Genomic DNA, 72,089 nt, shown 5'->3' with positions numbered 1-72,089 from the left:
ATGCTAAATCCTACTAATAACACTGTGACACAAAATGGAAGTCAACGTCTGGGGGCTTAAAATTCCCCTTGGGAATGAAGGCCCCTATTGAGCATATTAAGAACCCCAACGGATCACTTAGCTGAAGTTTCTGAGTTATGGCGTAATGATATTTTTATATCATTATTGGCGTTATTGTTGCAGTTTGAGATAATAAGTTTTCAGTTAAATAGAATGAAGGAATATATTTTCCTACTAGCTCAGTTACTTCCATGTCCCATTTTTCCTTGAATTGAAAATGTAACAAAGATCAGATTTACAACATGAAAAAATTCTTTAAAAATGTTCCTCCGAAAATTTTATGTAGGTTCCCCACATCCAATATATCGATATTGTCACGTTTTTATTGTCCTTTCAAAGTTTTACCCGCTCCATTCTCAAAAAAAAAAAAAAAAAAAAAAAAACGTTATGTTAATGTATTTCGGTACATTTCGTATTATAGTCCGGTCAAAATAGACATTGACATAGCAATAATTCCCACAAAGCTGAATTTTGGTGGAGAGCTAGGGTTTGCCATTAGAAGCAACGTCCTAAAAGTCCCCATCGATCCCATATGTGCAAAAAAAATTATTCGGGGTCAAAGGTCAAAATTTAAGGGTTTTTAGGTTTTCGGATTTATTTTTTGAAAACGGTTGATTTAATCAAAAAGTGACTAAAGTAAATTTTGTAGACAGAAAAATTATCTACAAGTTTGACCCTTATAATTTTTTTCTTAGAAGGAACCATTCTTGAGACATAGCTGTTCTAAAAAACACATGATTTTTATGCACTTACAAGGGAAATATGCACATATTCCTTATCCCTGTATAATATTTTGATGCAATTTAAATAAGATTAGATTCGATAAAAATCTAGTAAATATGTACATTAAAACCTAGTAATTCATCGAACGATTTAATTCTTCAAATTGTGTTTGCCCGTTTATGACCAAAAACTTCAGTTCTAAGCCAAAAATTTTAAATTTGAATTTTTCTATCCATTATTTCCGTAAAATCTAATAATTTTTTACACAATCGATCGATGAAGGACTAATCTTTGTTGTCCTTGATAAGCCCAAAAATATTTTTTATATTCCAACGAATGCTTTTCTAAAGAATATTTTAGGAAAAACCAACAGATTAGCCTATATGGGCCCAAATGTAGGAAAAAGTTAAAAATTTGTGCACGCTTTATTAATTTTTAGTGGTATTGGAATTTACTCTCGGAGTCGGCCCGGAGTCGGAGCCGGAGTCGTGAAAAAATATGGTCTGGAGTCGGAGTCGGAGTCGAGCTGAAAATGCCTCGACTCCGAAATCCTGACCAAAACGTGGACCGATATAGCTCATCATCGAACTTGACCTGCCTGCCAAGAAAAGACGCGGATGCTAGAGTGATTACCACAGACGGACGGACGAACATGAACAGATCGACTTAGAATTTTACGCTGATCAAGAATATATATACTTTATAGGGTCGCAGCTAATTTTTTTAATGCGTTACAAACGGAAAAACAAACTTAATATACCCTCCATACTATGGAGGAGGGTATAAAAGCAAGTAAAAAAGTATCAGTCGGCTTTGCCGACAGAGATATATGTACCCTCAGCCTGTGTGCATTGAAATACTTTTCTTCCCAAAAAAAAAATGTGTTTAGGGAGGGTTTCCAAAACTTTGAGCGTATGCACCGACAAAAGTATGGATAAATCTCAAAAATTTGCGGGGATATCGATAGATATCGCTTTTTTTTTAAACACTAGCCTACGAAAAAATAATATCGCTGTAAACAGGGCCACTAGAAAAACCCCGAACCACACAAAACTGTTGAACATTTGTGTAAGTGGTGCCATAAGGATTGGACAGATATGGAACAAATTTGAACATAAACTGAGTTTCGAGAATATTTAGAGATCCAAAATTTTGACCAAATCGGTTGCTACGTCTATGAGAAATCGCGCGTACCATTTTAGCGAATATTTTCGAACTTTTGTGAAAGAGGTTCCGGAAGGAGGAGACCTATAAGCACTACCTTGGAATTTATATAATATTCGAAGTAATATTACAATAGCCAAAGTGTGGACGAACGCAGTATTTGGCTCGAGCCCTCCAGCCACTACATATGGTGCCATAGGGATTTTTTACAACTTTCGGGCTGTTTTCTCAAGAAGTATGAACTTGCTTTTACCGCAGTAATTGAGGCAGCAAATGCAAGTGGCTTCAACAAAAATCAAAGTGATTTGAGAGCAGGTCTTAAAGTAAACTTATCCGAAATTTTGTGTGGGAGGTACCCGAAGGAGTAGACAAAAATAGTCCATATTCGAACCTGTTCTATATCTGGTAGATATTTTAGGATGTGAATGTATGGACCAAATCAGTCACTTCCATCAATAATTGTCGTGCGCACAATTTTTCCGAATATTTTGGAACTTTTGCGGAGGAGGTACCTGAAGGAGTGGATCGATATGGCTTACCTTCGAACTTAAACTAAGTTTGCACAAAATATTACGGAGACCAATATGTGGACCTAATCGGCAGATCCGTTCGAGAGTTATATTGCGCTCTAACCACTACACACGGTGTCATAGGGGTTTTTTTGCAACTTTCGGCTATTTTCTCAGGAAGAAGTCCATACTTCCTTCCTTCCTTATGTACCGTCATATGGGGGACAGCGAATACAAGTTGGTACAACAAAAATCAAAGCGATTCGAGAGCAGGTCCTAAACTGAACTTTTCGAAATTTTGTGTGGGAGGTACCCGAAGGAGTGGACCGATTGAGTCCATATTTAAACTTTATCTAAGTCTGGTAGAAATTTCACGATGTACAAAGTGTGGGCCAAATCGGTTACTCCCTTCAAGAGTTATCGTGGGCACAAATTTTCCGAACACTTTCGAACTTTTGTGGGGGAGGTACCGGAAGGAGTGGACCGATATAACCCATCTTCGAACTTAAACTAAGTTTGAACAAAATATTACGAAAGCCAAATTTTGAACCGAATCGGTTGCTCCGTTCGAGAGTTATCGTGCGCACCAGCCAGCCAGACAGACAGACGGACGGACACGGCTAAATCAACTCCAAATTGTCTGAAACACATTTCGTCCAAACATACTTAGGGTATTTCGATGAGGCACATTTTGCCCGTATGAAAGTGTATATACCCTCGTTAGTATAAATGCTGAGGGTATAAAAATTGGGAAAGTGGGATGTGCGTCAACCAATTTTGCATCATAATAAAGATGATATTTTAATTATCCATTGACGGGCTTTTCTTTTGGAATAGGACTACTAAAAACGTAGATATTCCCATAAAAGTAAAACTTTGAATTGTTCACCAAACTCAATATGCTTCTTCCTCTCTGAGACCCATATTTACCTCCTTCGGGACGATCCTATCAAAATTGCGACCTGTAGCGTGATTTCAAAAAAAAAAAATGGAAAAAACAAGTAAGAACGGCATTAAGTTCGGCAGGGCCGAACTTGTTATATCCTCCACTACTAGTTGTATTGAAGTAAAATGGATCAATTAGTTTCCTTTTGTTTATGAAGAAGACTAAATACCAAATTTCAGAAATTTCAGTAAAACCTTCAAAAAACAGAAATTCGGGAGGTACCGTTCTATGGGGGCTATATCAAAACGTCGATCTGTACCGATAAATTTCTGACGGAAAATGTGTAGACTCAAAGAAGACTAAATACCAAATTTCCGATATTTCCGTAAGATAACGTGGTTAAAACCTTCAAAATACAGAAAATCAGGAGTTACGCTTCTATAGCGGCTATAGGAAGACTGATAATTCACTTCTGGAATATTTTATATCCCCATGTAAGGCTTAATAACTAATTTCAGTCATTTCGGTGGGATATTGACGTCCCAACCTTCAGAAGTATGAAAATCGTGAGTAACCGTTCTATGGGGGTTACATGAAAGCATGGACATATACCGCCAAATTTCATATGGAAAATTGTATATCCCAAACGAAGACTAAATACCAAATTTTAGTCTTTTCAGTGGATTATTGTGGCCACAACTAACAAACTACCGAAAATCGGGAGGTACCATGCTATGTGGGTTATATTAAGGCGTCGACCTGTACCGAAAAATTTCTGGGGGAAAGTTTTATACCCACAAAGAAAACTAAATGCCGAATTTCAGCCCTTTCGGAGGAATATTGAGGTCACAGCCTCCAAAATACCGAAAATCCGGAGATAGTTTTCTAAGGGGGCTATACGAAGGCGTGGACCTACACCGGCAAATTACATATGAAAAGCTTTATATCACAAACGAAGACTAAATACCAAATTTAAGTCATTTCGGTGGATTATAATGGCCACAACCTTCAAAATACCGAAAATCGGGATGTACAGTTCTATGGGGGATATATCGACACCTCCAGATAATAGTATGCTAAGTCTAAAAAGTGGGTGACGTAGGGGATGGAAGATACCAAGGAACGGTCCTGACCGGTTTTAACATGGCAAAGCCCAGGATTTATCTTGGTCCCTCTTTTCATCCCAAGTGGACACTGACCTCCCCGTGGTGTCACCTGGGGAACTGCCTTTAACACCCGTTAAAGGTAGTGAGCTAACATGTGCCGCGCGTTCACCCATAAGAACGTTAAAAACTTGGGTTTGGGCGTCGGGTTAGTAACCCTCCCCTAGAAAAAACAGCCTACTATGAAAAAACGAAAGAAAAGAAAAACAAACCCCTCTAAAGTTGACGAACCCCGCAAACGTTTTAAGGACCATGATCTGCGAATCTGCACCTGGAATGTTCGCACTCTTTATAGAGAAGGTGCAGTCTTCGCATTGGCAGACGTACTTGAAAAGTACAAGACCGATATTACTGCCATACAGGAAATACGATGGATTGGGAAAGGCGTCACAACAACACCTAAAGGTGACGCACTGTATTATAGCTGCCATGACGTAAAGCATGAGTTTGGTTGTGGATTCGTAGTTAGTCGAAGACTAAAACATCTGGTATCCAGCTTCACCCCAGTGAATGAAAGACTAGCTGCAATTTGTATAAAAGCTAAATTCTTCAACATCAGCTTTATTTGCGCTCATGCTCCCACTGAAGAAAAGGACGAACAGACCAAAGATATATTTTACGAGCGCTTAGAAGAAACATATGACCGTTGCCCTGCCCATGACATTAAAATCATTCTAGGCGATTTTAATGCCAAAATTGGAAAGGAGAATATCTTTGGCCCAACAGTCGGGAAATTCAGTCTCCACAGTGAAACATCTGACAATGGTATGAGACTGATAGACTTTGCAGCTGCAAAAAACATGGTAGTTAGCAGTACCAGATTTAATCATCTCGATATTCATAAGGGCACCTGGCTGTCTCCAGATCAGAAAACAAGAAACCAAATTGATCATGTTGTGATAGATGGAAGACATTCATCGAGCGTGTTGGATGTACGATCGTTCCGAGGCGCAAACATTGATTCGGACCACTACCTTGTCGCAGCAAAGGTACGCACCCGCTTAAACGTAGCAAACAAAGTACGAACAGACACAACACGAAAGTTAGACATCGGTAAGCTGCAATCACAACAGATAGCCACAGCATATTCCACTCAACTAGCCCAATTGCTTAATCAAAGCCCTCCTCATCCCGATAACATATCAGCGCAATGGCAAAGCATTGCCCACTCCATGCAAACAGCCGCAAAATCCATACTTGGATACCAGAGACCTCCACCAAGGAATCCATGGTATGATGAGGAGTGTCGTGCTGCCACCGAAGAGAAAAATGCGGCATATAAGGCTACTTTACAATCCGTAGCAACGCGTAGCGCACGAGAGAGATACAGGGAGAAAAGGAGAGAGGAGAAACGTCTTTTCCGCAGGAAAAAGAGAGAGATGGAAAAGCGGGAGTGTGAAAAAATCGAGATGTACAGGAGCCAGAATGAAGTCCGAAAATTCTACCAAAGAGTCAAGCATCAAACTGATGGCTTTGGTACAGGCACATCCTCCTGTAGAGACCAGCAAGGTAATTTGGTAACTGATACAGATAGTGTACTCAGGATATGGAAAGAACATTTTTCAAATCTGTTGGTATCCAATAGCAGCGAAGACGACGAAGATACCACAGTCCCAATCCCAGAAGATGGTATTGAATGTATACCGCCCAGCCAAGATGAGGTAAAGACAGCAATAAATCGGCTGAAGAATAATAAGGCAGCAGGGGCCGATGGCTTACCAGCCGAGCTGTTCAAAACCGGAGGCGACACGCTGATAAGGTGTATTCATCAGCTAGTTAGCACCATCTGGCAGGAAGAACGAGTACCCGACGATTGGAACCTGAGTATCCTGTGCCCCGTCCACAAGAAGGGAGATAAGACTGTATGCTCTAACTATAGGGGCATAAGTCTACTCCCTATTGCCTACAAGATCGTGTCAGGGATATTGTGCGAACGACTAAAGCCAATGGTCAACGAGATTATTGGACCATACCAATGCGGCTTTAGACCTGGCAAGTCCACCATTGACCAGATATTTACCTTGCGGCAAATCCTGGAGAAGACCCAAGAGATGCAGATCGACACCTACCACCTTTTTGTCGATTATAAAGCAGCCTTCGACAGTCCGCTGCGCTCAAAGGTATTCCAAGCCATGTCTGAATTTGGTATTCCCGCAAAGCTCATCCGGCTTTGTAAAATGACTTTAACTGACACGAGGTCCTCAGTTAAAATAGGAAAGAACCTCTCCGAAGAGTTTGGTACCAAAAGAGGTTTCAGACAAGGAGACAGCCTTTCGTGTGACCTCTTCAACATCCTGCTAGAAAAGGTTATACGAGAGGCAAACGTCAAAAGAAGTGGCACAATCTACACCAACAGTCACATGTTACTTGCTTATGCTGATGATATAGACATCATGGGTCGATCAGTAAAAGAAGTAACTGATACCTTTATAAAGGTCGAAGGAGAATCTGCTAAAGTGGGTCTGGCGGTAAACGGTGAGAAGACCAAGTTGATGGTGTCGACGCGCAATGCGTCCATTGAGCTCGGACCGACTGTGGAAGTTGGTTCCTATAATATTGAGGTAGTAAAAGACTTCGTCTACCTCGGCACCTCCGTCAACACAACAAACGACATCAGTTGTGAAATAAAAAGAAGAATTGTATTGGCCAACAGATGCTACTTTGGGTTAAGTAAGCAGTTTAAAAACAAAGCCACATCTCGTCAAACAAAAATAACGCTCTACAAAACACTGATACTACCCGTGCTGATGTATGGCTCCGAAGCCTGGGTACTTGCGCAAGCAGACATGGCAGTGCTTGGTGTGTTTGAGAGAAAAATTCTTCGAAAGATCTACGGACCAATCTGCGTTGACGGTGAATATCGACGTCGCATGAACCACGAGCTGTATCTGCTATACAACGACATGAATATTGTTAAACGTATCGAGATGCAGCGATTGCGTTGGCTAGGCCATATCATAAGAATGAGCGATGATGAACCCGCTAAAAAGGCGTATGAATACATGCCACATGGCGGTGCACGCAGAATTGGCAGGCCAAGGAATAGATGGCGCAAACAAGTGGATGATGAGATGACAAGGCGCGGTATTCCAGTGTGCAAAGCAACAAATAGAGAGGAATGGAGATCTCTTCTTAGTTCGGCCTATAGAACAAATGTTCTGTAATGGGCCAGCTAAGTAAGTAAGTAAGTAAGTCTAAAAAGTGAGTTTTGCTGGAGAAGCTCTCAAAGTGTGGAAATTTTTTTGAACTTCAGTACTATGCTAAGTCAATATTTGTTTATAACTTCTGTTCGGATTGACCGATCATTACCAAAATTTTACAGAATTTAAGTTAAGGGACGTTCGACACCTCCAAATAATAGTTTGCTAATTCTGAACAGTGAGTTTTGCAGGACATGCTCTAAAAGTTTGGAAATTTCTTTGACCTTCAGTACTATGCTAAGTAAATATTTGTTTATAACTTCTGTTCGGATTGTCCGATTATTACCAAAATTTGACAGAATTTAAGTTAAAGGACGTTAAATTTAAAAATGTAAAGAACTTGAAAACATGCTAAGTCGACTTAGCATACTATTGTTTGGAGGCGTCGATATGAAGCATGCACATATACCGCCAAATTTCATATGGAAAACTGTATACCCCAACGAAGACTAAATACCAAATTTCAGTCATTTCGGTTTTGTGACCACAACCTTCAAAATACCGAAAATCGGGTGGTACCGTTATATGGGGGCTACATCAAAACGTAAACCGATATAGCCCATTTGCAATACCAAACATCCTAGGAGTAATAGAAACTTCTATACTAAATTACAAAGCTATATGATAAAAATTGCGAGCTCTATCTTGATTTCAACAGACGGGCATCGTTATGTCGACTTAGAATTTTATCCTGATCAAGAATATATATACTTTATAGGGACTCCTATGAATATTTCGATGTGTTACAAACAGAATGACAAATTTATTTATACCCTCCATATTATGGTGGAGGGTATAAAAAAAGGATGCATTAGCGACTATTGCACCTACGCCATTCTGCTTTGCATAATTGTAAAGATGGAATTTTCTACTTTCATAGTCAGGCTTTGCTTTCGGAAGGTCCGCAACCAAAGCTGTGATATTCGTCATTATAATTAAAATCGCAAAAACGAAAAGTTGGAATTCATTAGAGACTATTGCGATATATTCGTTGTTTGACCACCTACGACAACCTACTTTACATCGTTAGAAAGGCGATGATTGCTACTTTCATTGTCATTCTACTTGCCCTGTTTTGCTTTTGGTATACCCCTTATATTCGTTTTAAAAAATGTTGACTTTTTCTCCAAATATGTTGTTTGCCCATTCCAAATTTTATCCGTCCATCACCAAAATAAATAGGCTTCTTCCCCTCCGGGACACTGTTACAACAATAACTAGGACTGTTGACAGTGCCAACCCATGAATGATATGATATGCACTCAGACATATCCGTTGAATTCTAAGAGGCTGTATAAATATAAATGTATACATACGCAGCTACACAATTCATACATATGTATATCTTTTGCACTCTTCTCTTTTCGCAACCTGTTCACAGCCCCGTTATTTACATCTGAACAATTTAATATTTATGTACAATTGATATCAGGTACTAATATACAGTAAACACGCATCAACACTGACCGATATCCTTTTATGTCAACAATCGTCTATTATACGAACAATATTTGTATTATTATTTCCATTATTGCAATTATATATGTATGTATAATATTCAATAATTTCAGAGTATCGCTGATATACTGATTATTTATATACATACCTACATATTTGCAAACATTAAAATAATTGCAAATTACATGAAGATAATAGGTATGTACATATGTTTGTCAACCACATGCAGTTGGATTTCACACATTTAAATAATATATGTGTATAAATATAAATGTATGTACATTAGGGTTATGCATTTGTCCTTTTTTCTCAAAAAGGATTTCCTGTATCGGGATGAATGAATGAATGTCTATTAATTATTCAAATAACGTTTATTCTATTTATGTAGAAAAAAAGACCAAAAACAAACCAGTTTAAAAAAAAATGAAACAAAATATGCAATGAAAAACAAGTAAGAAAAGCCTATAGTCGGACGGAGCCGACCATGGGATACCCTATACCACTATCCCTGGACAATCGCTCCCCACGGAACTTCTTTTCAATGATTGTGAAAATTTAATTATCAAATATCAGAGATGTAATGTATAATACTTATGACCAAAACCAAAAAGTTATCTAGCATGACAAAGAAATTTTTAAAGCAGGAAAGAAAAATTTAGTTCACACAAACTAAAATGTTTAAAATTGTTTAACCGCTACGTTATTGAAATTTTTACCAATTTCACACAAAAGTTTCAGTCCATTTAACCCGCTAAGTATTATCTGATCTTCACGTTAGTTTGTACGCTTCTTCTTCATCATAAACTCAAACTTTGTTTAAAATTTTGCGGGTTATTATTTTGACCTACAGAGCCGTTACTAAATTGGTTAAAATTTTGTTTTTGGTCCATTTCATCCCCTGAACATTTCACGATCATCACCAAAAACTAATCATTTCCATTCTGGCCCGAACCCAACCTGCTTAAAAATTCGTTACAATCGGTCCATAATTGCGGCCTTAAGCTTGTTTAAAATTTTTTAAGGACGGACACACATCGCTTTATCTCGTCGAGATATGAATTTTGGCATACCAAATAAGGGGTCTAGGACAAATATTTCGTGGTGTTACATAAATTTTTGGAGAGACAATATGTAGCATGGGATAAAAATGTGGTTCTCTACACAGAACCCATTTTATATCAGGCAGTAGGCCCGTTATCTAGCAAACACTTTATTGCAATTTACATCAGAGGAAAGGTCAGTAGTTTTCTTCCATATGTAGGCTACTTTGCGAAATATATATGTCATCAAGGAATTAAAATATCGACCAAACATAACATTTTTATATTTTTCATACAAAAGTAATGGTCCATTTCACCCGCTAAAGAATATCAGATCATCATTCAAAATTGTAGGCATCTTTTTCGACCTATACTCTTACCCGGTGCAAAATTTCGTGACTATTGATGTATAATTGCGACTTTTAGCGAGTTTATTATTACACTACAAACAAATAACCGAATATATTAGGCTGTAACTCTGTTATCTGATCATGCACACCATCATAATTGGCATCAATTGAAAGGTAAAGCGTTCCACTTTCAAGCATATCTCACTTGTTCGGAATGTCAATTCCAGGAATTAAGATATAAGTTGTATATTAAAAATTTTCACATAAAAGTTTTGGTCCATTTTTATCCGATCGCCATCTCAAATTGCAAGCTTCTCCTTTGTGATATACTCTTACCTTATTTAAAATTACACGTTGATCGGACTATTATTGAGACCTACTGAGCCGCTAGAAAATTGGATAAATATTCTGTTTTTGGTCCATTTCACCCGCTAAATATTTCACGATCATCACCAATAAGAATAGGGATCTATTCTGATCTGAACCCGACCTCCATACAAAATTTCGTGACGATCGGTCCATAATTGCGGCCTGGAGCGTGTTTACAATTTATAATGGACAGACGGACGGACGGACGGACGGACACATCTCAAAATCGCTGTTACATGAATTTTTACCAAAACAAACTTATAATACCCTTTTCCACATTGTGGTATAGGGTATAAATATAATAATTAAATTATTTCTTGTTGCACGAATGAATGACTTAATTACTTACTTAGCTGGCCCATTACAGAACATTTTTTACACAAGCTGAACTAAGAAAAGATCTCCAAAATTCTCTGTTTGTTGCTTCGCTTTCTGGAATAACGCGCTTTTTCATCTCATCTTCCAATTGTTTGCTCCATCGAAGTCTTTGCCTGCTAATTCTGCGTGAACCGTAGACTGTTGTTTTAACTCAAAGGAATCTATGTTGGATTTTTTTAGGCGGCACCCCCAAAGTGTTTAGATATGTTTGATTTTAAGATTGTCAAAGTTTGAGCACAATCGGAATATGTTAACAAGTGCCATTGGGGCGTCCAAGTTTCCATAGTAGTTTGTATGGGATCAAAGGTGAATTTTCACGAAATTGCTCTGAAGGCCAGATTTATTGTCCAATCGATGAGAAATGTTTACCACTTCATTTCGATGAGAAATGCTTACCAGTGGACCGTATTTATACGCCTTTTTAGTGGGTTCATCATCGCTCATTCTTATGTTAAGTGGGGTACACACGATCAGTTTTGACTGTCAGTTTTGCTCAAATAATCGGTTGCTTGCCAGTGTGGCCATTCATTTTTGTTAGTCATCAGGCAACCACAAAACATTTTGTGGTTGCTGGACAGTTTGACATTTATCGATATTTCCGAAAAATCGACAGTCAAAACTGATCGTGTGTACCCCGCTTTATGGCCTAGCCAACGCAATCGTTGAATCTCGATTGGTTAATCTATAGTATAGATTATAGATTCTATACTGATGTCGTTGCATAGCACACAAACACACAAAGCTCTGTCTTGTCTGCTTGCGTCGACACCATAAACATTGTCTTTTCGCCTTTTACCGCCAGTCCCACTTTTGCTGATTTTGCTTCGACTTTCTTAAAGGTATCAGTTACTTCTTTTACTAATCCGATGGTGTGGCTATTGGTGGAGATTGTGCCATTTCTTTTAACGTTTGTCTCTCGTATAACCTTTTCCAGCAGGATGTTGAAGAGATCACACGACAGGCTGTCTCCTAGTCTGAAATCTCGTTTGGTACAAAACTGTTCGGAGAGGTTATTTCCTATTTTACAAAGCCGAATGAGCATTGCGGAATTTGCTTTTCTAATGCATCTTTATAATCGACAAAAAGGTGGTATGTGTCGATCTGCATCTCTTAGGTCTTCTCCAGTATTTGTCACAGGGTAAATATTTGGTCAATGATGGACTCTCCACTTGTAAAGTCACATTGGTATGATCCAATTATTTCGTTGATAATTTGCTTTAGTCGTTCGCACATTATCCCTGACACTATCTTGTAGGCAATAGGGAGAAGACGTATGCCCCTGTAATTAGATCATACATACAGACTTATCTTTTTTCTTGTGGACAAGACACATGATGCTCAAGTTCCAATCGTAGGGTACGCGTTCTTCCTGCCAGACGGTGCTAACTAGCTGATGCGTACACAGCGTGTCGCCTCCGGCTTTCAACAGCTCGGCTTTTCCTTACCATATACCGGGATCTTTGGTATCTTCGTCGTCTTCGCTATTATTGAATGCCAACAGTTTGGAAAAGTGCTATTTCCATATCTTTAGCACACTATCTGTATCAGTTACCAAATTATATTGCTGGTATCTTTAGGAGAATGTGCCTGTACAAAATCCATCAGTTTGATGTTTCACTCTTTGGTAGAATTTTCGGACTTCATTCTGCCTCCTGTACGTCTCGATTTTTTTACACTCCCGCTTTTCCATTTCTCTCTTTTTCATGCTCAAAAGACGATTCTCCTCTTTCCTTTTCTCCCGATAACTCTCTCGTGCGCAACGAGTTGCTACTGATTTAAAGTAGCCCTATATACAGCATTCTTCGGTAGCAGCACGACACTCCTGGTCATACCATGGATTTCTTGGTAGAGGCCTCTGGTATCCAAGTATGTACTGATTTTGCGGCTGTTTGCATGGAGTGGGCTCGATAAATGTCTTCCATCTATCTCAACGGGATCAATTTGATTTCTTGTTCTCTAATCTGGCGACAGCCAAGTGCCCTTATGAATATCGAGAATAGGGTTATGACTTTTTTACAACCCTGTATCGATGTATGATATTTTGATGAGTTTTTACCTAAGATTACATAAAATCTTAATTATAAAGTGATTAGATAAATAAAGCTTTCGCACAAAAAGCTTTAAGTTTTTATTTTTCAGAACTTTTGACAATTTTTTGAAATCACTGTAAGCAGATATTCAACTCAAAACAGGGTATAAGGGCAGTCGACATAACCAAAATTACATAACCGTTTTTTCTCACTAATTTTATCATCGTATTATAACATATACATATATCATTTTTTATTATATATAGAACTTTATTTCATATATCATAACCACTAAAAGTGGTTTGTGCTGGACCTTTTTAAAAATTTAAATAGAATAAAGTTATTTTAGTCATTAATAGGCAGAAGGCCATTCATTTGCGCAACAGGCAAATTTTTTTTGAGAAAAAACATTTTTCATTTCATAGAATTTTAAAATTTTTTCAAAGTGGTTGGTGCGGAACCTTTTTAAAATTTAAATGGAATAAAAGTTATATTAGTCATTAGGCAAAAGGGCATTCATTCGTGCAATAGGAAATATTTTTTTTAGAAAAAGAATTGTCATTTCATAGAATTTAAAAAAAAAATTGTTTTCAAAGTGATTTGTGCGGATTGTGACGTTTTCCAATCTAATCCTTGTTCTTTGCAATTACATCTGCCAATGGGTAAACTGCATCACCTCTAAATATAAAGAGTGCGTGCATTCCAGGTGCAGATTCGCAGATCAAGGTCCTTAAAACGTTTACAGGGTTCTTAACTTAAGAGATGTTTAATTTTCTTCTTTCGTTTTTTTTCATAGTAGGCTGCTTTTTCTAGGGGAAGGTTACTAACCCGACACCCAAACCCAACTTTTTAACGTTCTTAACTCATTACCTTTAAGGGGTGTTAAAGGCAGCTCCCCAGGTGACACCACGGCGACGTCAGCGACCACATGAGATGAAAGAGGGACCAAGATAAATCCTGAGCTTTGTCATGTTAATGGCGGTCAGGACAGTTCCTTGGTGTCTTTCATCCCCTACGTCACCCATTATTCCATTTAAATATTAAAAGAAGTCCACAAAAACAACTTTAATTGATATAAAATTAAATTATATATAATATAACATGATATATATATGTAATTATATGATGATAAGTTTAGTGAGAAATAAAATGTTATGTCATTTTGGTTACGTCGTGTGGCTCCAAAGCTTATTTTCAGTTATATATCTGCTTATAGTGACTTCAAAAGTTTGTCAAAAAAGCTCATATAGAAAAATTTCCAAATGATCCTTTTTAATCGAATCACCTTATAATTAAGATTTTATCTAATCTTAGGTAATATAATTACCTTGGGTAATAAATTATTATTAAGATTTTATCTAATCTTAGCTAAAAGTTTATCAAAATATAATACAGGGATACGAGGTTCAAAAAAGTCATGGCCCTAATATACATACATATGTTAGCAGAACGGCATGCAATCAATGGTGACACTTGCCAATCTGACCACGTGTATTTTTTTCGTAAGAATTGAAAAAGGCGTTTGGTCATGCTAAACTTTAATGTCCTCCAATATGATACGAACTTAAAACGTTTAACATAGATACGTGTACCTTTAATATTCCTTACTGAGGATATATAGCGAAAAGTTGTTGCTTGTTACCGTTCCAAGGGGGTTTATATCAAACGTGGAACTGGAAGAATTATAAATGCTCCCAACGAAGACGAAATTTCAAACATTTCGGTGCGATGATTACCGATAATCGGAAGGTAATTTTCTATATGGGGACATATCAAAATGTGGACCTATAGCAAAAGTTCTGCGCTTTAAAAGGAGACTGAATACGAAATTTCAGTAAACCGAAATGTAAACCAACCCGGTGGTATCGTTATATGGGCGATGTACCAAAACATGGACCTATTTTGACAATTTTTGGTGGAGAAATTTGGTGATTGCAGGGAACTTCAAGCGCCATATAACTGGTATTTCAGTCAAAAAATTTAGCTAAAACTTTAAATATATCGAACATCGGGAGGTACAGTGTATTTGAGGGCTGTACCAAAACATGGACTTATGCTGACAGTGTTTGATGGAGAAGTTGTGCGACGACTAGGGACCTCCTGTGACGGCAGATAACCTCAAATTTCAAATTAAGGATAGTTCAGCCAAAAAGTTAGCTAAAATCCTCAAAATACCGAAAATGTGGAGGTATCGTTATATGTCGTATATTCTACAACGTGGGCATATGTTGAAAATTTTTGATGAGGAAGTTTGTGAATGCAGGGAACCTCAAATGTCAAATTAAGGGCAGTTCAGTTAAAAAATGTAGCTAAACCCCTCAAAACACCGAAAATCGGAAGGTATACCAAAACATGGACCCATGTTTACAATTTTTGATGGAGAAGTTGTGCGACCACTGGGAACCTCAAATGTCAAATAACAGGTAGTTCGTTAAAACAATATCTAATATCTGGATATACCGTTATATGTGGTCTATTCTAAAACGTGGACATATTTTGACAATTTTTGATGAGGAAGTTTTGTGACTGCAGCGAATCCCAAATGTAAAATTGCTGGTAGTTCAGTCAAAAATGTAGCTAAAATCCTCAAAATACCGAAAATCTGGAGGTATAGTTATATGGAGCTATACCAAAACATGGACCTATGTTGACAATTTTTGAAGAAGAAATTTTGTGACTACAGGGAGCCTTAAATGTCAGATTACAGGTAGTTCAGCTAAAGTACTGAAAACCGGGAGGTACCGTTATATGGGATCCATACCAAAAGATTGACAATTTTTTGTGGAGAAGTTTCGTGACTGCAGTCAAAAACTTCGAAATTTGTGAATGTAGGTCCGATTTCAGTTATTTTGAAGTTTTTAGCTAAATTGTTGACTAAAATGTCTGTAACTTGGCTAGTTTAGGTATTTTAAACGTTTCTATCTTCATTTTCTGTTCAAATAGGCTGTAATTTAGCATTCGTAACAGAAAGTATGTACATATTTTATTTTACAATATTTTAGGGTGGAGGAAGGGTGTATTTCGGCCTGGCCGAACTTAACGCTTTTTTACTTGTTTGTTTTCAAGTTTTCAATGGTACAATTAATCACTTACGTGCATACATGGCGTAATAAAGGTTTCAGCGTTTTTAAACAAACGTTAAGTGTGCAACACTTAATATTTCACCATTAAAACACTGCCTCCGCCAAATGTTTGGTATTGCTCTCATATACTCTCTCTTGCCATGACACAGCTCTCTGTTTTTACTTTTCCCTCCTAAAATTTTTGACATTATCTTTTAGTTTTATTTTGCCGATACTTTGCATTGCCGTATTTCACAACACTGTAACTTAAATTCGATAAAACTTTGTGAAATAAAAGTTAAAATATTTAAAAACTACATAAAAGTGATTCGCCAACAACACATTTTATGAAAATATAAAAATATTTGTGAAACTAATTGGAAAAACAAAAACACAGACGAAGAATCTTTTGTGAGTGAACGAGAAATTTCTCGTAAACATTACTTCGTTGTTCTGTTTTATTCCATTCCGTTTTGTGTGTTGCTCCGTTCTGTTGGTGCGTGTGTGTGATTTTGTTTGGCCCAAGCAAGCAGTAGTCGGTCGGTCATACCGCGTGTTTTGCTTCGTTGTTTATTTGTTGAATTTGAGCGGTAAGTAGCAGCATTGAACGAATCATGATAAAATGGAAGACTAGATGATGATTAATATTAAATAAACAGGGGAAGATAGAAAAAGTGTTACAGCTGTGTAACATGACTAAAAACGTCAAAGGAAAATTTATGAGGAAGACATGTATCTTTAACATATTATACGATGATATAATAACCATAAATATTGTTAACAAAGACATAATACAACAAGCAAGCAACAAAAATCCTTTAGGCATTTGTAGTTTGGCGATTTGTTTAAAAAGTTTTTTAATTGATTTCAAAGACATATGTATGTCTTTGTTGATTTTTAGTGCCGGTGGGTCGCACTTAAGCAAAAATGTTGAACTTTTGGGAGGTAGGTTCCCGAAGATGTTGTCCGATATTTATCCTCTAAGAACTTACTATACGTTTGGAAGGAATTTAACGATGTGTATAGTTTCAGCTAAACCGGGTACTAGAGTTGTGCCAATTGTACTATATTGAAAGACATAGTTCACTATCTAGTTCAATGGACACCGGTCGTTTATATGAAACAACTGCGTATATAATATCGCACGTTAGTTTGCTTGACGTTACTGATACGCTTTTGAACTAGGACAGTGAACTAGAGTTGTGTAGTTCGCGAACGAACTAGTTCAATTGAACGACTCACCTGAAAGAACGACTGAACTAGATCACTCGAAGTCGTTCTTTATATTTCAGTAAAAGAACGAAAGAAATGCCAGCTTTTTCATCCACTTCATACAAAACGGTGATCTAGTTCAATGAGTCTAAATCAGAGTGAGGCAGAGAACATTTTTGGGTCTCTCTTGTGCTCTCAATGAGCGTAAATGTGTTGTTGTTCACAACGTGTTAGCATCTACACAGGCTGTGAGCGATAACAAATTTACGCTCACTTAGAGCACATGGGCTCTCTTGTGAGTCACAATGCCTCCTCCTGGTCTAAATGAACGCAACGGTAAACGCGTTTTTACGTATTCTCTTAAACAATGCTTTTCATTTAGGTGTATGGGGTAAAAGAAAAAATATGTTGCGAGCCTCTTATGAGCCAATACGTTAACTAGGCGTATACACCAGACAATTAGTCTTCAAATACAACTCTGATTTACATACATTTGTCAGCTGTCTCCCAGCGGTTTATCATTCTTTTACATACAGTAGGGTTAACAAATGTTTGCCATTTTTGTAAAATAAGTGAGACAATAATTGAAATGTGTTGAAAACAGAAGAACATGAACAAAAACAAAATATGTGAACGGAAAACAAAAAGAAATCTACGATTTTCATTCATAATTTTACAACTGTTTTTGCAGTTGTCTGGACGCTTACGTCACACAGGCAAGTTTTAGGTTTTTGACAATCAATACATGTACTCAACTATCCTGTGTCAACTCAGGATAAGACAAATACATTTTGCCAGTTTTTCTCAGTCGAAGGGTGCAAATTTGTTCTTAGGAACTAATATGTCTGAAAACAGAAAATATAGTGGAATTTGGATGCATTTTAAGGAAAATGAATCTAAAAGAGCGACATGCAAATATTGCCACACATCCCTGAGTATTACTGCAGGGTACATTGGCAATTTAAGTAGACCCATGAAGACAACGCATCAACATACTCCTTTGGTGGTGAAAAGGCAGCAACCGTCTCTTGAAACAGCAGCAAACGCAAAGGACTCTGAATCTCTGAACTTGGAATCTGACGCGGTTGGAGTAGAATTGCCAAGTACAAGCGCTCAAATTCGCAATCCTCAACATGAAAAAGCTTAAAGAAATTGATAGGCAAAATGGTAGCAAAAGGCCGTCACATAGTTGATGAGCCAGAATTCAAAAAAATTAATAGAACTTGTGTCACACTGTCCTGGGTATACTCTACCAACGAGAAAAACACTCTCCCAAAGTTTATTATCAACAGTTCATAGTGATCTTCGGTCAACTATAAAAGAGGCAGTGCGATCAGCTTCGGAAATATGCCTAAGGACGGATGGATGGTCCTCTCGCACAAACACATCATATATGGCCGTAACCGCCTACTTCATTGATAGTAATTGCGTACTCAGATCGTACCTATTGTCCTGCGAGAAATTGAATGAAGACCACACTGCTGACAATCTGCAAAATTTTTTTAGATCTTTAATAACCGATTTTAAGATTGATAACAAAATTATAGAAATTGTGACCGACAATACGCCAAGGTAATGAGAGGAATTGGATGTTTTGCCAATTCACTAAATTTGATTGTCGAAGCTGAGCTAAATCCAATCAAGGATATTTTAGTCAAAGTTAAAGGTATTGTCGAACACTTCCGAAGGAGCACCAAAGATGTGAAGAAGCTTTTCAGTATCCAAAAAATGATGTGTCTACCAGAGCTGAAGCTAAAACAGTTCCAATGAGATGGAACTCTACATACCAAATGCTAGAACGGATATTATTGCTGGTCAAGCCTGAATTATTATTACCTTCAGAAGATTGGATAATTATTAAGGAAGCGTCTGCCATTTAAAGCCATTTTACGAGATAACAGTTGAAGTTTCAGCAGAGAAGAATGTTAGTCATTCAAAGGTAATGGTAATGTGCAACATTTTAGAGAGTTTTATTGCAAAGTGATTGCTGAACGACGAACTGAACTAAAAGAACGACCTAGTTCAATCAAATGAGCTGAACTAAACATATCGATCAGCTATACGAACTAGAAAGCACAACTCTACAGTGAACTAGGTCGTTCAATTGCCCCACTCTACCGGGTACTCAATTCCTTGGTTATTGTACTCAACAGTCAATTTACCGACCGGTTGCTGCCAAGTCAATGCTTATTAATTGGAGGCGTAGAATATGTTACCTAAAAGATAGATACAATGTTTAATTCCAATGAGACCTCGATGTTTTCTACCCAGTGATAATACGAAATACCAATTTATAGTCATTCCAGTGTAAACTGTTCAAAATACGCTACATGGAGTATATACCAAAACAAGGAACGTTGATCGTTTTCTGCATGGAAGTTTTCTATCCTTTGGAAATCCGACCCAGCAAAAATACCCCTTACAAAACCATTATTTTAGCAAGAACATCAAAGTAATTGGTTATATTTAACCACTAAAATAAATACTGATATGAGTAGTTACGAATTTTAGCAACTACTTGCACTGTGCAACAAAATGGATATGAAAGTCTGGGGCACGGAAAATTCTTCTTGGGGAAGAAAGGCCTTGGTGAGTATATTAAGAACCCCGAAGGATCTGTCCTTGAGTCGAACTTCCGCGTTATGGCGTGATGAAGTTTTTGCTAGAGACCCTGTAAGCCATCAGGAATTAGGGTTATATCTTTGTTCACTGTTGTTTTAGCTTATTTTTGAGATGACATGTCTTCAGTCAAATCGAATGAGGATTATTTTCGTAGAGCACTTCGACCGCCTAACTCGCTTCCTTCAATGTCCTTTTCGTCCTTTGTTTTAAGAGCCGCTATAAAAGTACCACAATATTACGTTTTTCAGTTTCGAAATGTTATGCAAAAATGTCGCTCAGAAAATTTTAGGTACGGCTCTCATTGACAACTAATCGATTTTGTCGCGTTTTCGTGGAAGTTCTACTCACGGCGGATATGTCCTTTGGGATTCTTAATATACTCACCAAGGGCTTTCATCTCCAAAAGGAATCTCTGCCCCAAATTTTGTTTTCACACTGTTATTCAACTAGGTGTTGATGTTGTGTTGATATTTCCTTCCTTTTATTATATATTTTATTCACAGAGTACCCAAGGTGCAAAGCTGTTAAAAATTTTAATTAATTGTTTTCTCTCTCTTCAAAAGGAATCAGAAGATGTCTGAATTTGTCAATTTCTTACAAATGCACAATGACTGACGCAAAACAAAATTTTTGAAACACCTACCCACTAATTTTTAATTTTAACGATTTTTGTCGATAACCAAAAAATGCTTTAGAGAATCGCACTACTGTTATGAAATGTTATGGCGATCGTTTAACGTTAACCCGTGTCACCCGGGCGATCTTTGTTTCCACAGTAATTTCTATGGGGCCTGATGTACATTTTCACGAAAATTCTCTAGAAGCCGCATTTATGATCAAATCGATGACATTTTTTACCAGTTCATTGTTGTGGCTAAAAACGAATCCTACAAACTGTGGAAACAAAGATCGCCCGGGTGACACGGGTTAACGTTAACCGATCACCATAAAATTTCATAACAGTAGTGGGATTCTCTAACGCATTTTTTGGTTATCGACAAAAATCGTTCAAATTAAAATGCGTATAATTTCGGTAATTAACGATATTATTCGGAAAGTTAGCGACCAATAAAAAGTAGTCGCAAAGTTCTACCGATAGCAACAGTAATGTCAACTTTTATTTGAACTTTTCATATTCAGCCCAATTATGAACGGCATCTCACCGTGAGTTTTCTCTTTCTCGCCTCCTCCCCTATTATAAACATCATATCGCCGTGAGTGCTGTTATGTTCTCACTCTTCCCTTATTATAAACAACAAGAGGGTAAGCAAAACTCACGTTCGTGAAAAAATTAGCTATTACAAATGTAAAAAAAGTGAGAAAAAGAGGCAAATTTGTGCTGAAATTTCTCACTACCGAAATCAAAGTGAGTTGAACAAAAAAAATTAAGTGTGGTCATTTATTTTAAAAAATACGAATATTTTGTATCTGTAATGATAATTAATTGTATTTTATGTTGAAAGCAACAAAAAATAATTAGAAATTTTTTATGTTTTGAGGTTATTGTTGACCTTTGGACGCTTTTTTCTTTGGTTTTAATTTTGGCTTGAGGTCAACTTAAGAATTAAAATTTTTTTGTTTTTATTCTTATAAAAAGAAAGAAATATCATTGTTATTATAAATTTCTACCATATTGTTTATAGTTGCATAAAACAAATGTTCTTGTTTTTGAAAGCCAATCCCTGAGGATGACCATCAAAGATGGTTGAAATATTGGAAATTGAATAGATTCCACCTTATTGTGATAAGAGTTTCTTTATATTTTTAATCGCAATATGTTTTCGACAAAAACAAATATTAGGACATTTACCGCTAACATTTTTTCAGAGTTCTTTACGAATTCGGTCTGAATCTCTGAATTCTTTCAGAATTTGGTACAAAATTCTAACTTCAGTTCCAAGAATGGGATGTAACTATCCACTGAAGTTAAATGACTAGGTTTGGCATCGCACCTTTAAAAGACGAAGAGTGCTATGCATGGTGCTATCAACATTTGCCCTATAAGAATTTAGACGACTGCAATATCCCGAGTATAGTTGAGCAAAAACTACTCTGGTTTGTGGTGGACTTTATTCACACTATATTTGTTTACATTAGAAACTGCGACTATGTGAAAGCTATACAAACCTATTTGAAATGCTTGTTGAGCAAGGGGTTCTCTCCTGTATCGTTGGGCTTTCCTCTCTAGAAAGTGAAGATCATTCTTGATGGACCTAGTGTGTCGGACCAACCTACTAGATGGTGATTGGGATGGCTCTCACGGTAACGCCCAAGCAAGTACTGTAACTAAAGCGTTCCCCGTTTTCAGGTATGGACAGATCAAAAAGGTGCATACTGTATAAAGCGGTTCACAAATATACAAGGACCCAATCTGGAGCAACCTATGTCTGCGATTGTTGTTCCTAGAGAGAGTAATGTACACGATTTGGAACTTTTGGGGTCGCAGTCTTGGAAAAAATGGGTGCTGGTGCTAAAAAGATGACATGTCCAATCACTTGCCCTCAAGCTTGAATAGAATCAAATATTTTGATGGAATATAAGTCCAGACCGTTGCCCCAAAAAGATCCAAACCATTTTGAGATCTTAATCACGTCATCGTCGATAACCCAGTGGAATGGTATCTACACCAAGCAATTTCCTGGAATAGTATTTTAAGTACCGGTTGTTATATGCCATGAACAAAAAAAAAAAATGGAATTACAATTGAAATTTATTGAAATTGTATTTAAAATTCATTAAATTGGTTTAAGTGTTGAAGAAAGCATTAGGAATTATACTTAGCATTCACAGAATTGGTTCTTATACTGGAGAAAATATCGGATGTTTCACGAATTGTATTTACAATTCTTTGGAATTGGCTAAATGCTGAACCTCATTTGAACCAATCATTGATCTCCTGTGATGTCCTAACATCGCTGGTACAGCTTCCACTCCATTTCCTTGGTATTCCTCAGAACTTGCCATTTCTGTTATTACCCAAAATGCAACATTAAACTTGTAGCCATTTAATGACGTTTTTAAACGACATTTGTTCACTTTTTTACGATTTTCCAATAAATTTCACGAATTCTTCAGTGTAAATAAACAATTTTCACATATCTGTCAAAACAAAAGAACAGCTGTTACAGATGTTGCCATGTTGTTTCAATGTTGTATTTTCTTTTACCAATATTCATGTTCTTTTACAGTGGATTTTTAATAACCGACATTTTTCTTGCTAGAAATGTTTATTAATTTGAAAATTTATTTACTTTTTATGCAAAAAATAAGAATTTAATAATCCCAAAGTTATTTGTGCAAAAAATGACGGTATGGTAACACAAATTATTATTTCAAGGGTTCACAAGTCGCGCCATTATTTTCCATTTTCCGACTTGTCAACCCTTGTTCACTTTTTGTGCTCCTCCCTGCCCAATCGTAATAGCTCGAGCAGGTGAAAGTGAACTGCAACTCACTTGTGAGTAGCTCCCTACGTGAAGATTCATAATCGCTATGATTACTTTGCGTTTTAATTTGACCGATTTTTGTCGGTAACCAAAAAATGTCCTAGAGAATCCCACTACAGATCGCCATAACATTTCGAATACATATCAGGGATTTGGATCAAATGGAAAAATTTAGGGGGACGGAGTTCAAAAAAAAAAAATTATTTGTGTCAGCCGAATGTACATGCATAGTTTTCTTAGTATGTATTTAGCACTTCAGTACGTAAATAATTTACATTAGTGTTATTAGTAGTTAGTCTGGATTCTTTCATTAGTTGCTCCATCTTTTAATTGTATACACCCCTTAACAATGCTGTAGAAATTCTCATATTCGGAGCAATTGCCAATTATAATTATTATTTATTATTTTAATAAGAACAATAAAAAAGTTCAACATTAACAACAACAAGACTAAAAATAGAGACAATCAAGAGAAGAAAAAGTCAATTGTTTTTATTTTCAAAGCGAATCAAGTGAAGGAATTCCTAACGAAAAACTCAAGAAAAAAACCCCAACGAAACGCGATAATTTAATTAACGCAGCGCAATACAAAACTAAAAGTTTGTATGTATGTACGTTGTACTTGCCACCCGCTACCGCTCTTGGTTAAAACAGTAATAGTCACTTGGGGGTGGGAGGGCCTGTTGACAAGTACCCACCACGTTTTGCCCCACCACTCTGATTAGAAGTGGCGTAATGTATGGAGTACAGCAGTAATTTGTGGAACTGTTTTTGTTGTTGTTACTACTGACTGCAGTGGCAGGCGCGCTACTTCTACTACTACCGCTGTAGAAATCGAGTTTTGAGTGGTGGTGCGCAAGAGTATCTGGATCTGTTTCAATTTTAATTAATGTGCAGATATCATGCAACAACAAATTGTAGACAATTCATTACCAGTAATTGATTATAATTTGTAGTTATTGTCTTTTATATCAATTTAAGCAGTGTTCATTCGTACGCTCTGCTCTATTTCAAGCCACTCTATCCATCTGTACTTTTCCTTTTTTTCGTACTGTTAGCTGGAACACTGGTTACTTTCTATTTTTGTTGTTAAATTTTTGTAAGTTTTTTTTTTCAACTCTATTATTTATTTAGTTTTGTTTTTTTCGTGTACGCTTGTAATTTTAAGACAAATACAAAATTAGTTGATAACAGAAGAAAGATAAAGCTAACAGCAAAAGTTATCAGACACTTTGGGATTTATAAATAGTAACTCAGTTTGGTAATGTTGGAGAGTAAATGTTTGAGTGACTATTTTATAGTTCAATGTACGTCACATTTTTTCACACAGTTCGATTCTTATACCCACCACCATAATATGGAGATACAGTTCGCAATATTAAAGATAAATCTTCAATATTAAAGATAGAGTGTCTATTACTCCTAGAATGTTTAGTATTGAAAATGGGCTACATCCGTCCACGTGTTGAGATAGACCAATCATAGAACGGTCCTACCCGATTTTCGGTATTTTGAAGTTTGTGGTCTAAATATCGCACCGAAGTGGCTGAAATTTGGTATTTAGTCTTCTGTGGGGATATACAAGGTTGCACCTAACATTTGTCGGCATAGGTTAACGTTTTCATATGGCCCCGTAGAATAGTACCACCCGATTATCGGTATTTTTAAGTTATGGCCTTTAATATCCAACCGCAACGGCCTATTATACCTGTATGATATTTTGATGAGTTTTTACCTAAGATTATATACAATCTTAATTATAAAGTGATTCGATAAAAAAGCTTCCGCACAAAAAGCTTTAAGTTTTTATTTTTCAGAACTTTTGAAAATCTTTTGAAGTCACGGTAAGCAGATATTTAACTGAAATCAAGGTATATGGGCATAACTTAAATTACATAACCGTTTGTTTCTCACTAATTTTATCATCGTATTATACCATATATCATTTTATATTATAAATAATTTTTTTCGTATATCATTTGGCCGGTATAGGACGGTACCCCCTGATTTTCGGAATTTTGAAAGTTTTAGTCACATGAAATGACCGAAATAACTTAAATTTGGTATTTAGCCTTCGCTAGGAGTTCAAAACATACTTACTTAGCTGACCCTCTACAGGAACCTTTGTTCTGCAAGCCGAACTAAGAAATGATTTCCATTCCTCTTTATTTACAGTTTCGCTTTTCCAATTAAAATACCAATCTCGCCTTTCGCTTGATTGCTCCAACGAAGCCTTGAATTTCCAGTTCTGCGGTTACCGCCATGTGGCCCGTATTTGCCGTATGTGCCTTTTTGGCTGGTTCATCATCGTCCATTATTATGACATGGCCTAGCCAACGCAATCTTTGCATCTCCATACGTTTATCTATACTGATGTTGTTTCATAGCAGATACAGCTCGTGGTTCATACGACGCTGATATTCACCGTCAATGCAGTTTGGTCCGTAGATCTTTGGAAGAATTTTTCTCTCAAACATACAAAGCACTGCCTTGTCTGCTTTCGCAAGTACCCAGGCTTCGGAACCATATATCAGCACGGGTAGTGTCAGTGTTTTGTAAAGCGTTATTTTTGATTGACGCGATGTGGGTTTGTTTTTAAACTGCTTACTTATGCCAAAGTAGCATCTGTTGGCCAATACAATTCTTCTTTTTATTTCACAACTGATGTTTTTTGTTGTGTTTATGACGGTGCCTAAGTCGGCAGGGAAGTCTTTTACTGCCTCAAAATTATAGGAATTAACTTCCATAATTGGTCTGAGTTCTATGGACGCATTGCTCGGCGACACCATCTAATTGGACGCCGATTACCGCCAGACCCACTTTAGCAGATTCTCCTTCGACCTTCTTAGAATTATCAGTTGCTTCGTTTACTAATGATTCCATGATATCTTTATCGTCATCATAAGCAACTATCATGTGGCTATTTGCGTAAATTGTGTCAATTGTTTTAACGTTTGCATCCCGTATAACGTTTTCCACCAGGATTTTGAATAGATCAAACGAAAGGTTGTCTCCTTGTCTAAAACCTCTTTTGGTACCAAACTCTTCGAAGAGCTTCTTTCCTATTTTAACTGAGGATCTCGTGTCAGTTAAAGTCATTTTACAAAGCCGGATGAGGTTTGCGGGGATACCAAATTCAGACATGGCTTGGAATACCTTTGAACGCAGCGGGCTGTCGAAGGCTGCTTTATAATCGCCAGAAAGATGGTAGGAGTAGATCTGCATATCTTGGGTCTTCTCCAGGATTTGCCACTGGGTCTAAAGACCACATATTTCGTTGTCCAAAACTTAAGTCGTTCGCGGAATATCCCTGACACTATATTGTAAGAGAAGGATGCTTAAATCTGGTACTGCTAACTGATATGTTTTTTCCGCTGTGAAGTCTATCTGTCTTATTCCATTGTCAGATGTTTCACTGTGGAGACTGAATTTCCCGACTGTTGGGCCAAAGATATTCTCCTTTCCAAATTTAAAGTCGCCTAGAATAATTTCAGCATCATGGGCCGGACAACGGCCATATGTTTCTTCTAAGCGCTCGTAGGATATATTTTTGGTCTGTTCGTCCTTGTCTTCTGTTGGAGCATGAGCGTAAATAAAGCTAATGTTGAAGAATTTTTCTTTTATCCGTGTTGTTGCAAGTCTTTTATTCACTGGGGTGAAGTTGGAGACCAGATTTTTAACCAAAATTAATTTAAATTTAACCACCAAACTCATGCCTTGTGTCGCGGCAGCTATAATAGAAAGTGCCACCTCTAGGTGATGTTGTGACGTATTTCATATATGACAGTTATATCGACGTTGCACTTTTCGGGTACAAAAAAAAAAAAAAAACACCGATAAAAAAATTATCGTATTGACGAAATTTATTGAATTTTGTCAATATGATAAATTTTTGATTGAATCTTTGAATTTTATTATCAAATGGCTAAATTTTTTTCTGTGTACATCGGCCAGTGCGTACACTGCACCTTCTCTATAAAGAGTGCGAACATTCCTTAAAACGTTTTCGGTGGTCGTCAACTTTAGTGGTGTTTGTCTTTCACGTTTTCTTTGTTTTTATAGCATCCACCATAATATGGATGGTGTGTTAAGTTTGTTTTTCCGTTTGTAACACAATGAAGTAATAATTTACGACCCTGTTTCTTCTCGAAACTATTTGGGCAAAATCCCAACAACAAAATAAAGCGACAGCTGGGGAGCAAAACTGGAGCCATCGAAAAAGAGGAAAAAAGGCACAACACTTGCAAAAGCAATATAAAAGAAAGAAATCAATTTTCGATTTACCGAACGATATCGGCTTTGAAACAAAAACAATTTTCTTTTATTAATGATTCAAATTCACTAAGTTCAATTGTCTTTAATGCTTCAAAGATATTTCAATTTAACTATTTAATTATTTTTAACCAAAAGCGTCTGCGCGATAAAAGGAACAAAACCAACTATATATTTTTAACTTCATTTACAACAATAACAATAAAATATGACCATTGACATCTTCAAAAGGTGTTGCCACTTAAAAAATAGATCCTCCGACACAGGGTCACCAGATCGGTCTCGCCGCCTGCTCATCCGGAATTAACGGCGTTTCACGAACGTGAACAACCCTATAAACTATGTATATATTCCTGATCAGTAGACAGCGGACCCTATTTTTGCAACCACTATTTTTGGTTCGATTCATGTCAAATTATGGGACTGGGCATAGTTTTGGCTTCTGATTAAATTGCAATCAAAACATATGACATATCGACGCCTCCAAACAATATTGTGCTAAGTCGACTTAGCATGTTTTCAAGTTCTTTACATTTTTATATTTATATTCTGTCAAATTTTGGTAATGATCGGACAATCCGAACAGAAGTTATAAACAAATATTTACTTAGACTAGTACTGAAGGTCAAAGAAATTTCCAAACTTTTAGAGCTTGTCCTGCAAAACTCGCTTTTCAGAATTAGCAAACTATTATTTGGAGGTGTCGAACGTCCTTTAACTTAAATTCTGTCTAATTTTGGTAATGATCGGACAATCCGAACAGAAGTTATAAACAAATATTGACGTAGCATAGTACTGAAGTTCAAAAAACTTTCCAAACTTTGAGAGCTTCTCCTGCAAAACTCACTTTTTAGACTTAGCATACTATTATTTGGAGGTGTCGATATGCAAAATTATGCAAAATGCATAAATTTTTGCATTTGCAAAAATTATGCATTTTACATATTTTCTTATGCAACAAATATTTCAATAATAGGTACAAACATGTTTGTATGTAAAATTTTTATACACTCAGCATGTATGCTAACGAGGGTATATACACTTTAATACGGGCAAAATGTGCCTCATCGAAATAATGGTTTTAGACCCCAAGTATGTTTGGACGAAATGTGTTTCAGATAATTTGGAGTCGATTCAGCAATATCCGTCCGTCTGTCTGTCTGTCTGGAGCGCACGATAACTCTCGAACGGATCAACCGATTCGATCCAAAATTTGGCTTTCGTAATATTTTGTCCAAACTTAGTTTAAGTTCGAAGATGGGTTATATCGGTCCACTTCTTCCGGTACCTCCCCCACAAAATTTCGAAAATGTTCGGAAAATTTGTACGTACGATAACTCTTGAAGGGCGCACCCGATTTGGTCCATACTTTGCAAATTGTGAAATGTCTACCAGACTTAGATAAGATTCCAATATGGACTCAATCGGTCCACTCCTTCGGGTACCTCCCACACAAAGTTTAGGATAAGTTCAGTTTATGACCTGCTCTCTAATCGCTTTTATTTTTGTTTTAGGAACTTGTATTTGCTGCCCCCCATACGACGGTACAAGTTTCATCAGGGGCAAGTCCACACTTCCTGCGAAAATAGCCTGAAAGTTGCAAAAGACCCCTATGACACCGTCTGATGTGGTTGGAGCGCAAGATAACTCTCGAACGGATCTGTCGATTCGGTCCAAAATTTGGCTTTAGTAATATTTTGTCCAAACATAGTTTAAGTTCGAAGATAAGCCATATCGGTCCACCCCTTCAGGTACCTCCCCACAAAAGTTCAAAATTTTTCGGAAAAATTATTCATACGTTAACTCTTGAAGGGAGTGGCCGAAATGGCCCATACTTTACACGTCCTAATATATCTACCAGATATATATCATGTTCAAATATGGACTATATTTGTCCACTCCATCCGGTAACTCCCACACAAATTTTCGGATAAGTTCACTTTAAGACCTGCAATCGAATCACTTTGATTTTTGTTGAAGCAACTTGCATTCGCTGCCTCAATTAGGATGGTAAAAGTGTTTATATGGGCAAGTCCATACTTCTTGAGCAAACAGCCCGAAGAGTGTAAAAACCCCTTATGGCACCATATGTAGTGGTTGGAGATCCACTTCCATAATGGCCAATGTCGATCCATTCTTTTAAGTATCTTCTCCGCAAAACTTTTGATCTTTAATCCTAATCAACATTTTTGTCGGTTCATACATCCAAAATTTTTAAAACCCCCTAAATGCATACGTTTTTTGGGAAAAACATAATACCGCCATTTTGGCGGGATATTGAGGCCACGACCTTCAAAATACCGGAAATCGAGAGGTACCGTACTATGGAGGCTATATGAAGACGTGACCTATACCGACAAATTTAAGGTGGAAAGTTTTATACCCCCAAGGAAGACTTAATACCAAATATCAGCCACTTCGGAGGGATATTGAGGACACAACCTTCAAATTACCAGAAATCCGGAGGTACCGTTTATAGGGGCTATATGAAGACGTGGACCTATATCGAGAAATTTCAAATTTCAGGTGGAAAGTTGTATACCCCTAAGGAAGACTTAATACCAAATTTTGAGACATTTCGGGGGGATATTGAGGCTACAACTTTCAAAATACCGAAAATTGGGAGGTACCGTTCTATGGGGGCTATATGAAGACGTGGACCTATACTGAGAAATTTCAGGTGGGAATTTTTATACTCCCATCGAAGACTTTATACCAAATGCCAGCCATTTAAGAGTGATGTTGAGGCCACAACCTTCAAAATATCGGAGATCGGGAGGTACCGTTCTATGGGGGCTATATGAAGACGTGGACCCATGTAAAGTTCCATACCCCTAACGAAGACTTAATACGACATTTCAGCCGTTTCGGTGGAATTTTTAGACCACAAATCTTTGTATATATTTTTGCATATGGTTTAGCATATGCTCATTTTATGCAAATATGTAAAAATATGTCAAAATATGCAAAATATGCAAAACTTTCTGGGCCTAATTCGTTTTATTTTGCGATAAAACGAGTTTTTGTCTAATTAGATTTTCTCTACGACCATCCTAACCATATATGCTTTTGCATAGGATTCCGCTGTTTACTGATCAGGATAAAATTATGAGTCGATATAGGTATGTCTGCCTGTTGTAATCACTCTAGCGTCCACAATAATTGAGCTAGAACACTATATTTTTGCACCAGAGTGTCTTTTTGCCGTAGTCCGAAGATGGGCTATATCGGTCCACGTTTTGTTGTAGCCCCCATATACCGATTTCTCTCGATGTTCGATATTTTGAGGATTTTAGCAACAATCTTTAAACAAACTAGCGGTAATTTGACATTTATGGTTAGTAGTGGCCACAACACTTCTCCACAAAAAATTGCAAACATAGGTTCATGTTGTGGTATAGCCCCATATAAAAGTAGCTGCCGATTTTCGTTATTTTGAGGATTTAGCTGCAATGTTTAACCAAACTAGCTGCAATTTGACATTTATGGTTCATAGTGGTCACAGCACTTCTCCACCAAAAATTGTTTATATAAGTTCATGTTGTGGTATGGGCCCCATATAACGTACCTACATGTAATCAAGCTACAGGTTACAATTTTGATCGGATAGTTTCGATATTTTTGTGTATATGGGGGTCACAGAAAGCCATACAATTTTCAATCATATGTGATATACAAATATTTAAAATACAATCTTATTTTTTGACGTTGTTTTAATTCTTTATTGATTGATATGTTGTTATTTGGTAGAATTTTTATTGCTGCTACATTCAACAAGTCTGTGCAACATAGTGTAACTTAAGTTGAGCATTTCATTCATTACCCAATTTATAGCCTAGAAACATACAGTAATTCATACAGCAATAACAATATCAATCAAATGTTTTATAGCGGTATAATAGTACAAAATCAAAAGTGTGGTTAATAGGGCATAAAAAAAGCAATGACCAGTTTTAGAAAAAATCGTATTTTGTTATGTTAGGCAACTACAGTTACATCGGAAATATTGATGAAATCATGCGAAGGCGTTTCAACGAGTTAAACAACAAATGTAGCATTTATTATTGTAATAAAACAACAGATTATCCTCTAACTATAGGACTGAAGAGTTTAAAGCATTGTTAGAATAAAAAATAATATTGATGCGTGCTATAAAACATAAGCTCAAATATTCATGAATTTCTCAAGAAGCAATAAGGTTTTAAAAACAAGCTTTAAAATGGGCACTTGGTACACACAATTTGTGTTAATCTTAACGATATTATTTCCATATTCGAATCTACGTTGTATCTTTTTTAAGGTTGGGTTCCAGAAGAGAGGAAGATCAAAAAGTAAAATACATATGGACATTTCTGAAGGAAATGGGACAGCTTCTCTCTATCTGTCTATCTATCGAAAAGAAATGATGCCCAAAAATAACATCCACTTCCAAAATGGTACCTTCTCCGCTACACTTTTGAGTTTTAATTCAAATCCATATTTTGTGGGCAAGTTCATATATACGTCCAATAAGGATCTTGGTTGGGTGGCCACTATTCGATCTGTCTGTAGATAAAAGTTTCAACTCACACGGGTTGACTGATAAAAATTTTCATGTTTTCATTGGTGGCATTTTTACAGAGATAGCGTTGCAATTTTTATACCCTTCACCATAATATGGAGGGTATAATTACATTTGGGGTGACGTAGGGGATGAAATATATCAAGGAACTGTCCTGACCGGCTTTAACATGGCAAAGCCCCGGATTTATCTTGGTCCCTCTTTTATCTCAAGTGGACACTGACCTCCTCGTGGTGTCACCTGGGAACTGCCTTTAACACCCGTTAAAGGCAGTGAGCTAACATGTGCCGCGCGTTCACCCATAAGAAAGTTAAAAACTTGGGTTTGGGCGTCGGGTTAGTAACCCTCCCCTAGAAAAAAAGCCTACTATGAAAAAACGAAAGAAAAAGAAAACAAACCCCTCTAAAGTTGACGAACCCCGCAAATGTTTTATGGACCATGATCTGCGAATCTGCACCTGGAATGTTCGCACTCTTTTTAGAGAAGGTGCAGTTTACGCATTGGCAGATGTACTTGAAAAGTGCAAGGCCGACATTACTGCCATACAGGAAATACTATGGAACGGGAAAGGCGTCACAACAACACCTAAAGGTGACGCACTGTATTATAGCTACCATGACACAGGGCATGAGTTTGGTTGCGGATTTGTAGTTGGTCGGAGGTTAAAACACCTAGTCTCTATCTTCACCCCAGTGAATGAAAGACTCGCTGCAATTCGATTAAAAGCAAAATTCTTCAACATCAGCTTTATTTGCGCTCATGCTCCCACTGAAGACAAGGTCGAACAGACCAAAGATATATTTTACGAGCGCTTAGAAGAAACTTATGACCGTTGCCCTGCCCATGACATTAAAATTATTCTAGGCGATTTTAATGCCAAAATTGAAAAGGAGAAAATCTATGGCCCAACAGTCGGGAAATTCAGTCTCCACAGTGAAACATCTGGCAATGTATGAGGCTGATAGACTTTGCAGCTGCAAGAAACATGGTAGTTAGCAGTACCAGATTTAAGCATCTCGATATTCATAACCTGGCTGTCGCCAGATCAAAGAACAAGAAATCAAATTGATCACGTTGTGACAGATGGAAGACATGTATCAACCGTGTTGGATGTACGATCGTTCCGAAGTGCAAACATAGACTCGGACCACTACCTTGTTGCAGCAAAGGTACGTACCAGATTAAACGCAGCATACAAAGTGCGAACAGACACAACACGGAAGTTGGACATCGGTAAGCTACAATCACAACAGATAGCCACAGCATATTCCACTCAACTGACCCAACTACTTTATCATAGCACTCCTCGTCCCGATAACATATCAGGACAATGGCAAAACATTGCTCACTCGATGCAAATAGCCACAAAATCAGTACTTGGATACCAGAGACCTCCACCAAGGAATCCACGGTATGACCAGGAGTGCCGTGCTGCTACCAAAGAGAAACATGCGGCATATAGGGCTACTTTACAATCAGTAGCAACGCGTAGCGCACGAGAGGTGTCGGGAGAAAAGGAGAGAGGAGAAACATCTTTTCCGCAGGAAAAAGAGAGAGATGGAAAAGCGGGAGTGTGAACAAATCGTGATGTACTTATACAGATAGTGTGCTAAGGATATGGAAAGAGAATTTTTCCGAACTGTTGGTATTCAATAGTAGCGAAGTCGACGAAGATACAGATCCAATACCAGAAGATGGTATTGAATTTATACCACCCGGCAAAGATGAGGTAAAGACAGCAATAAACCGGCTGAAGAATAATAAGGCGGCAGGAGATTATGACCGGAGGCGACACGCTGATAAGGTGTATGCATCAGCTAGTTAGCTCCATCTGGCAGGAAGAACGCTTACCCGACGATTGGAACCTGAACATCCTGTGTCCCGTCCATAAGAAAGGAGATAAGACTTTATGCTCCAACTATAGGGGCACAAGTCTTCTCCCTATCGCCTACAAGATAGTGTCAGGGATATTGTGCGAACGACTAAAGCCCATGGTCAACGAAATAATTGGACCATACCAATGCGGCTTTAGACCTGGCAAGTCCACCATTGACCAGTTATTTACCCTGCGGCAAATCCTGGAGATGACCCAAGAGATGCAGAACGACACCTACCACCTTTTTGTCGATTATAAAGCAGCCTTCGACAGCCCGCTACGTTCAAAGGTATTCCAAGCAATGTCTGAATTTGGTATCCCCGCAAAGCTCATTCAGCTTTGTAAAATGACTCTAACTGACACAATTTCTTCAGTTAAAATGGAAAGAACCTCTCCGAAGATTTTTGTACCAAAAGAGGTTTCAGGCAAGGAGACAGCCTTTCGTGTGATATTTTCAACATCCTGCTAGAAAAGGTTATACGAGAGGCAAACGTCAAAAGAAGTGGCACAAACTACACCAATAGCCACATGTTACTTGCTTATGCTGATGATATAGACATCGTGGGACGATCAGTAAAAGAAGTAACCGATACCTTTATGAAGATCGAAGGAGAATCTGCTAAAGTGGGTCTGGGGGTAAACGGTGAGAAGACCAAGCTGATGGTGTCGGGGTACTCAAATTCACCTCTAAACTTGTCTATATAGGTCCACGCTTTCTTATAGCCCCCGGATTTTCGGAATTTTGAAGGTTGTGGCCACAATAATCCACTGAAATGGCTCAAATTTTGTATTTAGTCTTCGTTGGGGATGTAAAACATTCCATATGAAATTTGTCGGTATAGGTCCATGCCTCCATATTGCCCCGATAGAACTGTACCTCAGGATTTCTGGTGTTTTGAAGGTTGTGACATCAATATTCCACCGAAATTGTTGAAATTTGGTATTTAGTTTTCATTTGGGGTATAAAATGTTCCATATGAAATTTGTCGGTATAGTGCACCTTCATATAGCACCTACAAAACAAAACCTCCCGATTTTCGGTATTTTGCTGGTTGTGGCTCAATATTCCTCCGAAATGGCTGAAATTTGGTAATTAAATCTTCGTTGTGGGTATAAAACTTCCCCCCAGAAATTTTTCGGTACCGGTTCACGCCTTAATATTGATCCTATTGAACCATACCTCCCGATTTTCGGTTTTTTTGAAGGTTGTAACCACAATAATCTATCGAAATGGCTGAAATTTGGTGTTTAGTCTTTGTTGGGGCATTCAACCTTCTTCTCTTAATTTTTCAGTATAGGTCCACGCCTTCATATAGCCCCATAGAACGGAATATTAGAATTTTCGATATATTGAAGGTTGTGGCCTCAATATTCCACCGAAATGGCTGAAATTTGCTATTCAGTTTTCGTTAGGGGTACAAAACATTCCATCTGGAATTTTTAGGTATGGGACCACGCCTTCATATTGCCCTTATCGAACGGCACGAAAATCAGCCACCGAAGTGAGTGAAATTTGTTATTTAGTCTACGTTGGAGGTAAAAATCTTTCCGACTGAAATTCGTCGGTATACGTCCACGTTTCCAAATAGCCTTCCGATTTTCGCAATTCTGAGGGTTGTGACATCAATATCCCACCGAAGTGACTAAAATTTCGGTATTTTGAATGTTTTAGCTACATTATCTTACCGAAATATCGGAAGTTTTGTATTTGGTCGTCTCATGGTGGAATTTAACGCCGATCTTACTTGTTTTTATTCAAAAAAGTCTGGCTTAATGCAATCGTTGTTTTTTTGTCATTGTTCGCCCTGCCTTACACCTTGGGGAACAATGTCAAAGTTTCTCCAATAATGAATTAGTTATTTTAAATTATTAAAACAACAACAATGGGATTAAAGCAGACTATTTTGAAAAAAAAAAAACAATATTTTCTACTAATTTCGGTGCAATTTCACACTTTTTCAGTGAGTCTTTATTAGTTTTAAATTTACATCGTTATTTGTAAATAAATTGAATAAAAACCTCCACTAATCTAAAGAAGTTCCGCTTTCATAATTACCAGAATTAAAGATACAAATCTATTTATATTATTTATATTTCGTTCCTTCGTTGTATATTTTCATACCTGAATCCTAATTGAAGCGTCTAAAGAAATTTCAAGTACATTTTGCTTCAAAATGTACAAAAAATAAAATAAAAAGGGGCAAAGCATATTCTTTTGAAATTAATGTCATTGAACACTTAACGAAAAAGGAGTCTCGGCTCGTAGCAATGACCAAAAGGCACAGGGAATCGCCGTCGTGGATTTGGATGATGTTATTCAAAAGAAACCCCACAAGAAACAAACAATGTTGTTTTCAATTGAAACAACAGTAATTTGAGTCGACTTACTCCTCTGTCATCTTTGTCGTTGTCTGCGTCATTGTTGTTGTTGTTGTTGTCGTCGTCATCATTATTGTTATTTTTATCGGACGAACTCGAAAAGCAAATATGACAAACAATTCAAGTGAAGTATGTTGGTACGTAAATACATACGTACAAACATACGGGTTGCTTGAAATGACCATAACCTGCCGAGACAACCCATAACTAGGCTCGGTATGCTGGCAAGAGACATGGTAGGCAGGCTGGGAAGGCAAGGCCAGACCAAGCCTTTCTGCGAAACTACACTGACTCAGTGAGGCTATGTACGGGCGTATGTTTATATCTCATTATCTGGCCAACCTGCCATACATATGAACATATATGTACATACTTATATATCTTATTGGCCATCCGTTATTTGTTCGTACACTTGTCGCAGAAACTTCAATGACATTATACAAACATACCCACAAGAACAACAACGGCAACAAGAAATGAGTCCAGGTCTGTGCTGCTGCTGCTGGTGGAATACAAGAAGACATTCCACCATAAAGCATAAACTTCGTTAACGTTCCATAGGGACTGCTTTTTTGTTTTCTCTCTGTTGTTTTTTCGGCAACGTTTCGGCTTATTTCTTAATACAAGGGCAATTTACATTCTGCAAATAATTAGGGTTCAATTTTTGCATCACTGCATTCTTTGGAAAATCGTCCAAAAAAATAAAAGAAACGAAAAGAACAATTTCAAATGACAAAGAAGAACTGTAACACAGTGGTCATTTTTATGATATTTTTCATTTGGAGGGATTTGTTGTGCTCTATATTTCTATTGTCGTTTTATGGAACGGTAAATATTTCCATGGGTTTATAATATATGTAAGGATATGACAATCCGATAGATCTTTATTGGTACAGTTTTTGTGATAATTTTATTACAATGAACACTAAAAAAATTAAAATAATATTATGATGATTTTTCCACACTCCTTAAGTTTAATCATTTTCAATTCCGTCATAATTTTCAATTTAATTTTTATAGACCATAAGGACATAAATTCATACATATGTATTTTCCCACAAACATTCCCAAAGGGCCACGGTAGACTTATATTATATCAATAAGTGTACCCCTATTCATAGCAGCTTAGTGCTACGGGTCCTGCTATTTTATCGCCGAGTACGAACGGAGACATTACTTATAGAGAAGTTCTACATGATTGGAATACTCAGGAAATGGTGCTGATGTTACGCTGAAGGCTTTTTTTGCCGGCCTGGGAATCGAACCAGAACATACAGAGTGCAAGGAGGACGTGCTTACCATTGCACCACGGTGGCAACCCTTTTTATACCCAAAGTCTTTAGACCAATTCCATGTTAATATAAGGCAATTTTCCTTGCGGCAATTGTCCGTTTGTTAAGAGTTACTATATGCCTCACCTCTCTCTCCATAAAACTGGCAATTGCCGCAAGGAAAATTGCCTAATGTAAATATGGACTAAAGAGGGTATATATGTATATAAGGTTGGGGCGATTTGTATGGAAGGAAAAAACTTTGATGGCCCTTTGCGTTTCTGATTCCTGGGATTGTACTGTGCAAAAAAGTCTACTAGACCCTATGACTAATGTGAAAATCGAGCCTCCCGATATTGACTTGATATTATTTATACACGTTTTTCGGATATTTTGCATATAACATCCAAGCCATTGAGATTTTCGGTCAAACACTAACACAAAAATTGTACCTAAGACAATAATTAAGAATACTCTAGTACATCGCAAAAGCATTAGAACGCTCCTTCAGGCAGTTTTGGCCTTGAGAAAGTGCAAATTTTTCGGAAATATTTTGTCCAAATTTAAGTTAACTTCTAAAATTGTCCATACCTTTCCCACAAAACTTCAACAGTTTAGTTTAAGTGCAGTTTAGGGTCTGTTCGAAGATTCTTTGGAAATGTATACTGGTACTACCCCATACCTTTCTTTTCTTTAGGTCACCTTTCCCACAAAACTTCAAAATTTGTGTTCAAGTGTTGTTTAGGGTCTGTTCGAAGATCCTTTGGAAATTTATACTGATGCTACTCGTTGTGGCCCTGTTTAAAGCGATATTATGTTTTTCGTGGACAAGCTCTACCTACCTGTCAATGTTGTCCAAAAGCTATAAGTTATACGGTGACCAACTGAAATGACTAGTGGGCGCGATATCTATTGGAAAGAAATGACTCTCAAACATAGATCCACTTCCAAAATTTACTATGTCGATACATTCCTTCAAGTACATCCTCCGCAAAACTTTTGAGCTTTAATCATAATCCAAATTTCTGTCGACAAGTTGAAATGTCCAAAAAGGGCCACACAATTCTGAAAACCTCCTAAATACATAATTTTTTGGGGAAAAACGGATTTTGATATTCGATCTGCCCGTAGATGAAAGTTTCAATTCACACAGTCTGAGGGTATATCATGCCATAATTGTTCACGTACTTTTTTTATATGTGATTATCAGATGTCGGATTTTTATACCCTCCACTATAATATGGAGGGTATAAATAAATTTGCCATTCCGTTTGTAACACATCGCAATATTCGTCGGAGACCCTATAAAGTATATACATATATTCTTGATCGGCCTAAAATTCTAAGTCGAAATGTTGTTGTTGTTGTAGCAGCATGAAACCTACGTAGAAGCATAGGTGTGATGCTGGGTTGGCAGCCGCTGGCCGAAACACAATGGTTTCGGGTCAATCCGGTACGAAAGAACCCGCTGCCGTGGGATTGAAGTCGAAATCTTCCCAAGTCGAAATAACCATGTCCTTCAGTCCCTCCCTCCATTCGGCTGTTGAAATCAAAATGCAGCTCGCAATTTTTAAGATAGAGTTTTGTAATTTGGTATAGATGTTTCTATTACTCCCAGGATGTTTGGTATTGAAAACGGGTCACATCAGTCCATGTTTTGATATAGCTCCCGTAGAACTGTACCGCACGATTTTCGGTATTTTGAAGATTTTAACCTCATTATCACACCGAAAAGGCCGAAATTTGATACTTAGGGGATATAAAGCCCATTGAACGTACCTTCCAATTTTCGGTGAAGTTTGTGGCCTCAATAAACCTCAGAAATGGTCTTCGTTGGGGGTATAAAACTTTCTACCAGAAACTTTTCGGTACAGGTCCTCACTATTTCCGGTATTTTGAAAGTTGTATCCTCGATGTTCCACCGAAATGACTGAAATTTGATATTTGGTCTTCATTTCGGGTATTAAGCGTTCCATTTGAAATTTGTCGATATAGGTTCACGCCTTCAGATAGTCCCCATAGAACGGTACCTCCCTATTTCCGGTATTTTTAAGGTTGTGGCCACAGTATTCCACCGAAATGTCTGAAATTTGGTATTTGATCTTCATTTGGACTATTAAACGTTCCATATGATATTTGTCGGTATAGGTCCACGCCTTCATATAGCCCCCATATAACGGTACCATCCGATTTTTCGGTATTTTGAAGGTTTTTGCCTCTAAATCACACCTAAATGGCTGAAATTTGGTACTTAGTCCTCGTTGATGGTATAAAACTTTCTCTCAGACATTTGTTTGTATGGGTCCACGCCTTCATATAGCCCCCATAAAATAGTACCTTCACATTCTGGTATTTGGAAGATTGTGGTTACAGCAAGCCACCGAAATGGCTTAAATTTGGTATTTAGTCTTTGTTGGAGGTAAAAGCCTTTCTGACGGAATTTCGTCGGTATAGGCCCACGTTTCGATACAGCCCCCACAGAACGGTGCCTCCCGATTTTCGTAATTCTGAAGGTTGTGACGTCAATATTCCACCGAAAGACTGAAATTGTTATTTAGTCTTCCGTGGGGTTATAAAATATTCCAGAAGATATTTATCAGTATAGATCCGCGGGTTCCTATATCCCACATAGAAGCATAACTCTTGATTTTCGGAAATTTGGTACACTAATACCTCGATTTGCGTTGTTTCGATTTTTGTTAAGGAAAAAATAATAGATTTTTTACGATTTGCGCTGCTGAATCGATTTGCGTTATTAAAAACTAATATTCGTGGCTTCGAATTTTGTGAAGAGATTATTCAAAACATGTGGAAACATGTGTTTTGATTTGCGTCGGAACCAATCATTAACGCACATCGAGATATTAGTGTATTTAGTTTTTCTTTGAGTCTAAAAACTTTTCGCCAGAAATTTGTAGCTATAGATCGACGTTTTGATATAGCTACCATGGAACGGTACCTCCCGATTTTGGGTTTTTTGAAGGTTAGCCACATTATATAGCCGAACTTCCCAGTGGGAAAATGTAATCGATGGGAATCGAACGGGTAATACAGAGCCACTATGTTTTATTGATTACCGAATACATTATTCGTAACACGGTACATGTCCTAGGAAAATAATATATTCCTTTATAGTATCCACATAGAAAGCATCGTGTAATCAATGGGTATATTCTTTTATAGTTCCTTAGTAATATATAATGGAATTCATATACTGGAATGCATCGTATTATGTATGTATTCTCTTTTTATAAATAATTTATTCCCCCGTATGCCTTAAGTAATTTATTGCATTAAAATAGAAAACCATTAATTTTAATTCATTTTTTATTTATATTTAGAAATATAAGGATTTTATGTAGTTAAAAAAGTATTCATAGAATACAAAAAAAGAAGATTCAGTCATTAAAAACAGAAATTAAAATAGTTCATTAAATTTTTTTACAAAACTACGTCTTTATTGTTACACGACACAAACAAAACTGGCAAATTTATGCTGCGACTTAAAGGCGTCGGCAGATAACGGGATTACAACAAAAAACAAAAAAAAAAATACAAAAAGAAACATTGCATTCCCTTGTCGTATCCAGTGGGAATGTAAGAGGTAATTAATATGAATTTTTTGTCAAGTGGAATTACTCGTTCGATTCTTTACGGTATATTATATAACGTATCTTCTATAATATATTTAATAATTTAACTTTTTGTCCAATTATATTCTTTTCTCGATTCTTACGGATACGTTTTGGAACGTATTGCTTATAATGCGTTAATAAATATATTTTCAATGTAATATGTTCCCAATTTTCCCACTGGGTTGCTGAACTTGCGAGTTATATTGAAGTAAAATGGAGCAATTAGTTCCCTTTAGATTATGAAGAAGACTAAATACAAAATAGTCTTCTTCATAAACTAAAGGAAACTAATTGTTCAATTTTATTTCAATACAGCTCGTGGAGGAGGATATAACAAGTTCGGTCTGGCCGAACTTAACACCGTTCTGACTTGTTTTTCAATTTCTGTTATTTTATATTGGTTTATCAGATGTTGGATTTTTTAATTATATTGATTAAGTGTTAGAAGATAGAATAAATATACAATAAATTTACAAAATATATGCAAAAATATTAAATTGAAAAAATGTCCAACGAAACGATTTTTTAGTGTTTGCTTTATTATTTGTGAGATTTTAATTAATTCAATTAATTATGCTATACCACCTTTGGACTTTTTTGTCCAGTCAGGATTTCCCTACTTGAATTTTATAAATTTTGATTTTCGTAAACAGCCCATTGTGCAATAATGTTCAAACTAATTAAGTGTAAAGCTAACATTGAACTTCATGAAACCAAAGTACTACAATAAGATGTTTGGCCTTTTTGGGTTTTCTCCTTTCCTTTGTTTTTGGAAAGAAATTTTAGATATGACAACGGGTTAAATTACAATGTATATATGTGGCAATTGCCAGGGTTGTGTTCTTAACATACAATGAAGCAAATAGTGAATTTAGTGAAATATGTTCTTCTTCGATATTTTTTGGAAATACAACGGTATCAAATTCCCATAGGGGCTCACATTCACTCTCAACCACAACAACTAAACGAAAACAACAAAAAATCCTTTGACAAATTCTAATAATAATCACAAACAAGAAACAGCTTAACGAAACCTCTGAACATCATTGTAGCCTTCGTGGAAATGATTTTATAAATAACCCCCAGGTTACTTCTTTAGTGTTTGCTGCAAAAGGCTTCCGAGAATAAAATTGTCTAAAACTGATAAAGATTTGTTCCTTTGCCTTTGTTTAATGGTAAACGTAAGAGGGGCAGTAGTCCAAACTGTTACCTTATTATAAGTTTGGTAAAAAAGAATTATAATAGCAAATAGTAAAAAACGAAATAGCAATTTAAACTATCACTTGCCGGCAAATGCACTGGAAATTAGGATCTCGGTAGATAAGCGGCTGGCATTCATATTTATGTAATTTGTGGTAGAAGACTGAAAGGTAAAGTGCAGCCTAGCTCGAATTTGGTTTGGCCGGTTTTTATCCTGCTATCAGAAATTACTTAAGGAAGAATGGGGGACGTTGGGGATGAAAGATGCCAAGCAAAGGCCCTGACCGGCTTTAACATGACAAATCCCAGGACTTATCTTAGCTCCCGTGGTGTTACTTGGGGAGCTGCTTTTAACAACCGTTAAAGATAGTGAGCTAACATTTGCCGAGGGTTCACCCAATCTTGGTTTTGGCGTCGAGTTAGTAACCCTCCACTAGAAAACAACAGCCTCCTATGAAAAAGAAAGAAAAGAAAAACAAACCCCTCTAAAGTTGAGAACCCCCGCAAATGTTTTAAGGATCATCTTCACCTGGAATATCTGGTCTCTGTATACAGAATGCACTGGCTGATGTACTTGCAAAGTACAAAGCCGATATAACTGTCATACAGGCAATACGATGAATTAGGAAAGGCGTCACAACAACACCATGAGCTGCCATGCCGATGACAAAGACGAGCAGAACAAATATATATTTTACGAGTGATTAGAAAAAACGTATGTTCGTTGTCCTGCCTTGATATAAATATGTGTGTTCGTTTACTCAAAATCTGTACAAATTGTTGCTGGATGTTGTTCGTTTACTCTACCGTACAATGCAAAAGACCTTAGCCGATTACAAGAAGTTACTGAACTTGTACAAATTTTACAAATTGTTGAGTAAACGAACACACCTAATGTTATTCTAGGCGATTTCAATTGGAAAGGAGAACATATTTGATCCACCAGTCGGAAAATTCAGTCTCCATAAAGTAGTTTCTAAATGAGGCTGACAAACTTCGCAGCAGCAAAAAATATAGTCGTTAGCAGCACCAGATTAAGCATCTCGATATTCATAAAGGCACCTGGCTGTCACCAGATCAGGGGGCCTATTCTGTAACTTTTAAACAACTTTACTCATTGTTTATTTTACAACAATTCCATTTGTTTGTTTTATTGTTGTTACAAAAACAAAAGAAATTTCGAAACTTGGCCTACTGCCCCCCTATTCAGTAACTTTTTGACAACTTTACTCATTGTTTATTTTACAACAATTTAATTTGTTTGTTTTGTAGTTGTTACAAAAACAAAAGAAATTATAACAACTTTTTAATCGATATAAGTTACAGAATAGGCATACTGAAAACAAGAAACCAAATTGATCACGTTGTGATTGATGCAAGACATTCATTCAGTGTCCTGGATGTACGATCGTTCCGAGGAACATACTTCTACTCGGATCACTACTTTGTTGCAGCAAAGTTACGTACCCATCTAAATGTAGCAAATAAAGTAGGAACAGACACAACACCGAACTAGGACATCGGTAAGCTGCAAACACAACAGATAGCCACTGCATGTATATTCCACCCAACTATCCCATTTGCCTAAAGAAAGCACTCCTCGTCCCGATTATATATCACCACAATGGCAAAATAATGCCCACTCCATGCAAACAGCCGTAAAATCCATACATATATACCAGAGACCTCCAACAACCAGTGGTGTCGTGCTGCTACCGAAGAGAAAAATGCGGCATATGGGGCTAATCTACATCAGTAGCAACGCGCAGCGCACGAGAGAGGCATCGTGAGAAAAGAGAGAAGAGAAACGTGGCACGTGTTAACATATTCCGATTGTACTCAAACTTTGGCAATCTTAAAATCTAACATAACCAAACACTTTAGGGGGATGCCGTAAAAAAATCCGACATCGATTTTTTAAAACCACCCTTGTGTATACCATTCATTAATTGAAATAAATACCTCTGAAAAGTAGAAGAACTCGAATCCGTCAGTGCAGATTGGACTTGTATCGAATATTTCCGAACAAAAATTTTTTACGGCTCTTTTTTTCAAAACTGGTTGTATATCCAGTTATTGTAAGAAAATTATATTCTTTTATGTTATAAAAACTCCAAAACTTTACTATTTTACCAGAAGTGAGAAAGTCCGTGCAAATTAACTGAAAAATTCAGAAAATTCCATTATGTAAGAAAGAAAACATTTTTATCAGGATTTGGACAATACAAACTACAACTCATAGACTACGAATCCTTCTTGCAGTACTGTTTGAGACTACGAAACCCATATTTGATCTTTGCAAAAACATGGTCGAAAAAATATTTTTGAAAAAAGCTCGGCAAAATTTTAGTACTGACAAAATCGGTTAAGTCGAAAAATTCTATTTGATACTCCAATAGTTGTTGCTCCGGCTTATTCCTGCCTTTATTATACGAGAAGATGTTTATAGACTCGATGATATTAGAAACATTCCAACAACTATGCCCAAAAATTAACTTCTGTCGGCACAGAGTAGGCAGACTTATGAAAATTCATAACTTTTGTTTTCTGGAAAACAAATAAAAAAGTATTAATCGGGTTTTTATATATAATTTTTATTGTACAATTTTCAAATTTTACAATGTAGTGTTATGCCTCAGCGCCAAAAGGCTTTATAGAGGCTAAATAGGCAACTATTATTAATAACAATGAACAAATTATACAATTAAAAATCAAATTAAACAAGAAGTATTTCCATATTTTGTAATAAATAGTCTTTCAACTTAGCTTTGAATGTAGACAAGGCTGCTATTTCTTTTAATTCTGACGACAGTTGATTATACTCGTTTGGTCCACAAAAAGATATTCGCTGTTTTGTACATTCAAAACGACATCTCACAATACTTAAGCTTGCGGCTTGTCGTGTAAATCTCCCCGTTAGAGACATATTTCTTTGAAAATCGAGAGTTTGTGAATTTATTCCATGAAGGGATTTAAATATATACAACAATAATTGATATTTATAAAGTCGTTATTTTAGTTGATTACCCTAAGATTTAGAGTTTTTGGACCATTTTGTCGGAAGCATGGGCTAACCAACGAAAAATAGAATTTCGCTGTAAACGTCGCCGACGTTTTTAATCCCTTGATTAAAATAGTTTTCCTCAAGGTCTTCAAAATAGTGGTTTACAACTGTAATTGCATCTTCATTTGAGGTAAAACGCTTGCCAGCAAGGATTTTTTTTTTAGATTTGGGAACAAGTAAAAGTCACTGGGAGCTAATGGGTCTATCTTGCATTGCCACTAAACTTGAGTTGGGTTGTCAGTTGTCTGCGCGACTGAGATGAAATGTTGTACCATTAATGTCAACTCAACTGGGTGGTCGATAAACATGTTATCGATCAGTGTTTTTTCAAACTTGTGACCTCTATTCTCCAAAAAAAAAAAACTATTTTAAAAATAATTTGTGCTTTGGATAACTCTTTTGTGTATTCTGGACAATATTTTAATATTTTGGCTAAGTTTTCGAGCAAATTTGAAAAACAACCCAAGATTGGAATATAACCTGGCCATTGAATCTTCGGATCGTCAAGTTTTATTTGCTGTCCCAAAAAATGATAAGTTCGGTGGAATTATTTTTTGATGATGAAGAAAATGTACAGGACATTGCATCTATTAGAAGAAATTTGAGGGACAAGTCGAATCCATTGGAATTGCCATCTGCACTGTAAGTTGATGTTCATGTGGAATGATCTGTATAATCAGTAAATTATTTCAGTCCATTTCTGGTTGGGGAGAAGAAACAACGGCTTGCTCCGCTACAATAGTTGGCATTATTTCTATTTCATCTTCATCCCATGATTCCACAATACCATAAACTGAACCTACTGGATTTGTCACCAAAAGATTTGCTGCTGTCTGCTCCAAAGGCGATAAATTCACTTCTTGTGATGGACCACCACCAGTGGCGTTGAAGTTTCTTTTATTTTGAGCCATTTCCTTTTTCAACTTTGCTTTAAAGTGAATCCAGACTCTCTGCCACTCTTCAGGTGTTCTGTTGGAGGTCCATGGCTGTTTAAACTGTCCGAAATGGACCTTCACGCTTCATCCGCTGAGGCTTTGGTTTCACCAAAAACCCAAACTCCTCGGGCTAATTTTGGATTTTCACTCAGTTTATCAATTAAAGTTTCGAACTGTTGCTTTGTCGTTATTTTCACCATATTGATACACAAAATTAATTAATGATGAAAATAATCAATAATTGTTAACAAAATGTTTATTTTTCCTTCTATTTTACTTCGTGTTTCTTCGAAAATGTTCACTGCAACTGAAAATTGGTGGTTGCTGAAAAACAGCCGCTTCGTCAACTGAGATTCGCAACTTCAGTTGAGTGTTGCCATACGTGGATCAATTTTGACAACTAGCAACGGCACTCAACGATAATTGTTATCGATGATCGACCCCTAAATCAGGAGAATAAGGTGGGTGGTCAAGCAACTCGTACTTTAATTCGTTGATTTTAGCCATTGTTAAAACACTCTTGTGCGCTGGTGCGTTGTCTTGATGAAAAATTATTTTTTTGTGTTGTAAGCCAGGACGTTTTTCTCGAATTTGTACATTTAATTGATCCAAAAGGTTGCAATAGTACTCTGCATTTATTGTTCCCTTTTGCAGATAGTCAATCAATAAAATACCTTTGAAGTCCCAAAAAACCGTTGTCATAACCTTACCAGCCGATTGAATTGTTTTTGCCTTCTTTGGGGCACTTCCTCCAGCTTCAGTCCATTGTTTGGATTGTTCTTTTGTCTCTGGAGTATAGTGGTGGATCCATCTCTCATCAACAGTTACGAAACGACGCTTAAAATCCATTTTATTTCGCTTAAACCGATCCAAACAAGCTTGAGAAATGTTCATTCTTATGCGTTTTTGATCGACTGTTAACAAATGCGGCACCCATCTTGCAGAAAGCTTTTTCATCTGTAGTTCTTCATGCAAAATTAAATGGACTCGATCATTTGAGATGCCCATGATATTAGCAATTTCACGCACTTTTATTCGTCGATCATTTAATACCATATCATGCACTTTGGCTACAATTTCTGTTGTTGTTGCTGTTTTTGGACGTCCACTACGTGGTTCATCTTCAATGCTTGTACGACCACGTTTAAATTCAGCAACCCAATTTTTTACTGTTGCATATGAAGGAGCACTTTCACCTAACACATTCACCATATCATTATGAATTTCTTGTCCCGATAAACCTTTTTTATGTAAATATTTAATGACAGCATTGTAAAAAAATTGCGGATGCGTCTTTTTTGAACACCTGTTTCTATATGAAGGAGTTGCCAGATCGAAACAAAATTTAACTTGTGTTCATAACAGAGCACTATAGGTAATTTGGCCTGTTTTTGAGGCAAAAATTAATAGCGGTGGATATGTGGGCTTTTTATAAATTTTTATTGCTTTATATGCAAAAGTAAGATAAAACAAAGAATTACAACGTAAAATTCGGATATAGCGAACATCGGTTATAAGAAACTGCGTTTATAGCGAACAAAGTTTTATGTTTCCAAAGAACTTTTCTTAATATTTGTACACACATTCAACTTCTTAAAACGACCACGACTATAACAAACAAAAGCTGTTACCCCGCGAATAGAATTTTTTACAATTTGTTACGATTTTCAGGCCCGCTTTAAAGCAGAAGCGGATAGCGACGAATTTAAGCACTGTTTCAAATATTTAAATATATGATATTTAAAAGTAGGCTTTAATAAAAATTTTACAGACGAATACGTCTATAACGAACGCAGGATATAACGAACAACTTTTCTTTTTCCTACCCCCTATTCTCATTTTACCTATTTTATCCGTTCCAACCCAATAAAAGCGGTTGCAATAAAAGAAAAACGGTTACAATGAACTAAAGTACTGATCCGCCAAAAGATTTTTATAAACATTGATATGTTTAAAATATTTATTCGCGAAAAGATCTGTATAAATATTATATTTTTAAAGGACCAAATAAATCACGCAATCATGATCCCTAGTTAGAACTTATTACAGCTATAATTAACAAAAATGTTGACCACAACACGTATGTACATTTTTAGAACACATGGTGAATATTTCTTTAAAGAAAATGTCTTTTTAGGTCAAATCGGATGCTTTTTCGTATTTAATATTTCCTTCACCAAACAAAAAATTAAAAAAATATATATTTTTCTGCAAGGAGGTCACCTTCAAAAAAGTGATATAACTCAAAAAACGCAAAAAATCGCACCTTGGTAATTATGTAGTTGATTCAGAACCCTTTGCTGAAGATATTCCCAATAGCAGAATCACGGCCAAACACGGCCAATTTAGTATAAGTCTACATGAAGTGAGTTTAAGAAAAATAAAATATTTATTTTTGACTTTTTGTGTTTTTTGGTCGCTACCCATAATGTTTAAGCTATATTATATATTAAATAAATTCCTCTCGCAATTACCAATCTATTCCATTTTACATATATTTACATTTGGTTTATTTTTCTGCGGTTTTAAATACATTGAAATATGTCTTACAATATATATATTTTTTAGTTCTTCTTCGAAATTCTCACTTTGACTGCAATTTAAACCGCGATAATGACGCTATTTTGAAATATATCATTCATATTAATAAATTTCGACATGTTCTTTTTTTAATGCCAACTAAAAAATTATTATTATTAAAAGTTGCAAAATCGACTTTTTGCCTCAAAAACTGGGCAAATTACCTATAGTGCAGAGATGGAAGTTTCCAAAACACTTAACTTTTTTCTGTTTATACCGCTCTTTTTGTGCTAGGCTAAGAAGTTTCCGAACTGCCCTCGTACATTGGTATACTTATTGTCCAACATATTTGAAAATATAAAAATAATGAACAAGTTAGTCTTTTTGAGCAATTTTATTCATAGTTCTTGTAAAGTTGTAAGTGTTGATTAAGCGTTTAATCGGAATTTTAGGCTGACTGTATGTTTTACTGAGTTAAGAACAATTCGTTTATTTGTATTTATTGAACGTTTGTAACATATTAGGTCCAATACTTTGGCTTATAAACAACATCCAGAAAAAACATTTTTGCGATATTTTGTTTTTAAATTTTTTATAAGAGCAATTCAACAATAAAATGTAAAACGATTGCTTATTCTCTGTGGTTTTAAGTGTTTGTATATTTTCTCTAACACGTTTTTATAATGAACTATTTTGAAATTCATAACAATTACAAATTCTTTATTACGTTTGAAATTTGCAATAAAAAAACTATGTGTATCAACCATTTTTTATGATATAATTTCTGTTCCACCGCAGTGTCGTAAATGTCTATTTTACAAAAGGATTTTTCTGTCGAGTTTTTATGTTTTGTTCGACCTTTCGAATGTTTATAAAATCAGGATTATTGAGCCCGGTGCGCTTCGCTGCCACGAATAAGGTAAAATATATTTTAAAAAAATTTATTAATAGGCCAATTTTCGTCACTCATTGCAACTTTTATTAAAATCGGGTATAAAAAGCGTGTTTGGTGCATCAAATACATGAAATCGGACGAACCGATTTCAATTGTAGATCATTTTAGTCCGATTTATTTCTAGACCAAATTCCTGCTCACATCCAAAATTTGGAGACATTATCTTTTACCATTCTATAGATATTTGCAAAAAAAAAACCTACATTTTTTGGAGGTACCTCCGATTCTGATGCTACATCTCCGGATCAACGCGGAATTTTAGAAATTTGTATAGCCTATGTTACCTTCAGGCCATGTAGTGATATACTCTGAAAATTTCAGGAAGATCGGTTTAGCGGTTTTTGATTCCTTATACTTTAAACAAACAAACGTACAAACATTTTTCTACTTTATATATATTGATTTATTACATATTATTTCCAATATTTTTTATTTTGGGAAGTACTTTCAATTTGTAGCCACTTTCGGACGTATGAACTTGCAAACAAAATATGGATTTGTATCATTGATCACAAGTGTTGCGGAGGAGGTATGGTTTATTTTTGGAGTAGATCTTATTTTGGGAGTCGTTCCTTTTAAAAGATATTGCGCCCACCAGTCATTTCAGTTCGCCACAGTATAACTTTCACCTTATGACTCTTATGTCAGGAAATATGGACTTGCCCACGAAAAACTTAATTCCGCTTTAAAGTGCACTTAAACAACTATTTTGAAGGTTTGTGAGAGAGGTACCCCAGTATGGCCCATTTTCGAGCAAAAACTAAGTTTGGAAACAATATTACTAAATCCAAAGTTTGGACCAAATCTGTTGCTCTGTTCAAGAAACTCGCGCATACCACTTTAGCTAACATTCTTGAAATTTGGGGAGAAAATACCAGAAGAAGTAGACCGAAAAGCACCATCATCGAATTTTGTATATATAAGGCTCGCTGAAATATTGCGATAAACAAAGTTTGGACCAACGCAGTATCCGGTTCGAAAGTTGTCGTGCGCACTAACCACTACACATTATTGCCGTAGGTGTTCTTTACAGCTTTCGGGTCATTTTCTCTGGAAGTATAGACTTGCCAAATAACTTGTACGTTAGTAATAGAAGCCCCGAGAACACTTGTTGCAAAAAAGCAAAGCATTTCCAGACAGTTTTTTATTTATTAATTTATTTATTTTATATTTTTTCTTATAACTAAATTATTAGCATAAAGGAAGTGAAGCCATGACCATTGAGGTCTTAAGCTTACACAGCTTATCCAGAGAGGTCTAAAACTGCACTTCGCTGAAAATTTTTGAAATACTCTGCGGTAGTTTGCCGAAAGAGTAGATCGATATGGCCCATCTTCGAAGTTGATCAAAATATCACGATGGTCAAATTTTGGACCGAATCGGTTGATCTGTTTGAGAATTATCGTGCTCCCCAGGCGGCTACCCAGGTGAACGGACATAGCTAAGTCGACTCCAAGTTTACTGAAACAGATTTCTTCCAAATACACTTTGGCCCTAAAGCCATCATTTCGATGATGCACATTTTGGCTAAAGGCTGAGAGTATAAAAAATGTAGATTGGGAAAAATTGTGTATATGGATTTTTGGTAAAATAATGTATACATGTATAGACATTGGATTGGGCGACATAATTTCATTTTAAACGAAGTTAAGACTGGATTCCAGTGATTCCCTTGTTCCTGATAAATCTATGAGAAGATCCAGAATTTCTATAAGTGAAGTCCGACGATTGGACGCCAAAATTTGTCTATTGACAGATGCACGATTGGGCGACAGAATTTGTCATTTACATAACCGCGATTAGCTGCTAGGATAGACTAACTATTGCTCAGCATTAGTTCTCGGCCTTCAGAAATTCTTTGCGATATGTAGACATCGGATTTTTGAATATTTTTGAAAATTATAATGTTAAGATATTTGAAAATTAAATGTTATGATATTTCTAAGGTTTTCCGTTGTATTCGCTTTCGTTTGGTCTTACCGAAGTGATATCACTGAATTGATACGCCCAAAAATATATAGGATTATTATTAATATATTCATTGTTTTGACCATATATTAACTGTGACATATTGTCAAAAAAGTTCTAAAAACAAGATAAAATTGGCCAAGAAGTCTTGCGCCATATGAACTAAAAAATAATATTGAAAATTATTTCATCCGTAGAATAAGTCTAAAATAAGGTTTACATCTTTGCTAAATAAGACATTTTCCTTAACATGAACTTTCAAAATATTGGTACGCCTCCGTCATGAGTAGATGTATCAGTACGAAATAACTTATATACAGTTTGTACCATGGAGTCTGTAATTTCCCTGTAGTGGGATTCTGTAACTCATTTTTGCTGTTTCCGACAAAAATCGGTAAAATTAAATCTCAAAATTATGACTAAAAACATAAAGAAAAGTTGGCATCACTGTTTGTGTCGGTAGAGGCAAGCGACTAACTTTTATTCATCGTTAAATTACCGAAAAATTTCGTTAATTAACGAAATTATAAGCATTTTAATTTTACCGACAATTGGTATCTTTCATCTCCAGCGCAATATTTATAAAGTTTTTATTTTATTTATTTGTAACTAAAAATTTCTATTGTCAGCGAAGGCAATGTTTTTATTTTTTAATGAATTTTGGAAAGCCTAATTTTTTTTCAATTGCAGGTGTCAGATCTTTTCATTGGGATTTTTTGTTTTCTTTTTTACGCTCATAAGCTAGCACGGTGCTCTTGCTGCAAATTTAAATGGAAGGTGCTTGCACCTGGGAAGTTTTTGCAGATTCTGAAACTAAAATGTTCATAGATGAGAAAAATCAAAAAACAAAAAAATCGCCGGAGCGTTTTTCGCGATTCAAGTTGACATTTTTAGGGGTTGTTTAGGTTTTTGCGATTTTGCTTGATCTTTATGGTATTCCCGTAGGTTTTACCGTTTTTGAGATATAGAAGTTCAAATTGGGACAATTCAAATTCAATTCTGTATCGCCCCTTAAAAACAATGTCATGACTGCAAATTCCCAACTTAAACTTTTATAAGAAAGTTACATAAGTTTAAGAAAAGTTACATAAGCCAGTCTTGTAGAGAATTTCCACAGCTTTAAGATTTTCTCAGGTTCCATATCGATAAACTTGCCGCATTTAAACCTTAACAAAAAAAAAAAAACCTAAAAAAACCAAAACTCTAACAAATGTTATAACCTGGGAACAAATCATATAGGTCATTCCTCTAGAGAATATTCACAGCTACAACATTTTCTTTAGCACCATTTCTATAGGACTTGCGGTTTCCAAGCATAATCGTGAAAACCTAAAAAACGCCTAAAATGTGAATTTTCTTGTTTTTGGATTTTTCTCATCTATGAAAATTGCTGTTTCATAATTTAAAAAAACTTTCCCTGTGTAAGCGGTTTTCATTAAAAGTTAGTTAAGGCGCACCCTTCATGACATTGTTTTATAAGGGGGCGATACAGTCAGTGCATTGTCCCAATTTGAACTTCTATATTTCAATAATGGTAAAACCTACGAAAATACCATAAAGGTCAATCTTGTAGAGAATTTTGATAGCTACAACATTTTCGTTTGTCCCATTCTGATAGGACTTTCGGTTTCCAAGAAAAATCGTGAAAACGTAAACAACCCCTAAAAAGGTCAACTTGAATCGCGATTTATTTAAAAAGCGCTGCGGCGATTTTTTGGTTTTTTGATTTTTCTCATCTATGAACATTGTAGTTTCAGAATCTGCAAAAACTACCCAGGTGCAAGCACCTTCCATTTAAATTTGTTTCAAAAGCATCGTGCTAGGGGTATCTAGCTGTCGGAGAAGTCTGATTATTATTTCTAATTTTCTAAATATATTTTCGCCGAATATTATATTAAAAAGCGTCCATTTGTCACTAAAAGGGATTATCCCCTACAATTATTCTACAGTTTTACAATAGGATCCCGTCTAACGCACAATTAAAACACATGTATCGCACCTGTATACAACAATAATTATCAAGGCAGTCATGTACATTCATTGGGTCATTCATTGTGAATTATGACTTCCACGAGCATAACGTCTTTCCCCCTCTAAGAAAAAATGGAAACATTTTCATATTGATTCATACCTTCATGATGATGGCATTTGAATAATTCTTTTGTTTCACAATAATTTATGACACGATAGAAATGAAAACCAACCTATCTACCTGTCCATATGACATCAAACTGTCACAAAAACTGACATTTGATGAGTGTTTCTTTTCATTCTTAAACAATTTTTCAGCTATTTAACCGCACGGACAGAAAAATGTTTTTTTGTGGGTCTCTTCGGGAACAGCAAAAAAAAATAACAGCAACTCTAGTAAATAATAATTTAGTTTTGAAGATATTTTATATATGCATGTATGTATTTTGTTTGTTATTCCTATAATTGTGTGGTAAAGACGTAATGAAATAGTGGAGGTCACAGTGTTTTGCATCGTTCAACATTGGCAATGAAATAAGAACTATATTTATTATTGATATTTATATTTCGTTACAATTAATTTTTGACTAGACCCACGAATCTATTTATAGCAAGTCTGTGTCTATAAATATATACAAAGTAGTTTCGCATAATCTCAAGTTTGTTGTTTTCAAATTAATTGTTTTTAAATTCACCAGTTCTCTTAATTGTTTTTATTGAAACCCAAAAACTCTTCCCCAATTTTAAATCGACCTGAGCTCAGAAATAAGTATGATTAGTAAATTCATTGGAATGAGAAATCACAAAGCCTGACTAAATCCGAAACTATAGCATTCTTTGCATTTATTTAAAACACTGTGACTTATACCAAATGTTAAAGACTCAACAATAAACCACAATACGTACTTCAACCCGAAAACATCATGTTTGCATGTTGGTAACATCTAGCGAACCACATTATGGTCATAAATTATAACAATAGTCATAATTGGAAAATATTAATGAAATTTAACAAAAAAAGAACCCAAAACCAACAGAAAACGACACAGAAAAACTCAACACGTCATTTGTTTGTTTAAAAGTTGTTTAGTTTAATTTTTGGTTTTCAAAAAAAGACGACACATACTCACGACAAAATTAACATAGAAAATATACACCATTCACCAAGAAAGATAAAAAAACAAAAAAAAGGAGGAAATATAAGGAAAAAAAACAACATTGAAAACACAGAGTTTGCGTGTCTGCTATAATTGATGATAAATGTTATGTAATTAGAAAATGTCAAGTCTTTTTTGTTTGTTTTTTGGTGTGGATATTTTCTTTTGGACATACTCACTCGCGTTTTCAATAGTCAGTGTATAACAACACTAATAACACCACATGGACATCATCTTATAATTTAAATTTAAAATTGTAATTAGATATTAAACAGACAGAAAAACGACAATTAAAAACAAATGAAATGGTAAGATTCGACTGACACATGAATAAAAAAAATAAATAAATAATTTTCTATATGGGGTGTACTTGTAAACCACAAAATGCAACCATGACCCATTTTAGTTTGCGTACGTACCAGGAATTATGGATCATTACATGCTAAGCAGGTCCTATTCAGAAAATACTCAATTTCGGATACCACACTATGGAGGTTACTATAATAGGGAGGGTATAATTAAATTTGTTATTCCGTTTATAACACATCGAAATAGTGGTCGGAATCTTGATCAGCATAAAATTCCAAGTCGATACAACTATGTCCGATTGTCCGTCAGTCCGTTCGTCCGTATGTTGAAATCAAGATACAGCTCACAATTTTTAAGATTGACCTTTATAATTTGGTATAGATGGTGTACTCCTAGGATGTCTGGTATTGAAAATGGGCTATATCGGTCCACGTTTTGATACAGCCCCCATACAACGGTACCTCCCGATTTTCGGTATTTTGAAGGTTTTAGCCTTATTATCTCACTGAAATGGCTGACATTTAGTATTTAGTCTTCGTTTAGGGTATAAAACGTTTTACCTGTTGTCGGTATAGGTCCACGCCTTCATATAGCCCCCATAGAACGGTACCTCCCGATTTTCGGTATTTTGAAGGATTCAGCCTCCATATCCCACCGAAATGACTGAAATTTGATATTTAGTCTTCATATATGTAGCTCCATAGAACGGTACCTCCCGATTTTCGGTATTTTTAAGGATTTAGCCTCAATATTCCACCGAAATAGTTGAAATTTTTTATTTAATCTTCTTTGGGGGTATAAAACTTACCATCTGAAATTTGTCGGTATATGTCCACGTCTTCATATAGTCCCCATAGAACGGTACCTCCCGATTTTCGGCATTTTGAAGGATTTAGCCTCAATATCCCACCGAAATGGATGACATTTGCTATTTAGTCTTCGTTGGTGGTATAAAACTTTCCACCCGAAATTTGTCGGTATAGATCCACGTCTACATATAGCCCCCATAGAACGGTACCTCCCGATTTTCGGTATTTTGAAGGATTCAGTCTCACCGAAATGACTGAAATTTAATGTTTTGTCTTCATTGGGGGTATAAAACTTTCCACCTGAAATTTTTCGCAATGGAGGTCCACGTCTTCATATAGCCCCATAGAACGGTACCTCCCGATTTTCGGTATTTTGAAGGATTTAGCCTCAATATTTCACCGAAATAGTTGAAATTTGGTATTTAATCTTCGTTGGGATATAAAGCTTTCCATCTGAAATTTGTCGGTATATGTCCATGTCTTCATATAGCCCCCATGGAACGGTACCTCCCGATGTTCGGCATTTTGAAGGATTTAGCCTCAATATCCCACCGAAATGGCTGAAATTTGAAGGTTGTGGCCCCATTATACCACTGATAACATTTGGTACTTTGACTTCGTTGGTGGTATAAAACTTTTTTCAGCACCGCTTTCCATACAAGTGGGACTACTGTACAAAGGTGCATTTTCACGAAAATTCCCTAAAGGCGGCAATTATGGTCTAAAGGATGAAGAAATTTTACCAATACATTGTTGTGGCTAAGAAACCAATCATACAAAAATTTGTGACGTGGATGTGGGGGGTTAGCTTTCCTAATCTCGCTTGAGCCTGTCTCTAATGACCCGTACATGGAATGTATGGGGTTAGCAGTCAGGTGTGGATCTGCCGAGATAGAGTTGCTGAGTGTATACATCCGCCGAAAAAGTAGCTGTACCTCAGATTACGATCCTGACATTAGCCCGCTTTTGGAAGGTCATAATCATCTGGTCTTGAGGGATTTTAATGCGCATCATGAGATGTGGCATTTGGCCCTCGGAACGACCAGCTGGCTGAGTAGATTGGTAGCTCTACGTTTTGCACGGTCAATTAGGACGCTCCTACCAGAATTAGAGGAGAGTGTCAAATTTGACGTTACCTGGCAACACGTCATTTCCCTTGGATCAGACCATCTCTCTATAATTGTCTCCATTAGCAGACCACACGATTTCATCAACTCTGAACGCCGCACATTCGTTAATCAGGGGAAAGAACTGATGTTCGGGTAGCGGAAAGGACATTCCCAGACATCATCACTACTCCAGCCGCTCGCCATATACCTGCTGGTCGAATACCCAGCAGAGGCGACGGGATTAGGCAAATGAGCGTGATGAGCTTCGTCGAGCCAACCCAATGGCCCCAGAATCAGGGAGCGGACACTGGAAGTTAACAGACTGTTCGGCGAGCATAAGCGGTACAAGTGGTTACTTCATTTAAAGAGTTGCAACATTGGTGCCGGTATAAGTGAATTGTGGGCAACGGTTAAGTCACTCTCGAACCCTGGAAGGAGGGATGATAGGACCTCAGTCACGTTCCGCAACGTTTCAGAAACAAGAAGTCAAAACCCCGTAGAGTGAAACAGCGAGTTCCACAAGGTGAGGTGATATCTCCGGAACTATTTAATCTCTTCATCTCATGTATTCCGCCTCCTCCAGACGGCATCGAGATCGTAACGTTGCGGATGATAGCACGATCCTGGCGTCTGGTGCCTTTCCTGATGACATCTGTGAGAGACTGAACTCCTATTTAACCGATCCTATCAACTTTTTCCACGCGAGGAATATGCAGATTTCCGCCAAAAAATCTACAGCCACTCTGTTCACCACATAGACAGTGCAGTTTGGAAGCGAATTGAATGTCGTGATCGACGGTGGCAGAATTCCGACCACAAACTGCCCCCAAACTTAGGGGTTTCATTCGACAATACGTTCAAGTCGTGCGCGCACGCCTCAGCTATCAGCGACAAAGTGAAAAGTAGGAGCAAAGTCCTCAAGTCCTTAGTCGGCAGCACTTGGTGCGCAGATAAAGAAGCCTTGTTCACCACATACAACGCGATAGGTCGGTCTGTGGTAAGCTATGCGGCTCCAGTTTGGTCTCCGGGATTATGTGATACGAATTGGAAAAAAGATTCTTGTCAGAATGCCGCCCTGAGAACGGCAATAGGTTGCCTCCTCAAGTCTTCAGTGGACCATCTACATGAGTATTCAAAGATTCTTCCAGTACGGCAACACAATGAGATGCCTTCGTTGCAGTACTTGCTTGGGTGTTACCGTGAGAGCCATCCCAATCACCATCTGGTAGGTAGGCCCGACACATTCAGACAAAAACAAAAAACATTGTTCCACGCATCCCATATGGGACAAGGGAGACTTCTCTCATATCAATGAGTGCACCCCGATTCATATTTAGCTCAATGATATGGGACCTACTGTTTATCGCCGAATCCGAACGGCGTGTCTTAAGACACCACTTGTGGAGAAGTTTTTCAAGGCTGAAATACTCAGGAAATGTCGCCGACATTACTGAGGGGTATTTCGCCACCGAGGATGTTGCTTGGGCGGGGAATCGAACCCCCGACCTTCTGCGTGCAAGGCGGGCGTGTATACCATTGCACCACGGTGGCACCCAATACATTCACACACATCAGGAAAAATATCCACGCTCTAGTGGGAGAGGTCCAACGATACAGGAGATAACCCCTAGATCAACAGGCATATCAAGCAGGTTTAAATAGCATTCACACGAAAGCAGCTGCTAAGGCCATAAGCAAATATAGTGTGAATAAAGTCCTCGGAGTACATCCCCCATCTATCGCAGCTGAGGAGCGTCAACTGCCACGACAACACTGAGTAGTTTTGGCTTAAATACGCTCGGGATATTACAGTCGCCTAAATTCTTATTGGACGGACATCGATCGCGCCGTGGGCCCGCACGACACTCTGTCCAAACCTATTCATCTAACTCCAGTGGATCTGTTGTTGTTGAAATACTCAGGAAATGTCGCCGACATTACTGAGGGGTATTTCGCCACCGAGGATGTTGCTTGGGCGGGGAATCGAACCCCCGACCTTCTGCGTGCAAGGCGGGCGTGCATACCATTGCACCACGGTGGCACCCAATACATTCACACACATCAGGAAAAATATCCACGCTCTAGTGGGAGAGGTCCAACGATACAGGAGATAACCCCTAGATCAACAGGCATATCAAGCAGGTTTAAATAGCATTCACACGAAAGCAGCTGCTAAGGCCATAAGCAAATATAGTGTGAATAAAGTCCTCGGAGTACATCCCCCATCTATCGCAGCTGAGGAGCGTCAACTGCCACGACAACACTGAGTAGTTTTGGCTTAAATACGCTCGGGATATTACAGTCGCCTAAATTCTTATTGGACGGACATCGATCGCGCCGTGGGCCCGCACGACACTCTGTCCAAACCTATTCATCTAACTCCAGTGGATCTGTTGTTACGTCCCATCGAAGCAGCCACTTTCCTGGAACTGGAGATAGACCCAGAGCCAGATTGATCAGAAGAACGAACAAACAAACTTACAATAATTAACACAACAAAAATTTGTGAAAATCGGTTGGGATTTTAGTATAGCTCCAATATGCATATTTGGACGATTTGGATATTTAGGATTAATAAATAAAAATTACACTGTGCAACAAAATTAATTTTTTTTTAAATGATGGGAAAACCCGAGTAGATTATATGAGAGACACGTTTTAGGATGTGGGGAATATTTTTGTTAAAAATTTTAACCCTCATGCGGTTCACCAAAGGGGTCTCTTTGGTCCTTTTTTCGAAAATCTTTCAAAAACACCTTTAAAATGTGATCATATCAAATCCATATATTCTACAAAATTGTTCGTCATAAAATTTTACTATAGGTCTCAGAATACACTAAATCTGTAAATCTTATCCAATCGCCAGGAATCTCTAAAAATGAAAAACACGTTTTAGGGTTAAAGTAGCACTTTATCTGAGTTTATCCAAAATTGTCCCTCAAAACATAATTTTAGAGAGGTGGTTTAAATTTGTAACAAAAATACTTTCCACATCCTCCTCTGTAAAGTTGCCAAAGACACTATATATCTAAAATGCAAGGATGCAAAATGCGAAAAAACTAGAAATGGGCTTTGGTTACTTTCCGATGTAAACTTTAAAAACGCCGATACACGTGTCTCATATTTTTAGCTCTGCTTTCATAATCTACTCAGTTTTCCTTGTCATTTTTTTGTTGCCGCACAGTGTTATAAAATTATTATTTATAATTATATCTTGAGCTCGGGTCGTTATAAAATTGGGGAAGAGTTCTTTGTTTCAATACAAAGAACCAAGAAAACTGATGAGGTATTGTGGCGAAGACAGAAACTACAGCCTTCTCTGCCTTTACCGAAAGTAAATCAAATTTAACTACATTCCACTTAAAAAAAACTTGTTTTTTTATTTGAATACAACTTATTTAACAAATAATAATATTAGTTTAATACATTTTAAAAATACAAAACTAATTAAAGAAATAAATATTTTTTTATTATAATTTCAGACAATTTATTTCCATCACCACCATTTGGATTTGTCATCTGCTTAAGTACTATTTTTAAAACACCCAAAACCTTATTTCGGAAAAATGGCTTTGTCTTTTGATGCTGCTGCCAGTGAAGGTCCCGGCTATGTAGGCATTCGTTTCTGCCAGGAATGCAACAACATGTTGTATCCAAAAGAAGACAAGGAGAATAAAATTCTTATGTATGCCTGTCGTAATTGTGACTATCGCCAGGAAGCCGACTCCAATTGCATTTACGTAAACAAAATTATGCACGAAATTGATGAATTGACGCACATTTGTCCTGATGTCATATCAGATCCGACATTACCACGCACTGAAGATCATGAATGTCCCAAGTGTGGTCATCGTGAATCGGTATTTTTCCAGGCTCAGACTCGACGTGCTGAAGAAGAAATGAGACTGTACTATGTATGCACTAATCAGAATTGTACTCACCGCTGGACTGAATAGACAACATTCCTGGACAAACAATGTTCGTGGTGGATCCAGCATCTATGTGTTATTTTTCCAAGACGTTTAATTCCTTTAAAAATTTATAACGAAGATTGCTATTTGGATGCAGTCCCAACAATGAACACAATGGAATCCTTTTTTTAAAATAGAAATAAAAATAAAAAATTGCAAATAAATTTATGCCGTCGAAATAATTAATATTAAAATCAAATTTGAAAGTGTATTTTTCAAATTATGAGTATGGTCAGTAGGTTGTCACCGTAGTGCATTGTATTCTAACTAACAGAAAAAAGTAGGAATTGTACAAATCAAACTTTTTCGAAGTTGCTCTTAATTGACCAAATATCATCATCCTACGAGGGGAATCTAGCCCTCGTCTCAGATAGTCTACTGTGTGGCGTTACTTGTTAAATAACACAGCCATGTCTTCGATTGTGACTACCCTCAACTTGTTGATCATTAAATTTGTTAAAAAATATGTTGGCTAACATGACTAAAATAATTAAAGTTTCTTAGGGAATATATCTCTATTTAAACAATTAAAAAAAACAGTGGCTTTTCCTACATCTGAATATCCTCAGACTGTACTGACCATCAGGAATAATTCTTGTTGGTTTGTATTTCCAAAGTTCCCAAAAGAATTGTTGGGGAAAACAAAGAGTGCAACGATTCAATACCAAACCTGCTTAAATTGCAAATGCTAGGTGTTTGTAGTATTCCACGCTGTCTACTCGAATGAACTTCTCAATCTTTCATTGATTACAAGAAAATTGTACAGGTGTAATAGGGACTACGAAACAACGGCCAAGCGCCAATTCCACAGTTTTCTTTTTACAAAAGCTGTCGGGTTTTGAAACATTTTGGGAAAAACAAGCACTGGGAACCCTAACTGTCGAATTATAGATAGATTGGTCAACAAATGTGGCCAAGATTCTCAAAATACGTAAAATCAACAGGTGCCGTTATATGGCGACTATATCATGGGCCCACGTTGACAACTTTTGCGACAGAATAATTGCGACCACCGCCAAAATACCTTAAATCATGAGGTTCCGCAATATGGGGGCTATACCACAACGTAGACTGATGTAGCCCATTATAGAACTGGATCTGCCTATGGATAAATATACTACGGATCAAATATATATTGTTGCACCAACAATATATATTTTCAATTGATTGAGTTAATCGAGCTAACATGACGTAAGGAGTGGGCTATACGAAGGCCTGAACATAAACCGACAAATTTTAGGTGGCAAGTTTTTCACTCCCAAGGAAGACGTAATACCTAAAGGAACCCGAATTCAGCAAAGGAAAAACAACTCAGAAAAGCAGAATTTAAGATTTCCTAAAGGAAACTAAATTTATCTAAGCTGAATTGATGTTTTCCAAAAGGAACCTCAATTCAGCTAAGCCGAATTAAAGCTCTCCCAAAAGAAGCCCAATTCAGCACTGCTGAATAGAAGATTTTCTAAAGGAAACTGAATTTAGCTAATTCGAATTGATGACTTCCAAAAGGAAATTCCATTCAGCTGAGCTCAATTGAAGATTGAATAAAAATCCCAATTCAGCCAAGATGAATTGAAGATTTCCTAAAAGAAACCTTATTTAGCAAAGCTGAATTGAAGATTTTCTGAACGAAGGCCTGAACCTAAACCGACAAATTTTAGGTGGAAAGTTTTTCACTCCCGAGGAAGACGTAATACCAAATTTCAGCCATTCCGGAGGGATATTGAGGCCACAATCTTCAAAATACCGGAAATAGGGAGGTACCGTTCTATGGGGGCTATATGAAGGCGTGGATCAATACCGAAAAAAATTCTGGGGAATAGTTTTATACCCCCAACGAAGACTTGGTACCAAATTTCAGCCATTTCGGAGGGCTATTAAGGCCACAACCTTCAAAATACCAGAAATCCGGAGGTACCGTTCTATGGGGGTTATATGAAGACGTGGACCTATGCCGACAAATTTCAAGTGGAAAGTTTTATACCCACAACGAAGACGAAATGCCAAATTTCAGTAATTTCGGTGGTATATTTAGACCACAAACATTGAATATATTTTTGCAAATGGTTTTGCAATGCTCATTTTATGCCGATATGTAAAAATATGTCAAAATATGCACGATATGCAAAATATGCAAAAATTTCTGGGCTTAATTCGTTTTATATTATAACAAAACGAGATTCTGTCTAATCAGATTTTCTCTGCGACCATCCTAACCATATATGCATTTGCATAGAATTCCGCTAGCCCTAGTTCCCATGCTTCGGAACCATACATTAGCACGGGCATTATCAGTTTTTTGTAAAGTGTTACTTTTGTTTGATGAGATTTGGCTTTGTTTTTAAACTGCTTATATAAGCCAAAGTAGCATCTGTTAGCCAGTACTATTCTTCCTCGTATTTCAAAACTGATGTTGGTGGTTGTGTTTATGGAGGTGCCGAGGTAGACTAATTCTTAAATACCTCAAAATTGTAGGAACCTACTTCCAAACATGGTCCGAGTTATATGGACGCATTGCGCGTCGACACCATCAACTTGGTCTTGTCGCCGTTTATCGCCAGACCGACTTTAGCAGATTCTCCTTCAACTTTTTGTAAAGGTATCAGCAGGATATTGATCAGGTTAAACGAAAGGTCGTCTTCTTGTCCGAAACCTCTTTTGGCACTAAACACTTCGGAGAGGTTCTTTCGTAATTTAACTGAGGACCGGGTATCAGTTAAAGCCATCTTACAAAGCAGAATGAACTTTGCAGGGATACCAAATTCCGACATGTCTTGGAATACCTTTGAGCGTAGGGGGCTGTCGGAGGCTGCTTTATAATCAACAAAAATATGGTAGGTGTCCATCTGCATCTCTTGAGTCTTCTCCAGGAGTTGCCGCAGGGTAAATATCTGGTAAATGGTGGACTTTCCAGGTCTAAGGCCGCGTTGGTATGACCCAATTATTTCGTCCACCACAGGCTTTAGTGGTTCGCACAATGTCCTTGACACTATCTTGTAGGCAATAGGGAGAAGACTTATGCCCCTATAGTCAGAGCATACAGTCTTATCTTCTTTCTTGTGGACAGGGCACAGGATGTCGGATACTCGTTCTTCTTGCCAGATGGTGCTAACTAGCTGATGAATACACCTTATCAACGTGTCGCCTCCGGTTTTGAACAGGTCGGCTGGTAGGCCATCGGCTTCTATTGCCTTATTATTCTTCCGCCGGTTTATTCCTGTCTTTGCCTCATCTTGTCAGGCGGTATACATTCAATACCATCTCCTGGGATTGGATCTGTGGCATCTTTTCCAACAGTTTGCCTTGCTACTGATTGTAATGCAACGATTACATCCACCCTGATGAATTTACAAGAGCTTTCGAACTAAAAATTTCTCAATATTTTAGCAGCGACCACCTGCGAGGCCGAAGTATACCCTTTATAACGGTGCCACCCGATATTATGTATTTTCAGGATTATACCTACACACGGTGAGCCTTAACTAATTTTAAATGGAAGGTGCTTACACCTCGGAAATTTTTGCTGATTCTGAAACTACAATGCTCATAGATGAGAAATATCATGAAACAAAAAAAATCGCCGGAGGGATTTTAAAATAAATCGTGATTTAAGTTTACATTTTTAGGGGTTCTTAAGGTTTTCACGATTTTGCTTGGAAACCGCGAGTTCTATGTAAATGGGTCTAAGGAAAATGTTGTAGCAGAGAAAATTCTCCACAAGTTTGGCCTTTATGATATTTTCGTAGGTTTTACCGTTTTTGAGATATGGAAGTTCAAATTGGGACAATTCAAATTGGGACAAGTCTCCTTATAAAATAATGTTATGACTGCAATTTCCCAACTTAAACGTATATATTTCAAAAATGGTACAACCTAAGAAAAAATAAATCAGCCTATCTTGTAGAGAATTTTCACGGCTACAAAATTTTCTTTAGACTCATTTCGATATTTCATTTCGGTTTTCAAGCAAAATCGTGAAGATTTAAGATAAAAACCTAAAAATTTGAATTGAACCTCTATATCTCAAAAACGGTAAAACCTACGAAAATATCATAAAGGCCAATCTTGTGGAGAATTTTCACAGCTACAATATTTTCTTTAGACACATTTCGATACGACTTGCGGTTGCCAAGCAAAATCGTGAAAACCAAAAAAAAACCCTAAAATTGTGAATTTTGATCGCGATTTTTTTAAAAATCCCTCCGGCGATTTTGTCTCTTTTTTTATTTTTCTCATCTATGAACATTGCTGTTTCAGAATCCGCAAAAACATCCCATGTGTAAGCCGTTTTCTTTAAAAGTTAGTTAAGGGACACTGTGCATGATATTGTTTTATAAGGGGGCGATACAGTCAGTGCATTGTCCCAATTTGAACTTCCATATCTTAAAAACGGTAAAATATACGAAAATATCATAAAGGCCAATCTTGTGGAGAATTTTCTCTGCTACAACATTTGCTTTAGTGCCATTTACATAGAACTCGCGGTTTCCAAGCAAAATCGTGAAAACCTAAAGAACCCCTAAAAATGTGAACTTAAATCGCGATTTATTTTAAAATCCCTCCGGCGATTTTTTTGTTTCATGATATTTCTCATCTATGAGCATTGTATTTTCAGAATCAGCAAAAACTTCCGAGGTGTAAGCACCTTCCGTTTAAAATTAGTTAAGGCTCACCGTGTACAACAATCAACCAATTTTGCTAAAAATGAGAAACAACGTTTTTACGAGTGGAAAATGTCCTTGCAAATGTTGCACAATGTAGGTCCTCGTCTTGATATAGCCACACTGTGCGTCTCACTCTATCATGGGTAACCAAACTGTAGCACTGCGCTAGAGGCATAAAGGGAAAATTCTGGTTTGTAAGAACGTAGTCCATGACAAATTTAGAAAGCTTTGATTCTATTTTGATCCATTCCGGTGATAAGGGACAGTCGCCCCTTCTCATCGTTGATCACGGCAACCATCAGGTTTTCGTTGACGACTTCATTAAAGACCCGATTTTTAGTTGATGAGCCTGTGATGTTATTCTTGAACTTTTTACGCACAATTTGTAAATTGAAAGATCAGCTGTAATTAATAACAATCAATGTTCCGCCGTAATTCTCATTCACCTCGTGTTACCACCCGAATGCATATTGCATACGAATAGACATGTGGCTCGTCCGCAGTCTCGATGCTAATTAGCCACGATTCGATTTTGCGCTTAGCACGCACCCAGCTCTTAGCAAGCTCTAAGCCGACATCCACCGAAGCTCTAAATATGCCTACATCCGAGTCGACGGCATACGAATACCTCAGAGTCGAGCAAGACATCCGATCACCTCTGACCCGATTCTCAGCGAGTGAACAGGAACAAACGCTTCTTTTCGAATCTATCATATCTACCCGAACACCAAGGAGCCTACGGTAATAACCCGATCTCCATTGAACCGACACTGACTGTATATAACCGTTTTTCTGCCCATTTTAACCCATGGTGGTACTTAGGAATAAGGCACTACTATATAATATATAATTGTTCCACAAACATCCCATAAGAGACAAGGGAGACTTTTCTCATATCAATGAGTGCACCCCGATTCATATTAGCTCAATGATATGGGACCTACTGTTTATCGCCGAGTCCGAACGGCGTGTCTAAGACACCACTTGTAGAGAAGTTTTACAAGGCTGAAATACTCAGGAAATGTCGCCAACATTACTGAGGGTTATTTTGCCATCGTTGAAAAGTGTTTTGATGTTGACTGGCGGGGATTCGAACCCACGACCTTCAGCGTGCAAGGCGGGTGTGCATACCATTGCACCACTACTATACAAATTATCAATTGTGTGCCAATGGCTGTGTCAATTCTGAATACCCGAGCATCGAAAGCAACATTCAGGCTGCTTTGTGCGTGATTCTGGATCTCCAACCTATGAATATCCTCGTCCACTTTAAGGCCGCGAGGGCGGCTTTTTGACACTGGGAGTCAGGATCTTGGTGGGTATTTACATTTCGGACAACTTTCCTATGTCCGCTCTCGAGCCATAATTGATATCGTTAAACTTTGGGTTCTGTGTTCCTGGTTCAATAAATTGGCCAATTGATGAAGTAATTAGGCAATTTGGCAAACTTCGTGAGATCTAGATTGAGAAAGCACGTCGCGTATAGCTTATGAAGCCTGGGTGTAGGACATCCAAAACATTCTGACCTGTGACGTCTCAACTAAGGACGGCTTCCATTCTCTCACTCGATAAGTTAGGGATAAGAATCACTGTGTGACTTATTACAGGACGCTGTAGGGTTAGATGGGATGATAGTGGCATCGACTACTGTAGATTATGTGATGATGCAGAAGAGATAAATACGGTCAAGAATCTTATATGTACGCAGGTGTCCCATGTTGCGCACAAGGAAACATATAGAGTTTCAGACTCCATTTTTTTCTGAATTAAAATAGAAGATTGTCTAGTTGGTGTTCTGTCATTTTGTAGATATTTAATTATGGGAAAATCGTATTAAAAGTTCACATGCCGATGTAGATAAATGTTACAACAACAATACAATGACATAACAATTATTGACTATATTACTATTTCAAAATTCTACAATTAAAAACTCATTAATAATTAATAATTAACGAATGAATTAAATATTCAATTGATATACCACAACAAGTCAGTTCTCATATATGATTCCTTGTGGGTTGTTTTTCTGCCACAAGAAAGGAATAGCGAAACCTGTTGATTATGCCATAAAAAATAGAGGACACATCCCTTCAAACACATTTTTATTTGTTTAATTGATTGACCTTTGCTACCCTAAAAAATTGCATCTATTTTTTATTGTTAAGTTGTTTGTCTGCTTGACTGGTTAAGACATTTGTTTCGGCAAATAAAAAATTAATTATCACATTGATTATGTCTGAAAATTGACAATGCAATGCCATTTTTTACGACAGTTAGACAATAGCCATTGACATTAACAGCCAAAACAAAAATGAAAAATCGAAATCTACCCTCTTTAACATTTTTTTATTTTTTGGCAATTTTGGATTGGTGTTTTTTTTTTGCGTGTGCGTGTGTCATCCCTTCCTTACCCATGAATGCCAAATATGAAATATATTATTTTTTTTAAAGAGGTCGGTATAATAATTGCTGGGAAATTTACTTCCAAATTGTTAAGCCTTAGAAGATGCACACTGATGCGCATAAGGCGAAGCGGTTGTTTCCTACGATTTTCTGCTGTGTGTGGCGGAACCTGACCAATCCCAAGCAAAACAACATTTTACTGTCGTAAATCCTTTAAACACTCTTGTTCTATGATGTCTATTTACACCCTCAGAGTGCGTGCAGGGTAGGGCAGAGCACACAGAGTGCGGTTGCATCTATGATGACAAATACTTCTGGCCAAAGTTGCTAACCTTCTGTGCTGCGACGGATTTACAAAGACACCTTGTTTTAACAGCAGATAATCTTAACTCCCATGTAAGGACTGGTACTACCAACCACTGTATGTTTTGAGAGGTTCTACATTGCTCGAGAATGCAATGTCCCTCAGTCTCCGAGCTGCAGCCCTAGACTATCACTGATTTTCTTCTCTGGATCAGCGTTGTCAGCCACTCAAAAATCGTCTGGAACCATTGAGCATGCTGTACCCTATTTTAAGCCCTTACCAATAATGTTGTGTGATCTGTAGGATATCTTGTGGTTTTAATCAGCTTTTGGGGTTGCTTTGGTAGTCGTGCCATTTTGAACCTTGGTCGCTAAGTAGCTGACTTAGAAGGCGTCCTGACTCAGTATGCATCTTTTAGACTTCGGCTGTGGCTGCTTCGTAGATGCAAGCCTTTTTACAGGGATGATTGGAGGAGAATGCACGAATCCACATGTTTATGGAATTTTCCTGACTAATTCAGCAAGGCTGAAATGCAGTTTTCCTAAAATAACTCGAATTCAGCTAAGCTGAATTTAAGTTTTCATGAAGGAAACATAATTCAGCTAGGCTCAATTTAAATTTTCCCTAAGTAAACCCAATTCAGGTAAGCTAAATTGTAGATTTCCTAAAGAAAAACAAATTCAGGTAAGCCGAATTGAAGTTTTCTATAAGAAACGCAAATTCAAGTAAGCCGAATTGAAGTTTTCTATAAGAAACGCAAATTGAGCTAAGCTGAATTGAAGTTTTCCTAAAGGAACCCGATTTCAGCAAAGGAAACCCTATTCAGCAAAGCTGAAGTGAAGATTTCATAAATGAAACCGAATTCATCTAAACTGAATTGATGTTTTCCTAAAGGAACCCCAGTTCAGCTGAGCTGAATTGAAGTTTTCCTTACGGGAAACCGAATACAGCAAAGGAAACTCAACACAGAAAAGCTGAATTTAAGATTTCCTAAAGGAAACTAAATTTATCTAAGCTGAATTGATGTTTTCTAAAAGGAACCCCAATTCAGCTAAGCTGAATTAAAGCTCTCCCAAATGAAGCCCAATTCAGAACAGCAGGATAGAAGATTTTCTAAAAGAAACCTAATTTAGCTAAGTTGAATTGAAGATTTTCTGCATGAAACCTCCGAAACTGAATCGTGCCTCTGGAAACTAATTCTATCAACTTCGACCGATGAACAGTCCTCATCGATCAACAACTACAGCCACTGGAACGATTGCGTTATACATTTACATTGCTAATTCAGATGGGCTGAAATGAAGTTTTCCTAAAATAAATCGAATTCAGCTAAGCTGAGTTTAAGTTTTCATGAAAGAAACATAATTCAGCTGGGCTCAATATAAATTGTCCCTAAGTAAACCCAATACAGGTAAGCTGAAGTGTAGATTTCTTAAAGGAAACCAAATTCAGGTAGGCCGAATTGATGTTTTCTTAAAGGAACCCAAATTCAGCTAAGCTGAATTGAAGTTTTCCTAAAGGAACCCAAATTCAGCAAAGGAAACCTAACTCAGCAATGCTGAATTGAAGTTTTCCTAAAGGAAACCGAATTTAGCTAATTCGAATTGATGATCTCCAAAAGGAAATTCCATTCAGCTGAGCTGAATTGAAGATTTCATAAAAACCCCAATTCGGCCATGCCGAATTGAAGATTTCCTAAAAGAAACCTAATACAGCTAAGCTGAATTGGAGATTTTCTTAAAGAAACTTCATTCATGAATTGTAGATTTCCTAAAGGAAATTAAATTCAGGTAAGCCGAATTGAAGTTTTCCTAAAGGAACCCAAATTCAGCTAAGGTGAATTGAAGTTTTCCGAATTCAGCAAAGGATACCCAACTCAGTAAAGCTGAACTCTACATTCCTAAAGAAACTAAATTCATATAAGCTTAAGGAAGGCGAAATTAGGTAATTCGAGTTGATGATTTCCAAAAGGAAATTCCATTCAACTGAACTGAATTGAAGATTTCATAAAAACCCCAATTCGGCCAAGCTGAATTGAAGATTTCCTAAAAGAAACCTAATTCAGCTAAGCGGAATTGAAGATTTTATTAAAGAAACATAATTCATGAATTGTAGATTTTCTAAAGGAAATTAACTTTAGGTAAGCCGAATTGAAGTTTTGTTAAAGGAAACCAAATTCAGCCAAGCTGAATTGAAGTTTTCCTAAAGGATACCGAATTTAGCAAAGCTGAATTAAAGCTCTCACAAAGGAAACCCAATTCAGCACTGCTGAATAGAAGATTTTCTTAAGGAAACCGAATTTCAATAATTCCATTCAGCTGATTTGAATTGAAGATTGCATAAAAACCCCAATTCAGCCAAGCTGAATTGTAGATTTTCTAAAAGAAACCTAATTCAGCTTAGCTGATATTGAATTGAAGATTTTCTAATAGAAACGAAATTCAGCCAAGCTGAATAGTCGATTTCCTTAAAGAACCCTAATTCAGCTTAACTGAATTGAATATTCTCTAATAAAAACGGAATTCAGCTAAGCTGAATTGTAGATTTCCTAAAAGAAACCTAATTCAGCTAAGTTGAACTCACTCTCTTCTAAAGTGTTAAGTGTTAGATTTTGCAAGTCACCACCATTCACAATTATTCTATCCCATCAACCAGAACTTTCTAACCTAATACCAACCTCGTACGTAAATAAAAAAACATGTTGCATGTTATTGCAATTATTACCAACGCTAATTTCCTATTTCGGCAGGAGCGCCAGGAACCAATAAAAAACAAGGTGGTAACCGCTGGTATTGACTTTTAATTTGACAGTCCTTAAGCGTTAAATGTTTTTTAAGGATTTGTTGGCAAAACACAAAACAGAAAAAAACACGCTATCAATTGCAATAAAAAAATCAACAATGCGAATAATGTCAATAGAGAGGAGAGTAACAAATTCCCTAATGAAGATGTGTGTCTGTATAATTGGTCTATGCAATCGTACACGCGGGGAGGGTTGATTGTTTCTTGGCTGGCTGCCACAGCACCCTTGTCATCGATATTACTCTTCGAAATTGATTTGATAAGGACACATAAGATACATTC

General features: G+C 36.9%; 1 protein-coding gene across 1 annotated transcript; it reads left to right on the top strand.

The window, feature by feature from the left end:
- Nucleotides 1–16,611: 16,611 nt before the first annotated feature.
- Nucleotides 16,612–61,833, top strand: Polr2I (RNA polymerase II subunit RpII15). Its single transcript, XM_073980516.1, has 2 exons — nt 16,612–16,982; nt 61,146–61,833. Exon 2 carries the CDS (start codon nt 61,230–61,232, stop codon nt 61,617–61,619), a length of 390 nt encoding a protein of 129 aa, XP_073836617.1. The 5' UTR covers nt 16,612–16,982; nt 61,146–61,229; the 3' UTR covers nt 61,620–61,833.
- Nucleotides 61,834–72,089: the final 10,256 nt, after the last annotated feature.

The sequence above is a fragment of the Musca autumnalis genome, unplaced genomic scaffold (genome assembly GCF_047663935.1).
Source record: "Musca autumnalis isolate F117 unplaced genomic scaffold, ASM4766393v1 scaffold_4, whole genome shotgun sequence".
Classification (NCBI taxonomy): domain Eukaryota; kingdom Metazoa; phylum Arthropoda; class Insecta; order Diptera; family Muscidae; genus Musca; species Musca autumnalis.
The sequence above is the reverse complement of the archived record's forward strand: the minus strand, read 5'-3'. Positions and strand labels throughout refer to the sequence as shown.

What these genes read in the sequence shown, in the direction of transcription:
- Polr2I (XM_073980516.1), top strand. Translation starts at nt 61,230, where the DNA reads ATGGCTTTGTCTTTTGATGCTGCTGCCAGTGAAGGTCCCGGCTATGTA.